The 72,089-nt window shown below is 38.1% G+C and overlaps 1 protein-coding gene across 1 annotated transcript; it reads left to right on the plus strand.

Moving 5' to 3' along the window:
- Window positions 1–2,889: 2,889 nt before the first annotated feature.
- On the plus strand, window positions 2,890–29,988 carry Bpnt2 (3'(2'), 5'-bisphosphate nucleotidase 2). Its single transcript, XM_078017150.1, has 5 exons — window positions 2,890–3,550; window positions 12,184–12,346; window positions 13,864–13,959; window positions 22,541–22,702; window positions 24,229–29,988. The coding sequence occupies exons 1-5, from the start codon at window positions 3,164–3,166 to the stop codon at window positions 24,498–24,500; spliced, it is 1,080 nt and encodes a 359-aa protein (XP_077873276.1). The 5' UTR covers window positions 2,890–3,163; the 3' UTR covers window positions 24,501–29,988.
- Window positions 29,989–72,089: the final 42,101 nt, after the last annotated feature.

The following is a 72,089-nucleotide window of genomic DNA, read 5'->3' on the forward strand; positions in this document are numbered from 1 at the left end:
AACTAGAGATCTTAAACATTTGAACTTTAAAGATGTCAATATATATTCCTGTCTACATTTTATATAAGGCATTGCCTAATCTTGGAGTATAATCACTAGTTGCAGTTTCAAGTTGTCTTTTTTGTATCGAGCATAAGTATGTAATGCATCCTTTAAGATGACCCATTTTGCATTCTTTAAAGTGAATTGAAAGGTTGAAGAGTCTCAAGAAACAATGCAATTTCAGCATCTGTTACAATTTTTATGATCCCTTTCCTCCCAATCAACCACACTTTTTGCTCCAATTCCTTCAGCAAGTTATTTGAAGCTTTCAGCTTCATATTTATTTTGAATATTTTATTATGCTCCATGTGTTATTTAATATGCATTTATAATAATAACCCCACGGCAAATGGGATTGGAAATACACAAAACTGATTCTTGAGAGTCATATAAAGCTCATTTGTAGGAGTGCTTCAGTAGTAGGGACATTACTACATGTCAGACCAGAGACTCTCTGAATACCAGTGAGTGGCTTTATAAAAATGTGAAGAGCATGGGTCTGGCAAGTCAGGTAAGCAGAAGTACATTAGAGAAGTTTCTACTAAATGTCAATTCTTCTTGCTACTAGGATTCATATACAGAAAATATTTGGTAATATTCATCTTCTTCAACACACAAGAAAAAATTTCTTTAAAAAACAACAGTTTGTCTCAAGATCACAAACATATTAATTTAATTTTTCACACTTCTCATTTTAAAAGAGTATATGTTGTTCAATCAAATTCCTGTGAAGATTTTTTTTTAAGTTACTGGGGATTAGACCAGGAAGTTGGAGTATTACCCTGAGTTATAGCCTCAGCCCTTTTATTTATTTATTTATTTTTTTTGATTCAGGGTCTTGATAAGTTGCCCAGGCTGATCTCAAACTTATGATCCTCCTGCCTCAGTCTCCTATGTAGCAGGGATTACAGACCTATGCTATTGTATCCAGCTCCTATGAGGATTATAAAACAGTATCTGGGCTTGGGTTGTAGCTCACTGGTGGAATATTGCCTAGCATGTTCAAGGCTGAAAGCCCTCAGTTTGATCTCTAGCACCACACACAAAAACATGAATAAATAAAAATCTAAATGTAATTAGTTAAATACTTTATTCTTGTTATAGTTTCTCTTAATAATTAAATGTTATATCCCCAATATTTATTGCTTATTATCAATTATCACCAGAGAACTCAGTACCTCTTAGAGCTAAGATCTTTAAAAGCACTTTTTAAAAAAAATATATGCGTTAGTACTTTTTCTCTCAAGTGTTGGACCACTTTCCTGCAGCAGAAAATGTGCCCAAACTTGTATAATCTCCCTCTGAGGGAGATTATGATATTAAACATAATGCTGCAGTGAATGTTGCCTTAAGTTCTTTTCCAATATCTTTGGAAAACATTGTTTAGACAATCCTTGGTCAGATTTCCCAGTGATACTTTTAGTACTCCCATGACCACTACTCAACTCAACTTGTTTTGTTGATCTCATAGTGTAGTTTTGAGGTGGTTCTGCTGAACTCAATCATTTATATCTCAACTTTGATCTTTATCTTCATCCCCGGGATGGGTATCCATAATTACTCTGTGATCTTCACTTTCAGATTTCTTTGGAAAGCAATTTTGTTTAATTGTGCGGTGGGTCCCTTTCATTGATTCATATTTGGACTTTGTTCTGTGCTCATTTTTAAATTAGTTACAGATAGATGGCAGGAAAATCAAGCAATTAATAATCAGTGTCTATTGTATCTGTATAACCATATGAAAATTCTAGAGAAGCCCTGACCTCTAAGGAAGCAGTACAGGTCAGGTTCTACAATACTTGCTTAGCAATGGATGTGTCAGAAGGTCTGTATACTAGTAGTTTTTAAGGTGTGTAATATTAAAACCAATGCCTTTTACTATGAACAGTAAAATGGGCTGCATTTTAAGTTGATTAAATAAAAATATTCTATCATTTAAGAGGGATACTGTACATTTAATATGCACATTAAAGATTAAATATAAACTTACTAATATTTATTCTAACACTAAAATTTAATAAGTGTCCACTATTTTTATTGCTAAGAATAATAGCTTGGTAGAGGCAGTTATTTCTGTTAAATTTGTCTCTATAGTACACCTGGAGGATCTTCATTGACTCAAAGATTATGTATCCTAGATCCACTGACATCTTCTAACAACCTTTAAATCAAGTGCACCTTGTCAATCAATTGCTCTCTGTTACCAATCTCTGGGAGGGCTGCAGAGCTAAAGTATACTTGGAAGCCAGAGAAACCTCTTGTGTATTCCTCCATTCTGAAAGCCCCAGATCAAGGTATATTTTTCAGCTTCTTAAAGAATGATTTATTCTGGCTGGTGATGGCAAAGGAAAACTCTACACATTACATACAGAACGTTCAGATCACAAGGAGGCCTGCAGAATAAAGGGCCAAGTAAAATTCCTTCCCCACTGCCCAGTCCCTGGAAGATCCTTGCAGATTCTATTTCAAGCTACAGACTGTGTCCACACACGCACCGGCCAAAAAGGCTCACAGAGGTCTGTTTTGAAATGGCTCGTCGTTTTTTCCTCCCTTCCTCAAAAACCCGGCAGCGATGGGAAGATTACATGTCAGTGTGGCTTTACTGCGGCCATAGTTAGTGGCACAAAGAGAGATTTCACTTAAATATCCTTTCGATTCTCAGCACCCTTTCCTGCATAGAAAGCAGCTTTCCGCCTCCTGGAGATTTTAAAAAACCCAAACACCACCAGAGCCATAAAGGAGACCCATTCTAGAGCCTTTTGGCTCGAGAGCCGACCCCCTGCCTGGAGGGAGGGGCCTTCCTCGCCCCGCCCCTCGCCCCGCCCCGCCCCCCGCGTAACCCGGATACACACCCACGCTCCCCTTTCACCTATCGGCGGCTGGCGAACGTGGAAGTCCGACCTGTGGGCCGGTAGAGGTTCCGGGAAAGTGGGGCGCGTGGGGAGGACACCGTGATCTTCACGGCGCGGCTCAGCCTTTCCGGGAAGGGAGCGATGGGGCGCGCGGGCGCCGGGGAGCGGGCGCCGGTGTAGCCCGAGCGGCTCCTGGCCCGGAGCCCGGCGACGGCGGGAGCGGGGAGGCCTGTAAAGGCCGCCGCCCCAAGCGCCCGGCCTCCCGCGCCATGGCCCCCATGGGCATCCGCCTGTCCCCGCTGGGGGTGGCAGTGTTCTGCCTGCTGGGGCTCGGCGTGCTCTACCACCTCTATTCCGGCTTCCTGGCCGGCCGCTTCAGCCTCTTTGGCCTCGGTGGCGAGCTGGGCGGCGGCGCGGCGGGGCCCGTAGCCGTGGCCGATGCGGGCACGGTGGACTTGCGCGAGATGCTGGCAGTGTCCGTGCTGGCGGCAGTCCGCGGCGGCGACGAGGTGAGGCGCGTCCGTGAGAGCAACGTCCTCCATGAGAAGTCCAAGGGGAAGACACGCGAGGGAGCAGAGGACAAGATGACCAGTGGCGACGTGCTCTCCAACCGCAAGATGTTCTACTTGCTCAAGACTGCCTTCCCCAGCGTGCAGGTCCGTACCTGGAGCGCTGGGCTCGGTGGAAGCCCATGGGCGGCGGGGCCACTCTGGCCAGGGAGCCTGGGATCCTGGAAACGTTTTGCAGCCTGTGGACTCCCAACAGTCCCAGGTCGTGGGAGCCCCTGATTTCCATTTTGCAGATGGGAAAATTGAGAGGCAGAAGTTAAGATGCACAAGGTCATGCAAACAGTTCTTGGAAGAGCTGGGTAAGGTTCCAGGTAGTTTAACTCAGAACCCATGCCCTCTGGTCCTTCCCTGTATTGTGTAGTGAAGTGTACCAGGGATCAGGAGACTTGGGTTCTGAGAAGGCTCTGATACAAAAAGGCTGAGAAAGTAAATAACAACGATGCTTCAAGCTCTTCTGTAACATAAAAGAATTGGACTAGAATCCCTCAAACCCCTTTTCACACTTGATTTCATTATTGGAAGGGTCATTCATGGCTGTAGATTACACGTTTTCTGGCCTGCAGGCCAGTAGCCAACCAAAATTCAAAAACTATAAAAGTCTGCTGCAGAGCTGTTAGTTCCCCAGGGCATGAAGGGACAGGGCATGCTCCTAAATTAAGTGGCTTCCCCCCACCTCCACCCCAGGATCTCTTAATGGCTAGTAGTTTAGAGGCCCTTCAAGGAAGTATTTGGAAATACGACTCCAGGCAACTTCATTTTAGCTCTGTAGCTCTCTGTCCTACCTGACACTTGATTAAAGATCTCTAATTATGCCAGAAAATTTAGAATTGAATAGCATTTACCTTGTCTTCAGGTAGGTTTCTGAAGGAGTTGACATTTTCTTCAGGAAATCCAGACATTCTGGATTTATGATTAATACTTTTGGAATTCATCAGTTCAGTGGAGCTGTTGAGTTGAATATACTGTAAAACTTTTTTGAATTTATTGTAGTTCCAGAAGAACTGAATGTAGCGTAGCAATATCTTTTAAATGTATGTCTCATTTAACAGTTGACTTTGATTACTAGGAAGAAAAAAATATTTCCAGTGAAGTTTGATTAGATAAAACAGTTGTAATTAAACCCAGGCTGTCTTGGAAGGTATCTATAAACTTTTGCTGTTGTTCTTGAGATAGTTAAGAATATTGTCATTGTAGAGTTATGTATCTTATGTAACTCCTTCCATGGTATCATATTTGTGCTTTGATTTTCTTTATCCTCTCTTTTTCCTACCTCTCTTCCTTTCTTTTTCTTTCACTTTTTCCCCACATTAAACATTGGATTTCATGTTATGAGTTGCTGGATACCAGATATAAAAGAGACATTAGTAGAATTTTTTTTCAAATGTCTACTAAAACAAAATAATGCATTTTTCCACTTTTTCTTTTGCCCTATTCTGCTTTATCATCATATATAATACTTACTTTGTTTGGATTTAGATGTAAGATGTGCTTGTGAAGTATCTGTCTTCTCTAAAACACCTGTATTTCTCTAAAACAGGATTTTCAGAGAAGTTGATATATGATAGTTATAACATGACTAACAATAACCACTTACTCATTGTATTCCAGGTGTCTAGATACTGACCACACAGGAGGACTTCATTTGGTTCTCACAGCAACTTTGAGAAATAAAATTTTTTATGCCCACTTTACAAGATGGGAAATCTGAGGCTTATGACACTCCATTCCACAGCCTACATGAACTGTCTTAACTCTTCATTGTAGCCAGACATTTAAGAGGCTACTTAAAACTTAGTGTGACTTCCTGAGGGAAAAAAAAAAGTACAACTATAGAAGCTTTAAGGCGGTAATAGTAAAATATAAGCAAACACAGTTGAAAATTTTTTAAAAAGATAAGTTAAAAGTGTTTTAAATATTGAAAACATACATCTATATGTGTGTGTTTGGGTTTACTCATGTTATCACTTATTAACAAAAAATAGAATAGCTGCTAAAGGCAGTGAGTGGCATAAACACAAAAACTAAAAAGTCTTTGCCTTAGTAACTTTTTATCTAATTGTGACTATTTGAATGTTTGCCTGTACATCTTTAGGGTTCATGTTGTATGTCGACTGGAGGAATAGAGGAGGTTGTGTTCATTTATACAGCGTCAAAGTAGGGATTGTGTCATGTTGAGCCATCTCCTTTTACCCCTGTTTTATTACTCTAGAGGCCAAATGTTCTATCCATGTAAAAAATGAACTCAACACTGGCATTTTTTTTTTCCATTCTTGTCTCTCCCCTCCCCCATTATCCCAAAGCAGCCTTAAATACCAACCAGTTTTAAATGACTGGTTGGTATTAAAGTCTCACCTCAAATTTTTTTGGTAAGAAACTTAGATCACATTCCTTTTCAGTTTACTTCCTAATGGAAAATGACCATGGAAAAGCCACAAGTACTCTTTTTTTAAAATCCTGGTGGATTAGGGAGGCATAGTAGTACATGCCTGTATTCCAGCACCTTGGAACGATGAAGTAGAAGGATAGAAAGTTCAAAGCCAACCTAAGCAATTTAGCAAGACCCTGTTTTTGTTGTTGTTTTTTAAGAATTAAGAAGACTGTCAATATGACTCAGTGTTAAGTGCCCTTGGGTTGAGACCTGAACTTGCCTATGTAAGGATCCCTCCTCAGTAAAAGAATATCAGGAGTTATTCTAGAGTGCTCAACTTGGCATGTTTATCTTTCAAGGGACATTTGGCAATGTCTGGAGATACTTTGGTTTTTCACAACCAGGGTGGAATACTACTGGCATTAGATGAGTAGAAGGTAAATATCCAAAGGTGCTCAAGACAGTCCTGCATAACAAAGAATTATCTTGCCCAATTTATCAGTTGATGCCCAAGTTGACAGATCATATTCCACAGACATGTGCTGTCTCAGCAAACTCAAGTTTGGCCCAGGATTGCTAAATTTCCTTTTGTCTTCAGTCTTTCTCAAGTTGACCTATAGGATAGGAGTTAAACGTGTCTCTTTCAATAGAAATACTCCCTGAAAAAGTCTGAGAAGTGCTCAGAGAACACTTGCTTTGCTATCATGTCTAGCCACTAGAACAGGTGATCTTATCTCGTCATATAGCTTTTGGGGGCCATAGTTCTGTAATATCAAAATAACTAGTAATTGATACAGATATAGGTACTATAGGCAAAGAAAACTAGTTCAAATTATCAAGCCAAATAGGTTTTAGTGCTACAAATTCAGTTAATCTGATGAGTTTGATGCATGTTAGGTAGATCATATTCTAGACTCAAAGGAGTTTAGACCACATCTTTAGTATTATAGTACTAAAAGAAGACCTCCTATTCTTATGGCTTACAATAAGCTATCCTGTGGGCTTTGGGCATTTGGAGGTGAATGAGCCTAGTTATAAGACTGTCAGTATAGAGTGTCCGAGAGATGAAGCCCAGAGTTAAGCCAATTGGAAAAGTTATGCTACCTAAAATTTATTTAGCCTTTAGCAAATAGCAAGCCCTTAATTAAACTTTTTAGTGTCATAATTAATTTATCTGCAGAACAACATAGGAAGTTAAGTAGGGTTGCATCCTTCTGTACCTAAAGATATTGGGGTTTGGAGAAGCTAAATAATTTGCCAAAGATTGCCCAGCTAGAAAATAATCTTGGGTTTACTGAGGTTAATAAAATAGTCTGTGAATCAGTTCAGGTATTTCAGAGTCATGAGCATAAGCAGAATTGGGAGCGGTGGTAACAAAAGTGTACTCTTAACTGCAATGTTTTGAATGAATGGAAAGGCTCAGATTAGATACTTGGAGAGTAGTTTGGAGGGAAGTGAAAGGAGGACAGAGAGGTTGATTTTAGACTTTTTATGGTAAGAGATGATATGTTTTGGATTGGGTTGTGGTTTTAGAGAAGGTAAATATAAAATGATGTGAAAGAATTTTTAAGGGTATACTAAAAATGATTCCTGTACTTTTCACAATTGATGTTTTGTTGATGGTAGAAAGAGGAGCATATTATGAGTGCCATTTCAGATTGGTCTTAGAGGTTTAATTAGAGGTGCCTTTGATGTGCCAAGGGAGATGCTAAGGAGGCAGTTGCCTTTATGAGTCTGAAGATTGTCTTGGGGTCCTACTCTAGTCGTTGTACTCAGGGAAGGCCACTTTGAGCTGGTATCATTTGAACTGAGAAAGAGTATAGCAAGTACAAAGAAGGGACATTAAGAAGACTGCTAAGTCTGGAGTGTTCTAAATAGAGTGAAAGGAGAGAGATACTGCGTAGTAGTTGCTATAGTCAGATCATGTAAGAGTTTGTAGATGGTGGTAAGGAATTTGGATTTTATCTCTGCATTATGAGAACCATTAGAAGATTTTTAACTGGAGTGGCATGATCTGATTTGGGAAGACAGCAAATTGCTTGGTTGAGAATGGAAGCTGTATAATGGTAGTGATTTTGGTTTTTTCATTGTATTTTAATGCTCAGAACACTTTAAAATATGTTAGTCAGTAAATAGTTGTTGAATGAATGAATGATGAATGAGTACACTCACTATAGGAGGCAAGAATAATTGAAGAGTAGAACAGAAATCCAAGGAAAAGATCCTAGTGGCTTAAACTAGCATTTTCTTGATAGACATGATGACGCATTCTTAGAATTAAGAGGCAGTATTTTCAGGACTAACTGCTCAGATGTGGAATATGAAAGAGGAATAAGGAAGACTTCCACATTTTGACCTTAGCAACTGTTTATAAGGTCATTTATAATGATGGGTAGTGGATTTATTAAATTGGAGGCATGTAGTGGTACTGTGTGTTATTAGAAGCAGTTGTGCAAAAACAGATTGGGTAATTATGCTCAGGAACTTGTTTTCTCGCTGCAGTTGTTAATCCCTAACTTAATTCTCAATGAGATCACTTCAAATAAAGTTTGTTAATATATTAACTCATATTCAGTTGAGTATATATGGAGAAGCTGACTTAAATTCTAGATAGAAATCTTACTCATGAATCATAAAGCTCAATAGATGCTAGTCAGACTTGACATTTTTGTAAACTACAGTGGTCAAGATGCTAGTCAGACTTGACATTTTTGTAAACTACAGTGGTCAAGACCTGTGACCTGCTCTAACTAGGAATTTGTTTGTTTATTATAAGTTTATTCCTTTTCTTGTGATGTTATTGCTGCATTCATTCACCTAGTCTAGCCTTATTATTAAGACCATGGGGTCTGAAGCAAAATGCTTTATCAGTGCTACACTGTCTTAATTATTCCATCATAAAGTAAGTCTTGATGACTGGTAGGGAAAGTCACGATACCGTGCTATTCTTTTGTTTTTCCCTCTCTTTAGAACATGACTTTTTTCTCTCTGCCAGATAAATTTCAGAAATGGCTTGTCCAATTTTGAAGAAGTTAAAATCCTATAGGGATTTTGTTTGGAGTTGCATTAAATCTATAGTTTACTGATGGGAGATTGACATCTTTATTGTTTTTTTTTTAAAGTCTTTCTATTCATCAAAATGGGATTCCTCTATATACTTTATTTCTGTTATTAGTTTAAATGGCTCTCTTTTTTGATTAAATATTTATTTCTAATATAGCTAAGGGCAGATTATGGTATATGTCTTACACCTAGCAACTTTCTATATTCTGTTATTATTCCTATAGTTTATCTTCAAGTTCTTTTGTATTTTCTCAGTGCTCAGTCATAACAAAATTCATTATGGTTTTGTTTGTTCCTTTCTCTTATCCCCTTTATCTTAACTGTTATTTGGGACCCTCTGAACATGGTTAATAGAGGTTATGGTGGAAGGCAGCTGGCTTGATTGTGGTCTGCAACATCTTGAACCATCTGGCTTCCATTACTTTCTGACCTCAGGTCCATCCGGTGCCTTTCTCCTTGACTGACTCTCCCCTAACCATGCTTGCCTACTTGCTGTCCCGGAAACATGCCAGACATACTCCAGTCTTAGGGTCTTTCTTTGTATTTGTTATTCCTTGATCTGGAATGCACTTTCCCTAGATGTTTGCCAGGCTTCTTTTAGGTCTTCATTTAAATACTGCCTTTCCAATAAGGACTTTCCTAGCTACCTTTTTTTTTTTCCAAACAACTTTATTGCAACATAACTTACATATCATATAATTTGCCAAGGGGCTGGGGATATGGTTCAAGCGGTAGCGCGTTCGCCTGGTATGCGTGCGACCTGGGTTCGATCCTCAGCACCACATACCAACAAAGATGTTGTGTCCACCGAGAACTGAAAAATAAATATAAAAAAAAAAATTCTCTCTCTCTCTCCTCTCTCACTCTCTCTTAAAAAAATATATATAATTTGCCAATACAGTGTACAATCCATTCATTTTTAGTAGATTTGCCAAGTTGTGCAACTATCCTTATTAATCAGTTTTAGAACATTTTTACCACCCTATTGGTATCCCTATGCCCTTTTACTATTAATTCTTATTATCCAGGCAACTACTAATTTATTTCTATGTCTGCAGATGTGCCTATTCTGGACATTTTATATTAATGGAATCATAGTATATGATCTTTTTTGCCTTCTTTCACAAAGCAGAGGAGTTCATCTGTGCTCTGGCATGAGTCAATACCTCGTTCCCATTCATCCTCTTAATAGCTGAATACCTTTTTTTCTGAATATATCACAGTGTTTATCCATTAATCAATTGATAAACAAGATGCAGCTTCCAATTTTTGACATTTTTTGTGGGAATACCAGGGATTGAACCCACGGATGCTTAACAACTAAACTGCATCCCTAACCCCTCGCTCCCATTTTTTTAAATTGAGAGACAGAGCCTCACTAAGTTGCTGAGGCTGGCTTTGAACTCAGAATCCTCCTGTCTCAGCTTCCCAAACCACTGGGATTATAGGCATGTACTACCACACCAATTTTTGATTGTTATGAGTAATCCGAGACCCCTTCTACTGTCTAATAACATACCTCCTTTCTCTGCTTTATTTTTTCCTCCTTTTCACCACCTAGCATACTACATGTTATAGTACATGTTTTGTTTATGTGTCTTGTATATTTCCATTAGAATCTGAGTTTTTTAAGGACAGAGATTCTTGTCCCATCATTGATTACTGTTTTATTTCTAAGTATTAGAACTCTGTCTGGCATACAGATGGCAATCAATAAACTTTTGCTGAATTAATAAATATAGAAGTGAATGGATGAGTTGGATGTTAACTGTTCTGTACTAAGAAATACTTTATGATTTAAGTGGCTTGATGTTCCTGGAATATTGCTATTTTTAATCTGTTCTGTGATAGTTTGGAAACTTTTGAAGTCTTCCAGAAATCACTGAGAGTTGTAGGGCTTTTATCCCATTGGTGACTTTTTATTCATGTATTTTCTATGCTAAAATCACTCTGTCAGTGTAAAAAGGCATCTAGGTTGACATTATGGCAATATAAACATGATGACCTACTCTTTAAAAGGACCCAGCTTTCTGTCCTGCTCAGGATGGTAGTTCCTAATTAAAATCCATATTTGGGGGACATTTTTCTTGTGTGTACATATGATTTGATAGAAGAAAACTGATTGAGCTAGTAATTCAAATAAGGCTAACAGTTTTTATTAACTTAATTCCTAAAATATAATTATTAGATTTGCTTTATTGATAAAATCCCAATTTCCAAAAGTAAATGCAGTTCTAAAACAATTTTAGATAGTTTGTAAATGAGATTGTATTTAAATATGCATTAATAAGCTTACCATTTAAAGCAGTGCTTCTATATATAGTACAGGACACAGACATAATCTGGCAGTGCCTGGAAACATTTTTTGTTTTCAGAACTGAGGGATGGTGCTGCTAATATCTAGTGGATTCTGCTGGTGTTTAGCCAGAGAAGCTATTAAACGTCTTAAAATTCAAAAAATAGCCCCACAAAAAAGAATTATCCAGTCCAAGCTGTCAGTGGTACCAACATTGAGAAATCTCAGCTTTATAGAATCTATAATGTATTCTTTTCTTAATAGAATACTTATATATAGTATTGCATATGTACAATGATTTATGAAAAATAGCTCTAAAGATATATATGTGCTTATGTATACATATGTATACATATATGCACACCCCCACACAGCCTTACTCCTACACCCTTACATATCTATATGGTAAGTCACATTTATTTTATGTTTTAACTTTGTTCCCTAATATATAAAAAGTTGAAAATCTTGACTTTACCTCCTTATCCTGTGTTGTACATTATTGATGTGTAGCTTAAAGAAGACTGATGATTTTTGTATCCCTTTTGATTGCTTATTTCAGCTTATTTAGGTTTTGTAATATACTAGTTTATTATGTGTTTCATAATTTCAAGGTTTTCTTTTCTTATACGTTAAAGGTATGTTTTAGATTATCACTTTTCTAGGACTTTTTATCTCTTAGCATTCACCATTCTCTATTTTTAAGGCATATTCTTTTTTTAACTACATTTCACTTTTCTTTCTCTTTGCCTCTAACTATAGTTGCTTGTGTTCATTGTTTCAAAATATTATCTGTTTTCATATTTTGAACTACTGGTTTTTATAAATCATTAAGCTGTAAGTAGCTATTTGTGTGATGTTTAGTTTCATGTTTGTGTACATTTGAGTTTTTTATTTTGATTAACCAACAAGCTAAATTTTAATATTAGATTCTTGTGTTTCTTTAAATAATAATATTTTTCTCATTTTTCTAATTGTCAACTATTTTTGGTGCAGATAAATACTGAGGAACATGTGGATGCAAATGATAAGGAGGTTATCTTATGGGATCATAAGATTCCTGAGGATATTCTTAAGGAAATAACTACCCCAAAAGAGGTACCTGCAGAAAGTGTTACTGTCTGGATTGACCCACTTGATGCTACACAGGAATACACAGGTGATTTTAAAATTGACCTGAAACTTTAGATTGTCATTTTATATTATAGAATCAGAATCAAGCAGGTGATGTATAATATGCAAATCCAATAACTAACAATTAGATTTTAAGATAAGAAAATTAGGTTAATGTAGCATTTATGACACATTTGTACTGAATTTTTAACCTTTTTATTTATTTATTTATTATTTTTTTAAAAGAGAGTGAGAGAGGGGAGAGAGAGAGAGAGAGAGAGACAATTTTTTTAATATTTATTTTTTAGTTCTAGGCGGATACAACATCTTTGTTGGTATGTGGTGCTGAGGATCGAACCCGGGCGCACGCATGCCAGGCGAGCGCGCTACTGCTTGAGCCACATCCCCAGCCCCAACCTTTTTATTTTTATTTACCCCAAATGCCATATTGTAGCCATACCCACTAGCTGACATCTCACTCAGAATTAGTGACTCACTGATTCTGAAAATTTTAAACAATAGCAGCAAAATAGTTTCTACTGAATACCTATTATTGAGAAAATTTATTTAGCCAGAATATAATAGTTACTTAAGATATTTGGAATGTAGGTTTTATTGCATATAAATCTGACCTTGTAATTAAAAATAGTTAATCCTAGGTACCCAGAAAGCAAGTAAAAAGCAAAACTGAAATATGTGATCCTCCCTTCCACCCAGTTTTCCTTTTTCTTACCTCGTCCTAGCTCAGGTTTCATTGCAGTGGGTCTTTTCTTAGGGCTTCTTACCTAGATATACTAATTTCTTCTTTTCTTCTCTCTTCTTGGTATATATGTCAAAGTTAGTTATTTATCTTTTTGTCTTGGTAAACAGTAAGCTACCTGAATGTAGAGGTTTCTACTTGTTTACCTTTGTGTTCTAGTGCCTATGAAATAAACTTGAACCATAAGAGGCACTTAATAGATAACTCTTTGAAGAACAGGAAGAAGATGGTAGATAGATATAAATAAATAAAATGACTGAAACTATAAAACAGTACTTTGCATGAGTACATAATAGAAATGTGGAATATTGAGGAGTTTGTTTACAGTTTTTTCTAAACTGAACTGATCTGATAATACAATAATGATAACAAACAGTGAGCACATCTCTTGCACAGGGACTGTTTTTAAATGCCTAACTTGACTTTTAAATTAATCCTAAAATTAAGTTATTTAACTTTTATTTAAGTATATTTTAACTTTTTAAAACTTAATTTATGCTGAAGATGGATAATTATCATCTGTATTATGCAAATAAAAAAACTAAATTTAAGTAATTTTTCCCATGACATGCAGCTAATAAAATCATGGATTGGGAGATTAACCTAGGTAATCTGCTTTTAGAACTAGAACTCTTAGCTGCTCTCTATAGTTGGCCTTCATCCCTGAACTCTGTTTGTATGAGGGGGTTATTATCTTTGAAAGACATTTCATGTACATAAATTTTTGATGAAATAAAGTGTAATCTTGTATCTTGAATTTATGCACAGTATTAAGACAATTGTGTGTGTGTTTTTTCTCACAGAGGATCTTCGAAAGTATGTCACTACTATGGTGTGTGTGGCTGTAAATGGCAAACCTGTGCTAGGAGTTATACATAAGCCATTTTCGGAATATACAGGTATGAAATATGCAAGAGCTTTCAAGAGTTAATGTAATCAGACTCTGTATAGTAATTATTCCATTCACATCTCATCTGTATCTCAGTAATTATTGAAATATGCCCCCTATCTTAACATACCCCTTCATTAGATACCATGGGGGTTTTATGGTTAGCACTGATAATATTTAAAAACCATGGTTTTCTAAACTATCTTTAGTGGATGGACACTGTTGACTCAAAATGAGAGATTCTTAGTGGGTTGAGGGATCTCATTGGACATAGATTCTTCCCGACGGCTGTGGTGTCCTCTCTGTTTCTCTATTACTGTTGCTAGTGGTGAATCAGGACTTTTACATTGTAGATTCTGAGGTTTACTGTAGAGTTGCCCTACCCAAATCTGTTGACATATTGGGAGCTTGATATTGTGGTGGTTTAAGGGCAGTGCACCTCAGCATCCAGAATGAAGGAGTGTCACTCAAAGGTTATTAGGAATTAGGCCAATCCTTGAAGAGCTCTGGACATCTTCATAACTCCTTCATAACTCCTTTGTTTCCCCCTACTTCTTGATTCATGCTTTTAGCTTCATACAGATGGCAGGTTAGATCAGTGATGATTGTGTCAGGGTATGGCAGGCCTTGACAGGGAGCTTGATATTCAGCTAGGATTGACTTATCTATAGCCTTGCCATTGCCAGTGGATACATAGATGATATTTGGGTATCACTGGAGACATTCCATTGTACTTATCCAGAGAGGCTAACTTTAGTTAGTCTTCTAGGTAACAGTAATGGTATAGATTGTGGTTACAGTTGGAAGGGAAACACTTGACATAAGCAGCATTACTAACAGCCTGAGGGGATTTTTCATTCTTTTAATTGGTAGACCCCATCAAATACATAGGGCAAAGAATATGGCTGTTTGGTTCCACCCTTCTTTAAGATGACAGGTTCTTAGTGATGATGATGTCCACTTTACCAGTATAGTACTGAAAACAGTCTTAATGATCAGGTATAGTGGACTATATAATGTCCTCCTCAAATTTATATCTACCCCTGTACTAGTTTCCTAGGGTTGCTACAATTAAAAATCACCAACTCTGTGTTAAAACAACAGTAATGTTATCTCTCACTGTTATCTCAAAGTGTTGGTAGAGCCATTCTCTTCCTGATGCCTATAAGGGGCCGTCTTGTTTTTCTTTTAGCTACTGGTAGCTTACCAGTAGTGCTTGATGTTCCTTGATGTGTTTACACATCGTGCCAAATTCTGCCTCCATTATCACCTGGCATTCTCCCTTTGTGTCTGTTCTTTACCTTTTCTTGTAAGGAAACCAGTCGTATTGGATTAAGGGCCTACCCTATACCTCATTGATCTCATTTTACCTAATTTGTGTCAGATTTGACCCTCTTTCTAAAAGATTCTTCAGTGCTGGTGTTCTGGCTTCCTCCTATCTCTGTGGAGGACACAGTTCCACCTATAACAACCTAAAAAGTTAAGTATCAAGATGAGATACTTAGGGTAGGATCTTAAACTAATGAGTGTCATTTCCTCCTAAGAAACAAAAGGACACAGACATTATCTCGGATGACAGTGTGAAGGTGGAGACAGATTTCAGGGAAGCTTTGAATAAGCCAAGGCTTACCAGCAGCCAGCAAAAGCTTAGAAAGAGTCATGGATTGGTTTCTCCCTTTGAGCCTCCAGAAAGAGCTAACACTGCCAGCATCTTGACTTCAGACTTTGGGCCTTCAGAACTATGAGATGATAGATTTATTTTGCTGCAAGTCACTTAATTTGTGGTAATTTGTTAAGACGGCCCTAGAAAACTATCAGTAAGTGTCCCATAGAGTAGTCATTTATTCCAGCGATTTCTAGTATGTCTTACTGTGTCACCACTGCACAAAAGGACTGCCAAATAGGGAGAAATAAGCAAAATTTTCATTAAAGTTATTTATTTGCTTTGTCAAATAATTATGGATCCCAAATTCTAGCTGCTCTGAAACAGGCTAAACATATTTGCATTTCAAAATCTTGTCTGTTTTATGCCATCTGACCTTCATCTCTTTTTCATAATTCAGATGGTTCTTTAAATTGACAGTTTAAGATTAGTTTAAGATTATCTAATTGCTTTATGGTTTTTTTTATAGATGAGAAAATGGGCTTTACTTTCACGTCTTTACTGAGTTAGTTAAGATAAGTTAAACTGTTAATTTAGGCTGTTATCATGTACACAAAAATATAGGAGCTTGAACAAATAGTTTATTTCTGTTCTCTGACAGCTGGCACATAAACAGTCCAGGGCTGCCATGGTAGCTCCCAGATAGCAGGCACCAGGCCTATCCCTCCTGTTGCTTTGCTCCCCTAACACTTGTTGTGCTTCTCAGCATGATTGAGGATGACTCACTACTTCATTGATATGCCATCAGAAGAAAGGGTGAAAATGGAGGTTATTTCTGAGAGTTTTACCTATAGGTTTCATGCTTACTTCCCACATCCCACTCACAATGTTCATGTCCCATTGATCAAAAGCATAGTTAGAGCCATTTGCAAAAAAGGGCTAAGAATTATTGTCTTTATTTTCTGTAGCCAGCCACACTAATATCCAGGGATTCCATCCCTCAAGGAAAATGAGGAAAGTGGATCTGAGTACAACATAGTAATACTCAACACTCAGTCTAGTATGTAAGAGTCACAATTATATAAGGGACACAATTATTTAAATTAGTACTCACACTTACAGATGAGAAAATAAGACTTTTAAAATTCAGTGTATTCCTCAAGGTCATCCAGCTAAATTATTGGCAAAGTATTGCAAATAATTCTGTTACAGTGCTTTCATAATAACAACCTCATAATTCTTAAAATTTATGTAGTGTTTACTGATTTGTAGGATATTTAATGTTATTTCATTTAAACTTTTTGATAAGTTTGTGTGATAAGGAATAATTTTATTTTATTAACTTTTTTATTATAGATGAAAAAATGGGCTTTAGTATCCCCTGTCATTAAAACCATGTAGTTCAAAGTGTTCTTGTAATAGCTAACCATTTCTTATTAATATCTTGCAATTATATTTTCAGGTCTAGAGATATAGCTCAATGGTAAAGTGCTTTCCCAACATGCATAAGGCTCTGGGTTTGAATTCCCAGTACCACAAAAATAAAAAATTAATATTTAGTATTTTTAGTTTATAAAGTTCTTACAGCCTTCTTTTAACTGGAAGAAATATAAAATGGGAATTATAGTAACTTTTTAAATTAATAAAAGAAATAGGCATTTAAAGATTAAGTACAGAACTTGAGTCTTTGAAACCTCCTCATTCTTTTGGCACCTGTCCCTCAGTTGAATTAGGATTGCATTTAGCTACACAGAAGTAAATCTAATAACAGTGGTTCAACAAGTGAGGGTGTTTCTATTTATCACCAAAGAGGAAGGCTAAAAAAAATAGGGGTGGTTCACTAATGTCAAGGACCTGACTCTTCTCTTCACTTTTTTTGTTTGAAGGTAGCTTTTTATTTGCATACACAGAAAGGTGGGTCTCCCATTTTCTGTGATAGTCTTTCTAAGCAAGAAAAAAGGGCAAAAGAGGACAAAAATATCCCAAATATACTATGTATTTGAAGGCTTGTTCATTAACTCTGTGTTTCATAACATTGACTGAATGTCACATTGTACCATTAATTATAAACAGAACCTGCTACTCCAAAGAGAATTTTGAACCTTAATAAAGTAAACGAAGAGGAAATTTATTAGCAAATAGAGTCACATTCTTGGGCCTTGGTTTCCAGATCTACGTATACCAGGGGAATAGTTCAGAGTATTCCTGTAAGAAATAATACCCCTTATTAGGATCTTGCAATTATTTAGTATTTTTAGGGCTGGGATTTTCATATTAGGGTTAATAAAATGTCCATTTTCAAAAATCTTTATTCTATAATAATATGTATCCCCCTTACTGTCTTACCCAGTTTAAAATAAAGAAGACAGAAGTTTATCATAGTTAAAAGTTGATTCAAAAAGTGTCTCTGTAAGGCTGGGGCTGACTTACCCAGTGTGCTAGAACATGAAAGTGCTTGCCAGTTAGCAAACACTCTGAAAGAATCATAACACGCATAAGTATGTGTGTGTTGACCTTCCATTCCTGGATGGAAAATTGCTTTGCCTAGGCCCTCCTTTTGGAATGTTATTTTCAGACCCAGAGTATTGGCAATACTTTACAACTTATACCAATTGTAAAATACTCTATGTTTACATAAATTCAGCTCTGTGTTATGCTATAAGTAGAGCTGATCAAAAATCTTATCAAACTTAATTTTAATTAATTCCTTGAGTTTGAAATTCTTAAAAGAGAAATACTTGAATACTTAAATGAAGGTGTAAGTATATTAGTGTAGTGGAAATTGTAGTTATTAAAAATAAGTTATCAGAAGTTTGTGTAGAAAAGTATGAACAACTTTTTATTTCCTACCAGGTCTTTTAGCATAACCAAACGAATAAAATTAACATTCTGTAGCTGCAATTTTGCCTCCTTATCAGTAATTTACATTTACCTACTATCTTTTTGAAATGTGTCCATATAAGTACTACAGATGAATGCATTGAGTTTATGTAATTTGAAGTACATTTTTCAAAATATTGATTTATTAATTCTTGTATAAAATTATTCTGATAGCATCTGCTGAGATGTGCTATTTTATTTTCTTATACAATACTGACCTCTAGAGATACCTCACTGTAAGTTCACTTAGTAAAACTTTTCAAATATTTATAAAAAAGAATTCAGAGGATTTTTGAATTTTTTTCCCTTCCACAGTTTTTGCTTTTATTATGAATAATTTCAAATGTAAAATTAAAGTAAGTACTCATATACATCATCTAGATTCACCAGTTATAACACATGTATTTGCTGGGTTTTGGGGTTGTTTTTTGAGGGGGGGGTTGACTTGTGTTCTTTGAAAACAATTACAAGAATTATAACATTTTATCCCTATATATTTCAGTTTGCATCTCTAAAAATTAAGGACATTTTTCTACTTTGCTATAATAAAATTAACAATTATTCTTTCAGAATCTCCAGTATTCACATTTCACTAGTTGTTCCCCAAAGTGGATTTTTTGGCTGCTTACTTCAAACCAAGATCTAGTCAAGTGACAAACACTACCTTTACTTGTTGGGTTATTTAGTCCTCTTAATCTAGAGCAACCTTCAGGTCCTGTTACTGCAAAGACATTGACTTGTTGAGGAGACCAAATCATTTCTCCTATAGAATATCCTTTTAGATGTATCTCATTGTTTCCTAAGGGTACATTGAACTTCTTTATTTTTACATTATCTTTTTCATACAAAGTGCACATTAGACCTGAAGCCTTCATTGGATTGGTTATACATTTTTGTCAAGAATATTGTGTTTTTGCTTCATGTACTTCTGTATCATATTATATGACATGTAGTGTACCTTTGTCTCAATATTAATGATGCTCAGATGGTTAAAGTGGTCATAACTAGATCTCTTAATAATTTGAAGATCTATTAAGGGTGTTACCAAAGAGATTTTCTAATTCTGTTGTTTTTTCTACACGTATTATTGAGAACTTTTTCCATTTCCTGAAATGTATTTTCTTCTAAAAAGGGAGGATAAATGTTCAACTTTTCTCCTTTATTTATAGTTTTAAACTAAAGAATTTGGGTAGAAACCATCTTCATTTGGAAAAATATATTTTAGGGAAGAAAACACTTTCTGTTTTTTGAAAATAGCCTTTTTATCTCATGAATTTTCATATAGTCAGTATGATTCAAACAGCTTCAGTTATTATTTTTAAGCTGAGTGTATTTTTTTTCTCACTTTTTATTAGGGTACCATTTTTATATCCCTTTTTCTTCATATACTATTATATGATCTTTTTCTGTAGATATTATCTATAAATTTTCAACTGTAAGCAAAAATTAAACAGGCTTATTTGAGCATCTTGACTGCCATCCTATTTTAGTCATAGTCATTCATTTCTTTTCTCTTTTTTTGTCTAGGTTTTACTGTTACCCAGGCCTGGGTTTATGATCCTCCTGCCTCCGATTCTTAAATAGCTGGGATTATAGGCTTCTGCCACCAATCCCCACTATCCCATCTTTCTTCGAGTTATTTTTAAAATCTGGGAAACTATCAGCAATCAATTATGAGATGACATTTATGGACCTTTACTCTTTCGTCTTATAACCATCTTTGGTGTCCTCAGAACTATAGCTAACATTTATCCAGTGACAGCCAAGAGTGCTTCTGCTAAGAATTTCTCAGTCATGCCTTAGTTGGCTGAATCTTGTCCTCTTATAGATTACTTCTAAAGAGCTAGCTCAAGGGTATAAAATTACTAAATATGTTTTAAGAACTTTCTTTTTAGCTTTGATACCTGAAAGACTCTACTATTTTTAAAGTCTTTGGTTTGCCCTGAATACACTACCTACATAGTGTCTTAGGGCTGTCGTAGGAAATTACTACAAACGGGGTCGTCTGAAATGACAGAAACTTAATCTGTCCTAGTTCAGGAGGCCAGAAATTTAATAACAAGAAATCAGCAGAAGCATTCTCTTTTGGTAGAGTAGAGGGGAAATTCCTTGCCTTCCTCGTCCACCTTCAGGTGGCTCCAGACGTCTTTGGCATGTCCTTAGATGGTTGTATAACTTTCCTCTACTTTATGGAAATTTTCAAGCCATCTGAAATATTTTAATCTGCATTTTCTATATTTTTCAGTGGACATTGCAGTTTCTTTCTCATTTATATTTGGGACAGGTACCTTGGTACTGATGGAAGAAAGGTGACAGGACAGGAATTTGGGTGATTTTTAGTACAGGAGCTTTCTTTTCTGATAACATGAAGAAGACTTCATAGGCACTCTTGAAATTGCTTTCAGACTTATTTTTTTCTTGCTTGATCTTGTTTCAGGAAGACCTATCTTCAACCCCTTCCCTCCTTAGCTTTAGCTACCATCTTCCAAATCCCAAAAGATACCTTATGTCATCATTTTCTCCTTCCTCCCAGGGTATTCTCAGGACTACATGCCTAGTCCTGTGTCTTCTCCAAGGCTTTTCTTAGTGCTTTATTGTTTTAGGCCTGCTTTCATTAATTCCCATTTCAAATGGGAACTTTTCTTTCTGAGAAGGACTTCTGGCACATATTAACCTGAGTTCTTCTACCACTGAAAATTCTCCAGCCTCTTAACACCTCTGTGAAGCTCCTATGCATCCCCACATTCCAGGGCTTATTCTGTTGATCATTGGTCTTTATTTCCCAGCTTTCTCATACATGCATGTTTGTAGTTCTCCTCTGTTTCCTTAACTTTGTACTTGTAGATTATGGGTGTATTTGCTGTCCTTGTGGCTGTGTATGTTTCTTTGAAGGAAGTGTGAGAAGAGTCGAGGAGACTGCTTATCATCATTGTGAAACTCGGAAATGTAGATTCTAATGTAGATTCTGCTAGTTATGTTTTTTATTTTTATTTTTTCTGTAGCTAGGAATAAGCTGGTAATGCACCTATTTACATTACTAGCCATAATGGACTATATTTTGTTTCATAGGGAGTAAATGCTAAAACAACAATCTACTTGGATAATTATCAGTAAGTTTGTTATCATGCATAGTTTGATAGTGAAAAAAAACTTCCAAACCAATAAAAACATCTCAAGCAATCTCTGGGGTCCCCTTTCCCTTTTAAAATTTTGTTCTTTTTTGAAATCTAAATCTTTTTTTTTTTTTTTTTTTTTTTGTACTAGAGATTGAACCCATCGGTGCTCAACCACTGGGCCACATCTTCACCCCTTATTTCTTAAGACAGGGTCTATCTAAGTTACTTGTAGCCTAGCTAAGTTACTGAGCTGGCTTTGAACTTATGGTCCTCCTACCTCAGCCTCCTGAGCCATTGGGATTACAGGCATGCAACTACCAAAGCCTTTTTCTTTTTATATACCCTGATAAAATAGACATAAACTTGACTCAGTTACCTCTTCAACCATTTTTGTTTATAAAGCTACTTAGGAGAATGAATCAATATGCACATAAATTAATCCATGAATATATCAGAAGTAGAGATGTTTTAGGAGAAAACTGAATTTTAAAATTTGAATTATCCAAGGAAGTTGTATTTTTGTCACAGGGCGGGCTTCCCAAAAATCAGACTTAAGATGGAGATTAACATGCAGAATATTTAATAGGTAATGTGTTAGGATCAAATTTATAAAGGGAGGGAAAGAAAGCAGAATGCATGCAGAGGGACTTTAAGTTGCAGTTCAGTTCCAGTAGAGGATCAGCCAGTAGTATCCCACAGGACCACATGCGTTCTTAGGCTAGATATTTAATATCCATTATCTGTGACTGCAGGATTACATGCCCCCCCTTTTTAACTTTGTCTTAGTACATGATTATTTTGTCATAAAAGACAAATAAGCCTATTAACTTTTGTACTTAGAAAAAGAAGGCATTCTATTGGGGGCCGGAGGGACTACAAGTAATTTTATAGAATAGGATGTTTTTCAGTTACCTGTACTTTGAATTCCAAAGGATATATCTTTTGGTTTTAAAGTTTCAGTACTATTAATGGGTATTGTATTTGCTTTTCAGCTTGGGCAATGGTAGATGGTGGCTCAAATGTGAAAGCCCGCTCTTCTTACAGTGAAAAGACCCCTAAGATCATCGTGTCTCGCTCCCATTCAGGGATGGTAAAACAGGTTGCTCTTCAGACATTTGGAAACCAGACTGCAATCATCCCAGCTGGTGGTGCTGGTATGTTCCCCCTCCTGTGATTCCTAAGACTACTTCTAGATTGGGCAATTCTATGTCCTATACTGGGAAAGAAAATGAGAAGGAACAGTATACTTTCAGGGTAGGCTCAGTTTCCTACTTGGTAATCTCTAGGGTAGACTTTAGTGACGTTGGTCTTGTCTAGAAGAAATAATCCCATAATAGCTTCTTTTCCTCAAATACTACATGAGCATCTTCCCACCAGTGATGTGCCATCAGTGGTTGCTTTTTGTATGATCTGACTTCAAAATAATTATTCTGTTGATTAAACAGGAAAGGAGAAAATATCAAGGTCTTCAGATGCTTCATCCTAAGTCTTGTTAGAAACATCAATCCCAGAGTCAATTTTTTTTAATATTTATTTTTTTTAGGTATAGATGGACACAACACAATGCCTTTTTATTTTTATGTGATGCTGAGGATCGAACCCGGGTCCCGCCCATGCTAGGCAAGCGCTCTACCGCTGAGCCACAATCCCGGCCCCCTGAATCAATTTTAACAGCCCTAAACTTTTCAACTTGCTTGTGTGGGATGAGAGGTAGAGTCTAGTGCCATCCAGCTTGCAGTGTATTCCATACTGTTATGTGAGTATAGAGCAGAGGTCAGCTTACATTTTCTGAAAAGGGCCAGATAGTAACATTTCAAAACTTAGGAGCTACATGTGTATGTCTGTCTTATAATATCCTTTGACTTTTTTAAAGCCACCTTTAAAAATATTTTTTAAAAATTAGATGACTTTCGTTATAAGTACTACTTAACATATCAGAAATATTTTAATTCAGGTAAATAGCAAATTGTTGTCAGAAAATATTTGTGTTGGAATACCTTTTCAGCAAATTAATAAAGCGAGAAATGATTCTTTTTAACTATTAAGCCTAATGGTTTTAATTTGCCAAATGCATGTAACTGATTTCTTTAATATTTACTTTCAGCCTCTCTTTTAGGCTGATTAGGAAAAGTAATGTCCAAAATATACCTAGTAAGAATAAGATAAACTAGATTCTAGATGTGTTTTTTTCTGCATTTGTTTCATTTATTTTTTCTTCTTTAAATTTGGCCTCATTAAACAAAGGATTTAGGGTAGAAATGTTACTTTTTGTTCCCTGAAATCAGGTCTGCCTTGATGTTTAACTGAAATATATAAGTGTTTAGCTATAGTATAATATATCATTCCATAGAAAATGGAATATTGAATGTGTCATTCCATAGAAAACAAGCATAAAGATTTAAAATTTCAAAGTATAGGGATGTTTTTTGGTTATACATGAGACTAGCTTAGTAAGTTATTTTGTAGTATTTTGTTCCTCTGTGGAGTTTAATGTTTGTACTCTTACTTGGGAAAATATTTTTTATTTTAAATAATTTTAGACTTGAGCAGTTGAAAACACAGTATAGTCATGTTCTATATACCCTGTTCTATTCTTTTCAACAGTGCACTTAATAAAAAATATACACTACTTTCTTAAAATCTTTTAAACAATAACTTAAATTCTGTGTTTATCTTTTAGGTTACAAAGTTTTAGCACTCTTGGATGTGCCTGATAAGACTCAAGAAAAAGCTGATCTATATATCCATGTGACATACATCAAAAAGTGGGATATATGTGCTGGCAATGCCATCTTAAAAGCCCTTGGAGGGCATATGACCACTCTGAGTGGTGAAGAAATCAGTTACACTGGGTCAGATGGAATTGAAGGGGGACTCCTTGCTAGTATCAAAATGAACCACCAGGCTCTGGTTAGAAAACTCCCAGATCTTGAAAAGACAGGACATAAGTAAGCATCACTGATTACAGAGTGCAACTGCTCTTCCAGAGCTGACATGATTATGCCTGAAATGCTGGAAGCTTCAAAGGACTGGTGGAGACTATGCATGGTTAAGGCCATCTTGAACCTTTTTAAGTATTTATGAAGCATCAAGGACTTATTTTCCCTGTAATAGGATGCAGAATCAGGGAAAATGGGTTGCTTCGTGTCTCAAGTATTGTCTTTATTTTTGAGACTATTTTCGTACAGTTGTCATACACAAGGCGCATATATATATTTGTGAATTAAAATCTATAGCTGAGTCTACATTGTTATAAGTCAACCATTTTCACACAGCATCATGAATCTTCACTATTTGTTAATACTTTCACACAGAATTGGGTTGAAGGAAGGATTGATTTTTGTGTAGGTGTTTAATATAACTTTACAATTATTATCTTACTGAAAATATAATAACTGGGGATTTTTACTCCTGATTTGGATGGAAAGCACAAAAGCTACACGTTCATTAATATGCAGCAAATGCTCTGTTCATCTGTTACTGAATATTTCTATGATGAAAATAGAAAAAGCTTAAATTGATTTTTTTCTTTGAAATTTTAATAACAGGTTCACCAGCTAGTAGAAAATATAGATATATGATGGTTTGCATTCTAATTGTAATATTCTGTGTGTGTGGTTTGTTTTGTTTTTTATAAAGAAAAGTATGTATGTGTACACCCATGGGTTCAACATTTCTGCCATCTTGCTGTTGATTTTCATTTTCCCTGTGAAAGATGCATGATTTCATCCTTTTCCTCCCGACTGGTATTTAGTCTTTAACTTGTAAGGTTTGGCTTGGGGTTTTAGGGTTAGCATTATTATTTTGATACATTATCTCATTAGGGATAAAATAATGCTGTAAGACACTAAGAATATAAATGATTCTGTTATAATGGAAAGTTATTTGGTATTACATGGATTAAATTAGTTTTTGTTATTTTCAGGAACTTTGTTTAAGTGAGTTTTAAAATTTTTGCCAGGTTTATATAAAGGGATTCATTGTCAAGAATGAATACAGTTGATTTTGCCATGGTTGCTTTTTCTATTAATAAATTATTACCTAACCTAACCAAATTCTCATACTAGTAACTTTTGAGTTACTCTATATTCCCTTCAAATTGCAGTAATGAAAGTTAAAGTTAACTTTTGATGAAATTTTTCTTCTATTCAGGCAGCAGAATATGGTTGGGGAAAAAAGTTGTGACATTTATTTTGTTGCCAAACTACAGCCTTGCTTTATGAGCAATCTTTCATTGGGATGTGTGGGTTCTCTCAGTGTGATATCCAGACAATTTATGTAAAGAATCACAATTATTTCATGTGGCTTCAATGCCTTTATATTCCATAGCAATGATAAGGAGAGGGATTTTTCATGCTTGCTTTCTTCTTCTTCTGTTTAACAATTTAATCTTTAAAAAAAGTTTCCTATTTATTTTCCTATCTTGGAAGTAAATTGAACCATAGGATGTACATTCTAAACTGGTAGAATGTTCATACTTTAGGTTTGCGTAGTACACTGTACAGAGCCCTTTGATTCCTTTTAAGTGAACTGAATCTAGTGTGTGATGTTTCCATTCAGTATCTATAACTACTAGTCACAAATCCATTAAGTAGGCTTTTTGTTCAGTGAAAATTCAAAGTTGTGGTGGTCGGAACACTTGAATTTAAATAGGACTTCAGAACTTGCAAAGGAATATCAGAAACCTCATCTGTTTACTTCATGTAAGATAAGGAAATTTTTTGTTCTCCAGAGAGATGGTAAAGGCATATGCCATTACCAGAATCCTGTGGTATAAGCATTTCTTTAATATGTCAGGGAAATGACTGGCAAATAGGAAATTGAATTTAATTGGTGGTTTTAAAAAATATTATGTGGAAACTTCAGAACTTAATGAAAACTAGTTCACATTAGCAAGCATGATTGCTTTAGTTTTATTTTTAATTCCATTAATCTACATACCTAGGATGTGAAGGATGTGTGTTGTGTGCAAAATTAAGGTATTGGCTGAGAGTTAAATACATTATTTTTATAATTTGTTGGATATAGTCTAGTTACTAAGGATTTTTAAGTACTTTTATAGAAAATTCATTTTTTAAATTTTATTTCTAAGAGCCAATATACATTACAAGCAACAGTATTTATATTTATTTATATGAGGCATTATTATGCCCAGACATACTAGTAAATTACCTTCATGAGTGAGGCATACAATATCATTTCTAAAACATAGCAAAACAAGTAGTTTCCTTTTAGTGACTCCTATTTGCCCAACTCCGGGTCTTCTCTTTCCTTCATCTTTGCCCTTACATTGAGGATAGTTTTCCCTTAAAGCTGAGTTTTATATATCATATCAGTAGAAGTGGTGATGTTAGTATTCATTGGCTGGCCCTCTCCTCTGCCCCTCTTCATCTCTACCTTATTACCTGTTTGCCATGCCCATTAATGTTCTTATGTCTGCTTCTCTTCCTTAGCCAGGATACATACTCCCATGCTCATTTTCCAAATTTTCTTTTATATACCCCTTTTTCTCCAGATTGGCTGCTAAAATATTTGGTAAAACTGAGGCTCTGATCAAGTTCCCAGTGAGGGAGATAATCCTGGCCTAGGTAACCATTACTTTTCAAACTGCACAAAAAGTGTAAAATGAAAATCACTTTCAAAGCTACAAACTTTCATGCTGTCAAATCTAATCGAATACAAAAGTCTTTACAAAGCGTTTCTTCCAACCCATCTCTCAGGAATGTCAACAAAAGATATGAGAAAATGGGATAGATAAGCCTTCTTAAGGAAACGTGCTTTTTCTGTTGGTTACCATACTTGTATTCCCCATTTCAGTTGAGTTTACAAGGGCCTACAAGATGGTCATGTTTGTCTTTAGTATATAATTTTCTGTTCCCCCAATTTTAGTGTTTGTTTCTAATTTTAAATCAGTTATATGCAGGTGAATTATTTATGGTGTCTAATGAAGTAACAGCAACATTTTGGTTTGTGTGTTTTAAGTAACAGTTGTGCAAATTATTTCTGTTTCCTGGGTGCTCCCTTTGGGTATTTTGCAAATTGTGTCAGAGGAGGTGGAACAGGAACAATAGCTGAAAATAGGGTAGGAAGAGAGATGGAAAATGAGGGGAAGGGCAGCTGAAGGAGATGCAGAGCATACATCTGCCCTGAATGCTACAGTCAGCAACTCTGCTCAAGTCTCTTGTGTTAATTTCAAAAATAGGATTTCACTCAGACTGTGAAACTATATCTGATAGTCCAAGTGTAAGTAAAGAAAAGTGGGGTACACTACAGAAAATAATCAGCTTTTCCTCTCTTGAGTAACACCTTTGAAGATGGACTCCCTGAGACAATGTGATAGGTCAAAACAGGAACTGTTTTGGATTCTTCTAGATGCAACTGCCTATTGTGATTATGTATTGATTGTTCCTAGATAGAAATGTGACTTAATTTTAGATCTTGGTTGAATTTAAACTGTATTTAATTATATGCATTATAGAAGTGTGTCTTATATAACTGTTGTGTAAAATAAACCTCATCTGTGATTTCAGTTTTGTTCTAAAAAAAGTTGTGCCTTAATAATAGGGCATTGTATGTTAATAAGGGAAAACAAAATCTTTTTTTTAGTAGATGGGAAAAATAGGAATTTTTTGCCATTAAAATTTAAGTTCTTTTAATGTTTTTAATATTAGAGTTGGGGGAAATTCATTGAAATTAAATAAAATTGATATAAAATTATTTTTACATAATCTAGCATTTACAACTAAATACATTTTATAAGAACTGGCATCTTGATGTATATAGGTCTGAAATGATATTTCATCTTTTGATTTTTAATTTAATAAAGACCAGGGTAGATCACATTTTTACAGATTTACTTTTAAATAAACCATTTCCATGTGCTAATACATCTGTTCTCCTAGTTCTCTAGAGTCATTTTGGTTAAGAAATAAATAGTTATATATTCATGGTAGTTTCTCCATCATTTATTAATGTCAATTAATATTGTATGTTTTATAGCATAATAAATACTTCCTAAGGGGGACAGGTTTCTAATTCTGATCAGCCATTATTGAGAGAGCAAGAAGAATCAAACTCTATACTTAAGAAGTAGATTTTGGTTTTATGAGATGCTGGTTATGTAAATTGTCCATTTTTATCTCATCAAAGCCTGCCAGGTATATGCTTTCGAATTTACCATTGGCAAAGCATTTCTTTATTTTGGAAGTTGAGTAGTGAATTAGTTTTGTTGAAAAATATTTTCCTTTCAGTTAAACAGACCAAACTTGTAGATGTTAAGGATCATGAATATACTAACACAATGTTATATATTTTGTTTGTGAGAGTTCCCTAAAGTATTATAATTAATGTAATTTGTGTACATTGCAAAAGGAGAAACTAGTGTTTGATTAATATGTTCCATTAAAATTCTTTTTGCAGTGCAATACACATAGTGAATTTTTATTCAGAATTTTTTTTAAATAGGAAAGCATAAGTCATGAGATCAGTTAACCCATGAAAAGATTTTATCTTCCCAAATTATCTTACCTTTGTCACTATTCACGTAGTGTTAAGGAGGGAACATTTATGGACTTCATTTTTGTATATCCTTACTGTCCTTTCCTGGTGTAGCCAAAGCCCATTCTTTTAGTCTCATGGAAGAATCCCTGTTCTTCTGGGCTTGCTTCTTTCTTTTGACATTAACTTGAGCAATTACACCTACATACCCAGGGTTTGGATTTACACTGAAGTTATGACTGTTTCCTGTATCCCTGCCTTTCCAAACTGATTTCTTGTCATCCTCATTTCTGTTACTCTGTTTCTTAAAAATGGGTCAACAATGATGAAAAAAATTAAAATACTTTACCTTTGTAAACTCCTTCCTCTTTCACACAATTTAAAGCCATGGCAAAGCTATACCTTTTCCCGTTGTGTAGACATGCTGGGCCAACAATTTTCTTAGCGTGCTCTGACCGCCTCACACCACCAAATTTAAGTGGGTTTCAGCTTCAACCTTTACAGGAAATAAAACTCTCCTCCCTCCATGGCTTTACCGTAGTTTTTTTGTACCTTGCCTACAGCAACTTAACAGTAAACTTGGGGATTGCGTTGTGGTTTTACTTCAACTCCCAGATAGCCCGTAGCTTGCACAATTAATAGGTGCTTAGTATGTTTTGAACCAAATTAACTAAAGGGTTACCGCTAGCATTAGCATGCTTCATGCCTCAGTTGTATATGCTGGTTAGTGGTTTGTTTTCTTTACAAATACTATGATTATCACTACACACACACTTAAATTATTTTTTAAAGTTTTGCTTTTCTCCAGATACTATCCCATGGTCAATTAACTGTAGAAAACGTGATTGCTTCCAATGACATAATTATCCCAAACTCTGTCCCTGGATATACTTTGCCAAATGAAATTTGAATTCTCTGAATAAATTGGTCATGTCTGAAAGAATTGGTGTGCTGCATTTGCTTGCTTACTTTATTACTTTTTTATATGAAAACATAATAATATTCCATTTTAACTGCTTTCAGGTGTGCAATTGAGTGTCATTAAGTACATTCACAATATTGTGTGATCCTTACCACTACCCTGGTTACTGGTCATCTTTTGGGAAAGTACGTTTTTAATTTCATGGACTGTTACAGATCACCTCCATGACTTTCTTTTGGTGATTCTGTTGCTGTTCTTTTCATATGTCCTGATGTAGGGGAGAAATAATTTTCTGTTCCTTAAGGCCAACATAAGTTAACAGCATCATTTGCTGCTTTGCTCTTACCAAAATAAAAGAATATAGTCTCTTGCATTGGAACAGTTTTGTCATGGATTATGTAAAAGCACGTGGCACCTGCAGGAGAGTCCAGATCAAGGAAGACAAGACAGTAAAAGGGATAGAGAAGAGCACGGTGGATAATAAATAATTTGAGGAGAGTGTGAAGTGTGCAAATAGGTAAGGAGTCAGATTATGTGCATCAGGATAGCTAACAGTGGTACAATTTTTTTACATTCCTATTTTAACCCTACTTGAATGCCATGAAGGGGGAGGAAAAATCCCATTTTAGAGATCTTACATAGGTGAACAACTGACTTCCCAAATTGCCAAGTGGCAAACCCTACCTCCCTTGAGTCACTCTGGTTGATAAATTCTTCCTGGAAACTGCCTTTCCCCTTCTATTTCAGTGAGTTCATTTTCTTCTGTTTTGTCACCTTCCCCTCCCTTTGAAGCTACTTCTTTGTTTTATTTTGTTTTGGGGTACTCTGCTATCTATCCAGTCAGTGTTTGTATTTCCAGGAATTCCATTCTGAATACTCTCTTCAGCGTAATTTCCCAGGGCAATTTTTAACTATCACATATGTGCCAATGACCCTAAGTTTATATCTCCCTGCTTTAAATTTCTCCTATACCTTAAACCCATATTTTAAAATATGTATCTTAAGGTGACTATCCTGAATTCTTCCCAAATTCATCATGTTCAAATCTAAGTAATTATATTTTACTACCCAACCTCTGGTAATCTCCTTAGCTACAGAAATCCGTATGCAAAGTAGTCTCCCAGACTAAAAAACTCTGGAGATATTTTTATCAACTTTCATCAGCTGCCTCCCTGTTTTCACCATGCTTCTAAGAATTTAATTATACCTACCAAATGTCTCTTGAATGGGTCTCTTTCCATTTCACTGAACAATTTTAGGATCATTTAATAAGTTAAGAAATTTTAAAATTTATTTTGAAGCAAGAGTGAGTGGAAACAGTTTTCGTTTTAATTTAAAGTTTTCTTCCTATTTATAAACAATGCATGCTCAAAAAGAAAATGAGTAAAATACAAATAAGATGAACAGGAAAAAAATTTAAAACCATCCTACTTCTACTTCTAAAAAATAACCATGATTCACATTTTTTATGTGTATTTCTCCTGTATGCTCCTATGGAAATAAAGATTTTGTGTGCATATTTTTGCAATAGAAATATGAATACTTTTACTTAGTTTTTTCCAATTGACAAAATATTTTTTCCTTATTCTCATGTCCATCGATTTTATAACAAATTCCAACATAGTTGCCATATTCAACTTCACAGATGCACACGATTTACTTTTATCATCCTGTTGTATATTTATTTTCCATTGTAATTATTACAAATGACATAATAATGATCACCCATGTAATTATTTTCTTAAACTATTTTTATAACAATGCATATCTGTAAAGTAAGCAATGCATGCATTCTTATTTAATCAGTAATATATGCCCATCACAAATTGCAGATCAGTCAAAATTGCAGAATGCCACACATTCAGATATCACAGAGTTAGACACAAGTTTGGGCAGTCTACAGAACACCCTATATTTAATAGTTCACTAGAAGGATTCATAGAACTCAGCAATAACTCCTGGTTTTTGTTTATTTCAGCAAAAGGATTTGGAGTAAGATCAACAAAGGGAAAAGATTCATAGGGTGGAGTCCAAGAGTTCAGGCACAAGCTTCCAATTACTTTCTCCTAGTGGTGGCATGGAGATACCACTTCTCCCATCAACCCTGTATGTCAACATTCATGGAGTACGGCCAACCAGGGATGTCCAATTTTTTTACTGGAGTCATATAAGGTTGACAGATCATTTACATAACTGACCTTAGTCTCCAGCCCTTCCACAGGTCAAGTTGATATCATGAGACCAAGAGTCCTCACCATAATTCACATTGTGAATCAAATATTCAGTGTGACCCAAGGTAAATAAGGATACTCTATCAGGACATTCTAAGGGTTGGAGGTTACCTCCTAGAGTTGGTCAAGAGCCAATCCTTCCTGGTCAAGGTTAATTCTTTTTTTTTTTTTTTTTATTGGTTGTTCAAAACATTACAGAGCTCAAGACATATCATCTTTCATACATTCGACTCAATTGGGTTTTGAACTCCCCAAATACATAATACAGACTCACTTCTGTTACATACTCACATTTTTACATAATGGCATATTAGTGACTGTTGTATTCTGCTACCTTTCCTATCCCCTACTATCCCCCCTCCCCTCCCCTCCCCTCCCAACATCCCTCTCTACCTCCTCTGCTGTTGTTCAATTCTCTCCCCTTTTTTTCCCCCCACCCCCTTGCCCCTCATAACCTCTTATTATTTTGTGTATCACTGAAGGTCTCCTACCATTTCCATATGTTTTCCCTTCTCTCTTCCTTTCTCTCCCCCCATTCGTCTTTGTTTACTGTTAGTCTTTTCCTCATGCTCTTCCTTCCTGTTCTATTCTTAGTGGCTCTCTTTATATCAAAGAAGACATTTGACATTTGTTTTTTAGGGCTTGGCTAGCTTCACTTAGCATAATCTGCTCTAATGCCATCCATTTCCCTGCAAATTCTATGATTTTGTCGTTTCTTAGTGCTGCATAATACTCCATTGTGTATAGCTGCCACAATTTTTTTATCCACTCATCTATTGAAGGGCATCTAGGTTGGTTCCACAGTCTAGCTATTGTGAATTGTGCTGCTATAATCATTGATGTGGCCGTATCCGTATAGTGTGCTCTTTTAAGGTCCTCAGGGAATAGTCCAAGAAGGGCAATAGCTGGGTCAAATGGTGGATCCATTCCCAGCTTTCCCAGGAATCTCCATACTGCTTTCCAAATTGGCCTCACCATTTTGCAGTCCCACCAGCAGTGAACAAGTGTGCCCTTTTCCCCACATCCTCGCCAACACTTATTGTTGTTTGACTTCATAATGGCTGCCAATCTTACAGGAGTGAAATGGTATCTTAGGGTGGTTTTGATTTGCATTTCTCTGATTGCTAGAGATGTTGAGCATTTTCTCATGTGCTTGTGGATTGATTGTATGTCCTCCTCTGAGAAGTGTCTGTTCAGGTCCTTGGCCCATTTGTTGATTGGATTATTTGTTATCTTATTGTTTAATTTTTTGAGTTCTTTGTACATTCTGGATATTAGGGCTCTGTCTGAGGTGTGAGGGGTAAAAATTTGTTCCCAGGATGTAGGCTCTCTATTTACCTCTTTTACTGTTTCTCTTGCTGAGAAAAAACTTTTTAGTTTAAGTAGGTCCCATTTGTTTATTCTTGTCATTAACTCTTGGGCTACGGGCGTTCTATTAAGGAATTTGGAGCCCGACCCCACAATATGTAGATCGTAGCCAACTTTTCCTTCTATCAGACGCAGTGTCTCTGTTTTTATATCTAGCTCCTTGATCCATTTTGAGTTAACTTTTGTGGCTGGCGAGAGAAAGGGATTCAATTTCATTTTGTTGCATATGGATTTCCAATTTTCCCAGCACCATTTGTTGAAGATGCTATCCTTCCTCCATTGCATGTTTTTAGCCCCTTTATCAAATATAAGATAGTTGTAACTTTGTGGATTAGTCTCTGTGTCCTCTATTCTGTACCATTGGCCCACCTGCCTGTTTTGGTACCAGTACCATGCTGTTTTTGTTACTATTGCTTTGTAGTACAGTTTGAGCTCTGGTATCGCTATACCTCCAGATTCACACTTCCTGCTTAGAATTGCTTTTGCTATTCTGGGTCTTTTGTTTTTCCATATGAATTTCATGATTGCTTTATCTATTTCTACAAGAAATGTCTTTGGGATTCTGATTGGCATCGCATTAAACCTGTAGAGAACTTTGGGTAATATCGCCATTTTGATGATGTTAGTTCTGCCTATCCATGAACAGGGTACATTTTTCCATCTTCTGAGATCTTCTTCTATCTCTCTCTTTAAGGTTCTGTAGTTTTCATTGTATAAATCTTTCACCTCTTTTGTTAGGTTGATTCCCAAGTATCTTATTTTCTTTGAGGATATTGTGAATGGAGTGGTTTTCCTTATTTCCATTTCAGAGGTTTTGTTGCTGATATACAGGAATGCCTTTGATTTGTGCGTGTTGATTTTATATCCTGCCACTTTGCTGAATTCATTTATTAACTCTAGCAGCTTCTTTGTAGATCCTTTTGGGTCTGTTAAGTAAATTATCATGTCATCTGCAAATAGCGATAATTTAATTTCTTCTTTTCCTATTTTTATGCCTTTAATTTCTTTTTTCTGTCTAATTGCTCTGGCTAGTACTTCGAGAACTAAATTGAATAGAAGTGGTGATAGAGGACATCCCTGTCTTGTTCCAGATTTTAGAGGGAATGCCTTCAGTTTTTCTCCATTTAGGATGATGCTAGCCTGAGGTTTAGCATATATAGCTTTTACAATGTTGAGGTAAGTTCCTGATATCCCTAGTTTTTCTAATGTTTTGAACATAAAGGGATGTTGTATTTTGTCAAATGCTTTTTCTGCATCTATCGAGATGATCATATGGTTCTTGTCTTTAAGCCTATTGATGTGGTGAATAGCATGTATTGATTTCCGTATATTGAACCAGCCTTGCATCCCAGGGATGAATCCTACTTGATCATGGTGCACAAGTTTTCTGATATGTTTTTGTATTCGATTCGCCAGAATTTTATTGAGAATTTTTGCATCCAAGTTCATTAGAGATATTGGTCTGTAGTTTTCTTTCTTTGAAGTGTCTTTGTCTGGTTTTGGGATCAGGGTGATGTTGGCCTCATAGAATGAATTTGGAAGAGCTCCTTCTTTTTCTATTTCTTGAAATAGTTTGAAAAGTATTGGTATTAGTTCTTCTTTGAAGGTTTTGTAGAACTCCGCTGTATACCCATCAGGTCCAGGGCTTTTCTTGGTTGGTAGACTTTGGATGGCTTCTTCTATTTCTTCCTTTGTTATTGGTCTGTTTAAATTGTGTGTGTCTTCCTGTCTCAATCTGGGCAAATCATATGCCTTAAGAAATTTATGGATATCCTCGCTATCTTCTATTTTATTAGAATATAGGGTTTCAAAATACTTTCTAATTATCTTCTGTATTTCTGTAGTGTCTGTTGTGATATTGCCTTTTTCATCCCGTATATTAGTAATTTGAGTTCTCTCTCTTCTTCTTTTTGTTAGCATAGCTAAGGGCTTGTCTATCTTATTTATTTTTTCAAAGAACCAACTTTTAGTTTTATCAATTTTTTCAATGGTTTTTTTTGTTTCAATTTCGTTTATTTCTGCTCTAATTTTAATTATTTCTTGTCTTCTACTACAATTGCTGTTGTTTTGTTCTTCCTTTTCTAGGTTTTTGAGGTGTAGTGTGAGTTCATTTATTTGTTGGTTTTTTCTTTTTTTGATGAAAGAACTCCAGGATATGAATTTCCCTCTTAAAACTGCTTTCATTGTGTCCCATAGATTCCGGTATGTTGTGTCTGTATTATCATTTGACTCTAAGAATTTTTTTATCTCTTCCTTTATGTCTTCTGTAACCCATTGATCATTCAATAACATATTGTTCATTTTCCATGTGGTGTAGGATTTTTCCTTCCTTTTTTTTATCATTGATTTCCAATTTCATTCCATTATGGTCAGATATGGTGCATGGTATTATCTCCACACTTTTATATTTACTAAGATTTGCCTTATGGCATAATATATGGTCTATTTTTGAGTAGGATCCATGTGCTGCTGAGAAGAACGTGTATCCACTTGATGATGGTTGGTATATTCTATATATGTCAGTTAGGTCTAGGTTATTGATTGTCCTGTTGAGTTCTATAGTTTCTTTATTCAGCTTTTGTCTAGAGGATCTGTCTAATGGCGAGAGCGGTGTGTTGAAGTCACCTGTAATTATTGTGTTATGGTCTATTTGACTCTTGAACTTGAGGAGCGTTTGTTTTATGTAGATTGCAGCTCCATTGTTTGGTGCATACAAATTGATAATTGTTATGTCTTGTTGGTGGATGGTCCCTTTTAACAGTATATAGTGTCCTTCTTTATCCTTCTTAATTAACTTAGGTTTGAAGTTGATTTTATTTGATATGAGTATGGCCACTCCTGCTTGCTTCCGAGGGCCATGTGAGTGGTATGATTTTTCCCAACCTTTTACCTTCAGCCTGTGTATGTCTTTTCCTATCATATGAGTCTCCTGAAGGCAGCATATTGTTGGATTTGTTTTTTTGATCCAGGTTGCTAGCCTATGTCTCTTGATTGGTGAGTTTAGGCCATTAACATTTAAAGTTACAATTGAGATATGATTTGTACTTCCAGTCATGCTTCTTTATTTATTTATTTTAGTTTGGCTAGTTTTACTTTTTTGGTTATTTTCCTCCTCCTTTACTGAGATACCTCTTGTTGTTAGTTTTGGGCACTATTTTTCAATTCCTCTTCTTGTAGTATATTGCTCAGAATGCTTTGCAGTGCTGGTTTTCTTGCTGCAAATTCTTTTAGCTTTTGTTTATCGTGAAAGATTTTAATTTCGTTGTCAAATCTGAAGCTCAATTTTGCTGGGTACAGTATTCTTGGTTGAAATCCATTATTTTTCAGCATTTGAAATACATTGTTCCAGGATCTTCTCGCTTTCAAAGTCTGTGCTGAGAAATCAGTCGTTAACCTAATTGGTTTACCCCTGAATGTAATCTGTCTCTTTTCTCTGGTAGCTTTTAATATTCTCTCCTTGTCCTGTATGTTGGCTATCTTCATAATTATGTGTCTTGGAGTTGGTCTATTATAGTTTTGAATGTTTGGGGTCCTGTAGGCTTCCAGGATTTGGCAATCCATTCCATCTTTCATCTCTGGGAAGTTTTCTACAATTATTTCATTTAATATGCTGTCCATTCCTTTGGTTTGAATCTCTGTGCCTTCTTCTATCCCGATGACTCTCAAATTTGGTTTTTTAATGACATCCCATATCTCTTGAATAGATTGCTCATGGGATTTAAGCATCTTTTCTGTGTTGACTATACTCTTTTCAAGTTGATAAACCTTGTCTTCATTATCTGATGTTCTGACTTCTACTTGATCAAGTCTATTTGTAATATTCTCGTTTGAGTTTTTAATTTGGTTTATAGTCTCCTGCAATTCTAGGATTATAGATTGATTCTTTTTTAAGATCTCTATCTCCTGGTAGAGCTCGTTCTTTGCCATTTGAATTTGTTTGTTTAATTCATTTTCAAAATATATTTTTATTGCTTGGACTTGCTGTCTCATGTCTTCTCTAATATTCCTTTCCATTTGAGTTAGGTATGCCTTGAGTTCTTTCCCTATCCCTGCTTCTGATGTTTCTATGTCCTCTTGTAGAATTAAGTTGTCTTGCATTGTTTGTACTCCTTTTTTCCCTTGTTTTCTCATGTTGTCCCCGTTGCTTTCCAGCTCTATTTGATTGTCGTGTTTCTACTCTCTTCTATAGATTTGTTTTGGTTCTGTATTACTCTGATGCCTCTCCTTAGTGTTGTTAAACTATGCCTGCTGACGTGGATTCCACTGTGAAGGAAGATCCGACGTCCGAGCTCCAGTGACGACACTACTTTGCTATGACCGGCCCCAGTTCCTTGCCTGGGTATCCTGATGAGGTAGTGTGACTGGACTGTCTCTGTTTGATTTCAGCTCCCAGTCGCGGCAGGCAGGCGGTCTCTAGCCGCCCAGTATCACAGGCCGAGGGCGGGTGATCGGTCACCTGCGGCCGGGTGTTCTCCTACCGCCCAGCTATGCGGGCAGTGGGTGAACTGTCGCGGGCGGGCCTGCAAATTCCAGCTGCCCAGTCTTGAGGGCCTTGCCTCTAGCCTCCTGGTTTCTCCTGCTAGCCTTCTGTAGCCGCAGGGCAGGCCGCACGAATCAGTGGGCCTGGATCTCCGGGGTCCCACAGTTGGCGATTGGGATCCCAGGCACTCTGTCCTTTGGATTTTTCCTGCTTGCCCCTCCCCCAGCTCTAGCTAGACAGGTTTCGTTTTGGCTGCAGATGGGTAGGGGGGGTTGCAGGTCAGGTGCCTCTAGTTCCCCCCTAGTCTTTATGCAGGCTCACTCTGATTCTCCCTCCCCCGGCAAGCCTAGGAGAGAATTTATGCGAGTTCCCGATGTATGGGGGATGGGCTGAGTGCCACACACCTGTTTTGTTGTTGAGATCTGTCGGAGAATGGCGGTGGATATATCAGCTGTTCAAGATGCTGACTGCTGATTCCCTTGGTGGAGTGTCCGCTGTGGGGGATGGGACTGTACCGCTTCCTTCCCCGTCTAAACTCCCGTACTCAGCCCGGGGGTCAGTGCGGGCTTGGCTGGTGGGATTCCACCTGATCGCAGCCCAAGGTTAATTCTTTATTGTACACTAGTGTATGCTCTTCTAATTTAACTCTTTGCATATGTACGCTCGTGTTTCCAATCATATCTTATTCTATTAATTTAGCCTATTCTGTGATAAGTGAGTATACAAATAATTATTGAACAGTAATCTATCATAAATAAGGGAATTTCCAAGTTTTATTTTGGCTATTATGCATACCAGTAGTGATTATTCTAGATAAGCTGTGTATGTCCATTATTTAAGACATAAGGTTTACTACATTTTTCAACACTTTTTGTGTATGTCTGTATATATGTATATCATATATATACACATATATTTTTAAAACCCTTACAAATATATATATATATATATATATATATATATAATATTTAAAACCATTACAAATACCACAGAATGTTGTACATTTATGCTTTTACCACGAATGAAAGTGTGATACTTATTTTCACAAAAAGTACTTTTTAAAAGACAACTATTTGTTGGACGAAATATAACTTCATTTCAGTATTTACATGATAAATAAGTTTAGCATTTATTATATGCTTTTCATTTGTGTTTTGTTTATGAACTATGTGTGTTCCTCATGTATTATATTACTGTTCTGGATATATTCATGACAAACTTTTTTGTCAGATGTGTCATTTATATTAGCTCATTTATATTTTGTTCCTTCCTACTGATTTCTGACTCACATTTTTCTGATAGAAAGTCAGCAATAATAAAGCAATTTAGCTCCAATCACCTGTATGTAACACACCTGGTTACTCTATGCTCTGTTTATCATGAAATTTCATCAAGTTAATTATGATATCCATTATGGTTTGGATATTAGGTAGCTCCTCTGTTAATGCTTGAATACTCAGAGGTAAAATGATTAGATTATGAAAGCCATAAGCTAATTTGATGGAGGAAGTTAGGTCACTGGGTCATCCCTTGGGGATTAGATCTTGTCACCCTAGCTTCTCCCTTTTTCTTTTTCTGTTTTCCAGCCACCATGAGATGTGCAACTTTTTCATCTTGGGCCCAGAGCAATGGGATCTGCAAACCATGAACTGAACCTCTGAGACTGTGACCCCAAATAATCTTTTGCTTCTCTAAATTGTTCTTGTCAGGTATTTTGGTCACAGCAACAAAAAGCTGACTAACACAGAAATTGCTACCAATAAGTGGGGTCTTTTCTGTGATTGACCTAGTCTTGTGGTTTAGAAGCCTTTGAACTGGTTTGAGAAGAGTTTGAAAAAGTTTGTAGATGCAGACTGAAGAAATCTCACAAGGTTGTAAGCAGAACTTAATGGGCCATTCTGAGTGGAGCAGAGTGCTGATAGGAATCCAAACAGTAAAATCTGTTCTATTGAGGTTTAAGAGGGGAGTGAGAATACGACTAGGAATTGAACTAGAAGCCATTCTGTTACATTTTAGCAAAGAACTTGTCTATATTTTTCTTGTCCATGTCCTGAAATGTTGTGAGAAGCCAAATTTAAAGGTTACAGACAAATTAATCTGGTGGAGGAAATTTCTAGGAAGCACAACATTGAGGAGGTGGCATGGATATAACTGGCGGTTTTCAACCAGGTTTACTATGAGAATCAGGAGCAAAAGGATTTTCAAAACTTTCAGTTTGGCCAGAAAAGTGCATCTAAAAACTGGAGTCAAGGAATGTGTGGTTGGTGAAGAGATCACAGCTACTAGAGCTACTAGGTGCTTTACACCGAGATGCCTTGAGCACATTTGAAGAATTTGCAAAATCACACCCACCACAGGCTCAAGGATGTAAATTCCCTTGAAAAGAGGCCAGCGGGGCCCAGGAATTTGTTTCACCATGCTGAGTCACCCAGACACTCAGAGGCTGCTACAGCTATCATTCCAGGAGGCCTGGCTACTACTCAAGATGGTGGCAGGTCTTGGCATTGTTCATATGCTACTGGTTCTGCAGAAATGCAGGATGTTGAAGTTAGAAGTTCTTGAAGGCTTTGCTGAGATTTCAAAGGATGACCTGGGAGCAGGCAAAGGTAGCAGCACTGAAATTTCTGAAGGCTTCCCCTTAGAGGACAATACCTGAAGCTGTGAAGGTGAAGCCAAAGTTGAAATGGAGACTCCCAGAATTCAGAGACTCCAGTAACATGAACTTGTCTGCTGAGAAAAACAACGGCCTGTGGAGAGAGCCAAGTTAAGAGAGAAGCCATAAGCTTTTTAAACAGCAAGGCCAAAGAAATGGAGCTCCCCAAGTCCTTCAGAGCTCACATCTCACCAATGTGTGCCCAGATGCTGTTTGTGGGGTTACAGGACCTAATGTTTTTCCATCTGGATTTCAGTGTGGCTTTGGTCCCATCCTTTCTTTTTTTGTCCCTACTCCTCTCTTTTTGATTTGAAATGTATGAACTTTGCCATTTTATATTTTATATATATATATATATATATATATCTTGTATTCCATTTTCACAGGAGCTCACAACCCAGAGTGGATGTCTCTGGGTTGAGTCTCAAAGGAGACTTTGGACTTGTTCTTTTGGGCAATGCTATAACTATTAAGATTATAGGGACTCTGGGAAAGAGGAATAAATGCATTTTCATTGTGAGATGAGCATGAACTTTTGGGAACTGAGGTGTAATGCTATGTTTTGGAAATGAGATATTACCCCAAAGCTACTATGTTAATGCAGGAATATTCACAGGTAAAATGATTGGATCATGTCAGCCATGATTTAATCAGTGAGTTGATCCCTTTGGTGTATTAATAATTTGAATGGATTATTTGGGTGGTAACTGTAGGCAGGTGGGGAGTGACTAGAGGAAGGTCACTGGGACATGCCGTTGGGGATTGGATCTTGTCCTTTGTCTCCTCCTTCTCTCTCACAGATGCTTTCCAGTTCCCAAGAGGAGAGTAGTTTTCTTCTGCTTTACCCTTCTACAATGATATTCTGTCTCATCTTGGGCCCACAGCAGTGGAGTCAGCAACTATGGACTAAACCTCTGAATCCATGAACCCAAACTTTCCTACTCTAAGTTGTTCCTGTTGGGTATTTTGGTCACAGTGACAAAAAGCCACCTAACACAATGTCCCTTGGTGTGATCTTGTGTGTCCTTCTCTTGTTTGGAACTTGTTGAACTTGAATTTGTGGTACTATGCATATTTTTTTAATTTTTAATTTTTTTTGTTATGCATGATAGTAGAATGCACTATCATATTACTATTATATTACATACATGGAATATAACTACCCATTCTCGTGGTTTTACATGGTGTAGAATTATACTGGTCATGTGTTCACATATGAACATTGGAATATGTCCCATTCATTCTATAGTCTTTCTTAGTCCCATCCTCCCTCCCTTCCCTTCATTCCCATTTGTCTGATCCAATAAATTTCTGTTCTCTGCCCTCCCACCCCAATGTGTGTTAGCATCCACATATCAGAGAGAACATTCAGCCTTTGGTTTTGGGGGATTGGCTTATTTTGCTTAGGATGATAATCTCCAATTTCATCCATTTACCACAAATGCCATAATTTTATTTTTCTTTATAGCCAAGTGATATTCCATTGTGTATATATTCCACATTTTTTTCTACCCATTCATCTGCTGCAGGGCACCTATGTTGGTTCCATAGCTTAGCTATTGTAAATTGAGCTGCTATAAACATTAATGTGGCTGTAGTATGCATATTTTTTTAACAAATATGAAAATTGTGTGCTCATCTTCTTTGAATAATATTTAACCCTACTTCTTCCTCCTCTTTTTCTGATATTATAGATATTTTTAAGTTATATTGCTTAATATTACCCCAAAGACTATAGAGGTTCTGCTCACGATTTTAAATTTTTTTTCTCCTTTTGCTTCAATTTTGATAGTTTTTATTGTCATGTTTTGAGGTTTATTTCTATTGCCTTGTTTTGGTCTTTCAGTATCAAATCTATTGTAATATTTATCCAAGGAATTCTTCATTCTGGTATGACTTTTAGCTCTAAATTGTTACAATGTTTGGTTTCCATTTGCTTCTTCATTTTACATGTTTTTCTTTAACTCTTTGAATAAATTAACAATGTTCATTTTAAAGTGTTGTCTCATAATTCTATCTAATCTGCCACTTCTGTATCTTTTCTATTGGTTCATGCTTTTCTTCTAATAAAAACATTATTTTTCTGATTCATTCCATGGACAGTAGCTTTTGGTTTCAAGAAGTGAGCAGGTTTAACAATGAAAATCTATTTTAATAAAAATTTAATTAATTTTCAAGAGTGTACACATCCTCTGGAGGACATAATATTTAACTGGTTTTTAATCATCCTGTTAAGAGAACAATCTTTGTCTCTTGCTTGTTAAGAACCATCACAAAACAAAGAGAAAATAAAGCATGGTTCTCAAATACAGCAGTTTGTCCGCTACATTTTTCCTTTAAGGATCTTTATAATTGGAGGAGTTATAATGAATAAAACTTGATGATCACTATTTTGAGAAGTAATATGCAATTTGAGGCTAAACATATGCCATTTAACCAAAATGTCAGGTTTATTATAATGCACATAATTTAAACTATTCTGTCATTAGAATGTAAAAAATTTTAGACCCTACACTTTTGTTTCTTGAAGATGAATCTCTGTTTTTATTAGTTGCATAATCTTGAGTTATACAATGAATTTGAAAGCTATTTGTATGGTAATAATAGGAGAATAGCAGTCAAGTTAGAACTTGAGCTCTGTCATTTGTGAAGACAATAAAAAGTATTCCCAGCCACAAAAAAAGTAAAAATCAATTTATTTTTGCCCAGGAAGAGTAAAATTTTTCATTCCAGTTTACACAGAGACAGGTTTAATGACCCCAGCAGCTTGTTAGTTATTGAAGTCAGCGAAACAGTCCCCTCTGCAAATGTCAAGGGGGTTGTTGGTCTACTACTTGGTGGAAAAAAAATTCTTCATTTAAATGGAGAAAGAAATTAACAAAGGCTGGGATGCACTGGACCCATGAAAGGATGTTGAAGGGAAGTAAAATTCTACTGAAATAAAATTGGCAAAAAGTAAAGATATGGTAACTTCTGGACTGAGAGACAAAGAGCGGCATATGCTAACTGTGTCCTGTGCCCACCAATGTGTCATGCACTTGCCCTTCTGTCAGCTAAACTGCTTGCTGCCCACTCCTCCTGGAGCATGGGATCTGCAACCAAATGTTCACATGGGGCAGATGTCATTGAGGTATTGATACATAGCAATAACCAGAAGTGATTCCGTTCAGAACTTTATGAAGACAACAATAATGTTCCAAGGACATCCTCATGAAACAAAGAACTTCACAAGCTGTAGGTAGTGTGGTTTGACTATGAACTGCTACTAGGAGAGCTATTGGGTGGGATTCTCACTGTAATTAATTATTCCATGTCTTGAAGAACACTATTAAAATAACAGCAAATCTTTATGGCAGCTATAAGAGCCCAGAGAGATTTTTCTTCTTTGAGGCAGTGTATTACAGTGCTGAACACATACACCAGAGTCAGATGAGACAGCATCACGTTTAGTTCAGAGACTTTAGACATATTATTTACCCTACCTGCCTTACATATCTACAAGATGAGGATCATTTGGTTTCCCCATAAGACTAATCAAAAGGCATAAGATTGTCCATCGAGGTTAACTGTTAACTGCAGGACAGGCTGATAAATATTAGCTGCAGGGTGGGCTGAACACTCAACCCCCACCTGTCTGGTTCCTTTTCACTTGTTTCCTCAAAGCTGAACACTCAACCCCATTCAAGACTGAACACACAGGAAACCCATATCTGGCCCCTGCCCAGTCTGCCTGAGGGCAGAAGATGACACACTAAGCAACTACTGTATGATGCAATCACTGTACACCAACAAGGCAGCTTGCAGACCAAGAGACCCCATTAGATTTTGGCTATAAAAACTCTTTTCTGCTAGAACACACACACACCCTCTTTCTCTCTCACTTTGCCCCTCCCTCTCTCATTTTGTCACCCATCTATTCTTCCCTCTTTTTCTTTCTCCTCTCTCTCTCTCTCTCTCTCTCTCTCTCTCTCTCTCTCTCTCTCTCTCTCTCTCTCTCTCTTCTCTTCTCTTCTCTTCTCTTCTCTTCTCTTCCTTCCCTGTTAATCAGACAGCACTGCAAATCTCTTGGTCCCTCTGAGTGTCATGGTCACTTTCCTTTCATTAGCTATTGTAAATAGTTTTAAATTTTTGTTTTCTGATTCCAATGAGCCTTATCAGTGAGCCCCACATGGTCCAGTCTCACAAAGGAGAGAATTACTATGCATGGTTTCCTGAATTTCTGCCTCATATTTAACTGGAGAACATCCATACTATCTCAGAATGTAAGTAGTCAAATTCCAGAACTGACACCCAGAGCTTTTATGAGATACCAAAGACAGTTGCCTTTCTCCAACTGAATACCATTGTCTGCTCCTCATGGATACTGAGATGGGTTTCCTTTTCTTTGCTCAGTCTTCAGTCTTTTGTTTCTCTTTGAAGGTTTCCTTCTGACTTTTCATTCTTTAGGATCCATTTTCAGTTTCCTATTGTCAAAAAAGGAAGAGCTTTATCTCCTTACTTTCCGGAAGGACAACAATCCTTTTGTATTTGGTGCCAGCCAGTTGTCTACTTGGAAGAGATAGGGATGTTCCTATGCAGTCTACAGAATGGGATTAAAGGCCCTTTAATATCTGGTTAAATCCACTGCAGCCTAACTCCAGGATTGGAATGTTATCATTTCACACACATCTTCAGAGGTCATACAAGTTAATTTGATTTAAACGTGTAAGAAAAGTGATCAGTAGTTATACAAAATCATAATCTATATCAGTGAGTATAAAATTTAAAGAGAATAATAAAAATTTATTTATAGGTAGAATTATTTATGCCCTATGTCCCCATTTGCTCAGAGCAATCATAATTATTGTGTGCCATCTAGGTATCTCATTCAGTGAAGTATTTGCCCTAGGCTCTTAAAAATTTAGTGAGGCATTTAAGAGTTGTGTGTAGATAAGCCAGAATGGTTTTGATATCTTCTAACTTGTGTTTACAGTTTCTGCCTATCTTTTCTTGTAGTATGTAAGTTGGATGTGCAGTAAATAAAATTCCCTAATATTAAGTCTGAAAAAGAAGCCATCACCGGTCTTAATTAGCTCAGGCTGCTGTAATGAAATACCATAAACTGGATGTCTCAAACAAAAGACATTTATTTCCCACCGTTGTGGAGATTGGAAGTCTCAGATCAGGGTGCCAGCAGGGTCCCTGTTAATCAAACACCACAGCAATAAAGATGTCTTGGTCACTCCAAGTGTCATGGTCATTGGTGGGGTCCTCTTCCTGGTTTAAACACAGCTGGGCCTTCTCATGGAGGAAAGAAAGCTAACCCGCTTTCTGGGCTCCTCTCCACCCACAGGACCTAATTACCTCTCAGATGCTTTCCCTCCAAACACTATCACATTGGGATTAAGCTTTCAACCTATGAATTGCCAGGGACAGAAATGTTTAGCTCTTGGAATAACCCACTCTCTTTTCCAGACTTTTTTTCCTCCAGGAAAAACACAACTAACTAATGCCTTCCTATCAGAAAAAGTTGTACAAGTAGAGCACTTGATGAACAAACAAAGTGCTCTTGATTAGAGGGCTGGAAATACTACCCTCCTGATCTTGAGCAGGGCGAGAAAGTTGTCCCTGCACCTACCTGCTGTGCTCCCGTCACCCCCACTGTGCCTTGGCCCTTGATATAAACTCTTAAACTACAAGCAGCCAGAGTGCCACCCTGCCAGGTCTGTAGGAAAAGTGGGAAATTACAAGACTTTAAATATTTATGGTAAATAACAGCTGAACAGTTTAACATCAAGAGCATAAAGTAGTCTGAATGCTCTTCCCATTGTGATTTTAATATTTATTACATGGAGAAAATTAATGACTTTCAATTTCTAAATGTTATAAGATGGTAACAAAGAACTAAAAAAGTACATATTTAATGAGAACTAAAACTAAACTTTTATTTCTTAAAAAAGTTGATGATAAACAATGTTATTTGTGGAAGAAAACAAGAAAGCTAGATGACACGAATCTGTCAAAGAAATACCAGCATCTAGGTCAAAAGTTGGTAATCGGCCATGAGTAGCTCAGTAGTAGAGTGCACACTTAATATGCACAAAGCTTTTGGTTTGATCATTGTGTCATGTGCATGAGTGCATGCAGAAACACACACACACGCAAGTGGGTAGTTATTTAAAAAAAAAAAATACTAAAGATGATCGTACAACATGAGTGACCGAGGGTGAAGGATATGGAAAATAACATTCTCCAAGTAAAGGCCCCCGGAGAAAAGGAAGACAGTGTGATCCAGAGGGAAGGAAAACAAGGGGCCATGGGCTTTGGCTTTTCCTTTCCCAGTGTTGATGGTCTTGGTTGGAGAAGACAAACAAATAGGCTCTGAAAGGAAAGTGACCACAACACTCGGAGTGACCAAGAGAACTTTATTACAGCAGTGCAACAGAGGAGAAAAAAAGAGAGAAGAAACAGAGATCAAGGGAGAGCAAAAGCAAGATAAAAAAGAGAGAGCAAGAGCAAGAGAGAGAGATAGAGAGAGCAAGAGAGAGGGGCAGGCTCGGCAGGAGGCAGTTTTATAGCCGACATCTACTGGGGTCTCTCGGTCTGCAAGCTGCCTTGTTGGCACACAAGGGAGTTAAGTGCTCAGCCTTGAGCAGTGGGTTGAGTGTTCAGCCTTTAGTGGGGGCTTGGGCTTTTGAGCTTGAAGCAAATAGGTGATAAAGAGCCAGACAGAGGGTTTGAGTGGCCAGGTCATCCTGCAGCTAACATTGTTTGGCATGTCCTGTAGACAACTTTTTCAGCCTGTCCTGCACCTAACATTCTTCCCTTTTTGTTTTTCTAAGTGACATGGGGGACGGGACGGCGTAAAGTCCTCTAGCTATTTTCTGCTTAATGGTGGGCGGCATGGGACCTAGAAGGGAAAGTGGAGGAATGTTTGGGGGACAGGTCTGAGAACACCAGGGCAGCCAGAAATCACATCTAGTGGCTATAGACAGCTACTTTGGTAGGGGTAAAGTTTGTAAAAGTTCCTTGAAGGCACAATTTGTCAACGGCATCAAACCATTTCTGAGCGGAGGAGATCTTTGGTATCAGCCATTGGTCTTGTCGTAGAGACTCTAGAAAGTATTGAAGGTGGCTTGGTTGAATCCAGTAATCTTCAGGGTGACAGCTCAATTGCAGCTAGTGGAAGGCAATTGCCTTGACCCATAAATTGAAAATGGGTGGTGTCATCCTGGTGCCAAGTCACTTGGATGTTAAAGCACCATCTGTAGTAAAAGAAGAAGAGAGTTGGCAAACAATCTTGAGTTTAGTGGGTGTGGTGGAAGTTCAGGACTGGACATTTGGAACAGGTGCCTTTTTAAAGTGGGAGACATAATACCAGGGAGAGTGTCTAAAAGCTTGGCCACCTTTGGGGTGCCATTTGCGCTAGGATGGGTCCAGGTCTTGTTGACCATGTGGCTTCCCTTGGAAGCATCAGGGATGTCTCCTGTCTCCAATGACCCTCTTATTCACAGTAAGTGCATGGATTGGCTTTTCATTCTCCAGTGGTCTCATTAATCTCCCTGATCAGGAGGTTATGTGGCCCAGAGTCGCAAAGCTCTTTGGAGAAGGAGGAAGGAGATGGGAAAGAATAATGGGAAAGAGGCTTGGGATTTTCCCTAGCAATGAAAACTTGAGCAGTAGAACAGGTAGAGCAGAGGGGAGGACGGAAGTGAATATCACAAAAAGCCTGTAAGGGACTTTAATTCTTAGTAACCTTGTTTTCAGTGACGACAAAGAAACTTTAAAGGCCATTTTCACCAGATTTTGGATAGGGGTCCAAGGGCCCTCCTCAGTTAGTTTGAGCTTTGGGTTAGCTGGCAAGAGGACCTGGTGGGACCCAGTGTGGGTGCTGACAGGAGAAGAGGGGAGTGAGTGGGTGGAGGGATAACTTCAGTACCTGCTACCTCAGCAAGGGGGCAATGGTTTGAGAAAGGGTGGTGGTGTGTGGGTTTTGATCTAGTCATTGGAGGGGAGAAAGCAGGTTGTTGAGGTGGGGGAGACGGTGGAGGGGCTGGGGCAGAAGGTTGAGGGTGAGGACCTATTGGAGCCAGGCGATAGGGTGGAGGTTCGTCAGCAGGGTCAAAAGTAGTGGATGAGTCCAGAGGAGGAGAAGATTGGGGATCGGTGGTTGTGGAGGTTGGTTTGCAAGCTAGAAGAATTTGTAGAGGTTTGCAAGAGGTGCAGAGAGCAGGATTGGATGGGAGCAAGAAGAAAGCCTGGACATAAGTGATCTCTACCCATTTTTCGAATGCTCACAGTAATTGTAGAGATCCCTTAGAATGGAGGGATCCAGGGACCCAAAAGGGGGCCATTTATTTTGGTTGTCTAGGGAATAAGTTGGCCAATCCTGGGTGCCATATATGATCAATTTTTTTGGGTTTGATGTCTGGTGTCAAGGAGAGGGTTTGAGGTTATCCAAGAGGCATGGTAGGGGAGAGTACATCGGCAGAGAGGACACATTACCCATGTCGCAGACGTAGTATAAGGAGAAGGGAAGAGGACACAAACTTAGTACGGGGAGAAGGAAGGAGACGCAATGTAAGGGGAGAGGGAAGGAGTTGCAAAGATAATATAAGAGAGAAGGAAGAAGCTGATTTATTGGCAAAAGGGGCGTCCCCACTAGAGCCAAAAATCAGGAGTGCCATAGTGGCAGGTTCGAGCTGCAGATATTGGTCATCACCGAATCCTGACAGTTGAAGCTCTTGTCCTGGCCAGAGCCCGAGCTGTGGGAGACCTTGGCCAAGGCTTTTCGGGACCCCTCCTGGAGAGGCCAGAGACTCCCAAGGCCGGAAAGAGGGGAAAGAGAGAGGCAGGGCAAGAGAGAGGAAGGGGAGGGTGTCTCTCTAGCAGCTGAATCTTAAAGGTGCGAGTACTAGGACTCTATGAGAGCCACCGAGACCGTGAAGGTCTGGGTGGACTGTGATGTTCAGTTCTCTGTCATGTGTCCCTGAAGGTTACACAGTCCTTGGACCTACAAAGCCTATGCTGGGAAACTACCAGCTGGGAAGGGGAAGGGGAAGGGGAATAATTTTGAACTCAAGAGTCGAATCTGCCCAAGGATGAGTCCCTGAGGGTCACCGTGGCCTTAAAGGCTGTGATGGGGTGTTTTCCTCCCCACAGGTGGGTGAAGAGATTTGCTGGACAATCAACGGCCAAATCCTCCTGACACCACCATTGGGTTTAGGACTCCAGGAAGGGGAAACTCACCAATCGAAGGTCGGTGGTGGATGGAGTTCTGGTGGTCGAGAAAATGGGTTCAGGTCGTCCAGTGAGTGGCACTTCCGAAGGAAGAGGGACCCAAAAGTGGGTTTTAACCCTCTTCCCGGTTTTGGCATCAATGAAAGGAAAGTGACCACAACACTCGGAGTGACCAAGAGACCTTTATTGAAGCAGTGCAACAGAGGAGAAAAAAGAGAGAGAGAAGAAACAGAGAGCAAGGGAGAGAAAAAGCAAGAGAAGAAAGAGAGAACAAGAGCAAGAGAGCAAGACAGAGAGAGCAAGAGAGAGGGGCAGGCCCTGCAGGAGGGAGTTTATAGCCCACATCTAATGGGATCTCTGGGTCTGCAAGCTGCCTTGTTGGCACAAGGGGGGTTAAGTGTTCAGCCTTGAGCAGGGGGACAAGCATTCAGCCTTGAGCGGGGGCTTGGGCATTTGAGCTTGAAGCAAACAGGTGATAAAGAGCCAGACAGAGGGTTTGAGTGGCCAGGTCATCCTGCAGCTAACGTTGTTTGGCATGCCCTGCAGACAACTTATTCAGCCTGTCCTGCACCTAACAGGCTCTGAACTTTTTGAAACGCATAGAAACAATGAGTTTCAAGCTCTTACCACTGTTTTCCTGAGTTAGAAGGAGTTTGGAGCTCTTACTGCTATTTTCCTGAGTTAGATTTTTAACCTGCACAACTAGTTTCCTGGCTTCCCAGCCAACACATCCCAAGGTTCTAATGAATAACTGACATTAAACATTCTTCTGTGATTAACTCTCATTAAGACCTATAAAAAACAGACCCCTTTTGTAACCAGTTTCCATGTCCTCCCCTGAAAATGTGCCATTCCCCCTCTGCTTTAGGAAGACTGCTTGCTGATCTGTTTGATGTCTGTTCCCGTTGTCAGTTATTTTTGTTTATATAGAGGTTGAATTTATATTTCTGTTTGTGAAGACTGACTCAAATGATGGTTCTTCTGAATTAATTTTACTTGTTCCTCATTTCAGAATTTCTTTGGCAAGTATAATTTGTGGAATAATTCACTTAACACATCAAACCCCTGGACAGAAGGAGAATTCTATAAACAATTAAATGATATCAGTTTTAGATCCGTGCCATTAGATATTTAAAATAGAAAATCCATTATTTTTAATAATGATTATTTCTTTTTCTAAATCCATACATTCAAAATTAGTTTTTTTAAAATTTGTTCTTTTAGTTATACATGGCAGTAGAATGTTTTTTGACATATTATACATATATATAATGTTCCCATTCTTCTGGTTGTATGTGATGTGAAATTGTATTAGTTGTATATTCATATATGAACTTAGGGAAGTAAGAGGTGGGAGGGGAAGGGAGGGGGCAGGGGGTTAGCAATGATGGAGGGATGTGATGGACATCATTATCCAAAGTACATGTATGAAGACATGAATTGATATGAACATACTTTATATACAAACAGAGGTATGAAAAATAGTTCTATATGTGTAATAAGAATTGTGATGCATTCTGCTGTCATGTATTTAAAAAAATAAAACCAATAAAAAAGGAAAGTAAAGTCCAATTCATTCTACTGTCTTTCCTATTCCCACCCCTCCCTTCTCTTCATTCCCCTTTGTCTATTTCAAAGTACTTCTATTTTTCTCTTACCTCCACCCCTTATTGTGAGTTAGCATCCACACATAAGAGAGAACATTCAGCTTTTGATTTTTGGAATTGGCTTATTTCATTTAGCATGATAGTCTCCAGTTTCATCCATTTACCACCAAATGCCATAATTTTATATTTCTTTATAACTGAGTAATATATTATATATATCACATTTCTTTATCCATTAACCTGTTGAAGAGCACCAAGGCTGGTTCCATAGTTCAGCTATTGTCAATTGAGCTGCTATAAACATGTGTTGTGTGGCTACATCACTATAGTATGATGATTTTAAGCTCTTTAGGTATAAACCAAGGAGTGGGATAACCGGGTCAAATGGTGGTTCCATTCCAAGTTTTCTGAGTAATTTCCATTCTACTTTCCATAGTGGTTGCACGAATTTGCAATCCCATCAGCAACGTATGAGTGTGCTTTTTGCACCACATCCTCATCAACATTTATTGTTACTTATATTCTTGCTAATTGCCATTCTGAGTGGAGTGAGATGAAATTGCAGTATAGTTATAATTTGCATTTCTTGAATTGCTAGAGATGTTGAACATTTTTTTATATATTTGTTGAGTGATTGTATTTCTTCTCCTATGAAGTGCCTTCCTGTTCAGTTCCTCTTCCCATTTATTTATTGGGTTATTTGGTTTTTTTTATTGATTTATTTTGTATTTTTTTATGTTAAGTTTTTTGAGTTTTTTATGTATTCTGGAGGTTAATTCTATCTGAGGTGCAGGTGGCAAAGATTTTCTCCCATTCCGTAGGTTCTCTCTTCACATTTGTGATTGTTTCCTTTGCTGTGAAGAAGCTTTTTAATGGTTTTAGGTTGTTGAAAGGCAAAACATTAGATATTATTAGTAAACTTTTGATGATCTTCCCAATAGTACAACCTTTCCTTTCATTATCCCCACTACTGAAACCACTACCATTAGTTGTTTATATTGTTTGTTTATTTATATTTTAAACACATAAACTCATATTGTATACATTTGTGTATCTGCCACCCAATTCATGGAGTTTCATCTATCAGGGCCACCAGAACCTTAATCCAACGCTCCAAGCTCCTGTGGAGAAAATGAGCAAGGTCCTTGGAACCCAAATATCCAGACCTTCTCCTTTCTCGAAGACATATTCATTGTGGCCTCATCTTCTATTCACTTTGCTGTCAGGTCTCAGTGTAATGTAGAGAGGAGCCCCTGAAGTGTCCTGAGTCAGTTTTCACTTGTATGCCATGTCCCCTGTGGTCTGTGAATGTGCCCCTTTAATGTGTCTGTGCTTGTCACTTTTGTTTTTCCCTGGTAAAAGACACAAGGGCAAAGCAGCTGTAGTGTCCAGTATTTCACACGTTTTTCTTGAGCCAGGCTTTGAGTCGTCCATATTTACAAACAATAAACACGATCAGTTTTTGCTCAACATTTAGGGAGTCAATTTTAATCACAAACCTAGTCCCTGGTACCTGGGAGGCCAGTCAATTTCACATTCTTTGACTTACTATTTAGATCACATAAAACTATTTTGGCTTATTACTTTTCAAGAGTGTAAAAAAATGTTTCATCCATGTGTTTTTTAAAGTTCTTAACAAGAAAAACAAGGTTCAATGATAATAATGTGAAACTGGTATTATGCACAATTAACTAAAAGAGATTACAGTAAAGCAGACCCTATAAAATTATCTGTGATAGGTTCAGGAAGACACTGAGTATCAGCAAAGACCTGGCCGGGTCACACAAGAGGAATCGATGCAAAACAAGGGTCTTTGGTTGACCTAGAGGAGGAGCTAGAAGTGATAAGGAGACACTGGAACTTCCACAGCTGGGCTGCATAAGATAATTCTCACTGCCTCCAACTTTGACACTGTAAGCAGAAGACAGGTCTCAGTCTCCACTGGGCACCTCCACAGGGGGTTGGGGGTGTGTTTGAGGGGGGCAGGGCTGTGGAGAATACACTTGTGTTAGTGTTGAGCTGCTTCTCCTCTATTTCCCTCATTGGCTTCTTTCCTTACAGTGATAACTTACAGGGCGAAATCAGTCATGCATCAAACACAGTCCATAGGTCACTGGACTGGAGACAATAGAAAACTTTATCAAAGCAGGCAAAAACAAAAGAAACTACTCCCAGCCCTGCAGCACTATTACTGGCCCTGGAAGGAAGAAAGCTAAGCCATAACTCTCTACTCCAGATACATTCAAGGTCAGCTTGGTAGGAAAGTGAGTTTTGTCCAAAGCCAGCTTTGGGGGAAGTTGGGAAAAAATCTTCTCTAAAAGATTTCAAAAATTCCATCTCTAAAAGCTCTGGGAGGAAGAGAGCTTTTAGAAGGGTGAAGAGATGTATTAGAACAAAACATGAAGTTTCAAAGTTTCAAAGAGGTTTTCACTTCCAGAATTTTACAGGTTCTAACTTCTAATCTTGTCAAAAAGAGCAAGATTTTATGGGTCTGGCACCTATATCTTCCAATTTCAGAGGGGGAGAGCTTCCAAGTTCAATCTTTAAAAATTTTGGATTCTATAAGGCACACACCAACCTCCCAGAAGTTACCCATTGTCTATCCTGCATGTCTGTAATCTCTTATCTTTCTAATAAACTCTTGCCTGCTGCTGTGTGTGATTTGCTTGAGATTCTTCCTCTGAGATCACAGAAAACTGCTGGGCAAGGGTAAGGTCTCACCATTTGTCACTTGGTCCTCTGGATGGGTCCTCTGAGTTAACACTTCTGGGGGTTGAGAAATGCAAGATTGTTATCAGGATCAAATATCCATGCTACTCACTGCTCAGCCCCAAATTCAGGAGACAGACATTGGGGAAGGAAAATAACTTTGTTCAAAATTGTCTTTGAAGAAGACTGACTAAACTTCTCAAATCTGTATCTTAGGGGGCTCAGGGACCTAAAGGGCTTTGATAGGAGAAGAAAATATTTACAGTGGGACAGTTGGCTGGAAAGTCATGCATTGGTTTGAGGTGCTGTCTTAGTTTTCTCTCCTCTCCCTCCCAAACTGCCAGCATGAAAATAGACCTCAACCTCCTGGGGCCCTCATCCGCCATGTACTTTCATGACATAAACCTGCTTTTCTGCAAATCAATTCATATTGTGAGAAATAGAAAATCTGGTGGTCCATTTTCAGAATATAATATTCTGCCCTAATTGGATTCAATTGCCAATTTAATTACAGTGCTTTCCTTTGCCCACCCCCATTTTAAAATTAGCCAATTGCATTAGACTGTACCCTTGAATCCTCCAATCAGGGTGAAGGACACACTGCCTTAGGGATCTAAGCAGGCTGACTGCCCACCCAAGGTGCCCTTACTAGCCAGGTTCTGTAGCTAACCATTCTGTCAGAAGTAGAAGTCTGCCTTGCCCACTTACTTTTCAACGTGTTAGATTTCTTGCAGACAACTTGGTATTTCTAACAACATGAACTGAAGAAGGAGGGGGAGTTTCTAGAGGACTCTCTTTAAATTTTAGAATACTATGTGAAAGGGATGGGTCATTGAAAGATTGGGGTGGGAGGAGATTAGGAAAAAGATTAGAAAGAGGAGGGAAGAGTAATACTGTTAAAGACAGATTCTAGAGGGAGTTTTTCCATCACAAGATCAAGTAGCCAGTAGGTTGGGGTCTGGGGAAGATTTTCTTTTTGCCTCTTGTTGTATCCACACATGACACAAGGGATAGAAGGGAGTCACACTTCTTCATGCCCTTTTATGAAGGCATTAATTCTGTCCATGAAGGCATAGATTAGATCCTTATGATCTAATCACCTCCCATAGTCTCTACATCTTACTACCATTTACTTGGGGATTGTTACAGTTTGGCTCTAGAAATGTCCCAAAAGCTCAAGGTTCTGCCACTTAACAGGTACCAGAATGAAGTCTGCAAAAAGCCACTTCCAGCCATTTGCCTCATGGGGAAGGGGATATGGTAAGAGCAGTGAACTCCTTGTGATGTGCATGCTGTGCTTCATTGTAGGAAACAAGTTCCTTGGTCAGATGCCAGGCCATGTGGAATACTATAACAGTGGGTAAGACATTCTGCAAGTTAATGGATGGTGGTTAAGTAAAAGCATGTGGGCGAGGAATGCAAGTGCATATTCAGAATACAGGTTCATTTTAATAATGACACTGCACTGTCTTTTAGAGGATGCAATTCATCCAATGTAATTAATCTAGGTGACAGCCTCAGGGAATAGTTCCGTAATATTTGCTGTTACCTCAACATCACAACTCTGGGGACCAAGCCTCCATCTCATGAACCTCTGTCATAATGTACCAGGCAACCTTACTAGGGCCACAGAATATCAATAATATGGACACGTAGGGTTAGAATTTGCAACCATAAGTCTGATGTACAAGAAAGTTAATTTACTTTTATTTGAGTTCAATGTAGGACATCCTTTTCTGGTTAATCCTTTACTGGAGGAAAAAAAAAAGATTAAACTTGTAAGAGATTACATATGCATACAAGAGCAAGAAAATATGCAAGCCGAACTTTGGCCCTAAACCTGAAGTAACTTGCTCAGAAAACCAGCCCCTTTCCTACAATAAACAACCCAGAAAGTCAGCCTGCTGTAAGCCAGACTTGCAGAAAGTCAGACTGCTATCTCTAATGACAATATAGAAAGCTAAACAATAAATTTTGTGACCCTCAGCTCCAATACCCAGGCTCAATAATAACTGATATCTTCCTTTATTTTTGTTCGCTCTTCCAATTTAGGAACAACTAGAGAAAACCAAATATGCAACTCTAGCCAATCACATAGGAGGCCCTGCTTCAATTACATGCCTACAACTTTCCCTGGCCAACATCTTCTACTCAGGGCTCCTCTGCAATCTTTCCTTCTTTCTGCTACAATGTTTTCTCTTCCTGCCTGTTTTTGAGTCTTTGCCAAAACCCACGTGATGGTGTCCGACTCCCTTGCTATAGTAGCTCCATATAAATAGATTTGTCTGGATTTTGTTTATTCCCACACTTTCCAACTGAAGGTAATAAATACTGTGACTTATGATATAGGACCAGGCTCTATGCAGCATCACACTCAGAGTTTCCCCCTTCCCTTTCTGCTTTTATCTTTCCCCCAGGGTGATCCAGTTCTCAGAGACTTCTATTGACACTTGGCAACTGGGGAAGGGAATCTAGTCTGAGTACCATTCTCTGCCACAATCCAACCTCTACTGAGGCAACTCAAGCCCATGGTCTGTGGGTGTTGGTGATGCCTGAAGCGTCCTCATGTCCTGCTGTGGACTCTGGCTTTTAAGGTGTGTATGCTTTACACCATCCTTGCTCTGACCAGTGTATCTAGCAGGTTTTTCTGGACTTCTGTGGCTACGTGGAGGCTTCGAGGTCTCCCAGTGCCTTTCTGCTCATGCTTACATTACTGGTGTGCAAGGGACCCTAGAAGGCTGTCCTTGAGATCATCTATCTATATGGATATTTGCTTTGATTTTTTTATTGTTCAAAACTTTGTATCCCAGTTCCTCTCTTTATGGTTTCACCTTCATATAGTAGAAGCAGAAAGTCTTATTCCCAGTCCTCTTTGCCACCAGTCCACAGATATGGGAATTAGGCTCTACAGATGTTACATGTGACTTCAATCTGGAGAGAAGTGATATGAAGAAGGCAGTATGGTAAGAAATAATAAAAATGGCAGGTAGCAGTGATATAACTGGCATGCAGAAGGACCCTGGAAAAACTCTGAAATGTAGCATTTGGTGCAGTACATGTACAATGATATGTGTGTGGCTCTAGGGTCTTTCTTGAATGTCCCAGAATATAATTGAGGTGTTACCTTTGACTTGCATTCTCTAACCCTTCTAAGATTCTTGGAGTTCCCTATTATAAGGTAGCACTTTTTTTTTTTTTTTAGGTTGAATACAGCTAAGGTGTATTCAGTTATTTGCAGCTAAAAATTATCAGGTATTTTCTCAATCATTGTTCATCAGACATTCAGTGATACTACACCTCTAGCAACAGGCCATACCAGCTAATGAGTACTAAGTGGCTTCTATGTTCCAATGTATACCCAGAGACAGGAGGAACGTTGGTTACAGCAATGAAGTACAAGGAAACTACAATACATTGGCAGATGGCTCAAGCACAAATCCACTGGGCTGGAGCAACAGATGACAGATATCAACCTGAACTGGTTCAGAACTCAGAGAACATGGGTTCTTTGCTCAGATTCTCAGTAATACCCATAGAACAATTTTTACAGCCATGCAGGGTGAGGGAGTAGACACTGCTAAATGAGTAATAGGAAACACAATGGCAACTCCCTGATCTTGGCCTTGAGGAAGTTCAGGTTCCAAAAGACAGGACACAGTGCTTACTGCATAACAGGCTGTATTTTAAACACAGGACATGAACTCATTGAATCTTCTCCACAGTCCTCTGAAGTGGTATATACTATCATTGTAGCGATAACAAAATTGAGGCTTAGCGATAGGAAGGTCAAGGTCATGCAGCTGGTAAGTTATAGAACCATGATGCAGAAAGGGAAGAAAGATGGAGATGGGAGAGAGGTTCAGAGTGCCTGCCAGTTTTTAAGATTCATAATATGCTTTTAAAGCTGAAGATACCTCTTTTCTGTAGGAGGAAAAATTTGTTAATGAAATAAAGTCTGTAATAAAGCTGCAAGGCAGATATGCCCCAATATTTTACCTGAAAGAAAAGTGATAAGTGAGAGAATAGGGGCTTCCTTAGTTCTTCAATTAGTTGGCTTCAATTAGTTAGAGGCCAAAAGAGATCACATCGTTCCCCTCAAAGTTCAGTTTGCTCTTCCAATCCTAGAGGCTACTGATGACACAGCTGTGTACATGGTGATTCATAAATAATACCCAAGGCCATACCTCCTCCTGGGTATCATGCAGCCATGCTTCAGCAGTGAGAGGAGATGGTTTTGTCTCTACTGACAGTGTGGCTTGACTTGGCTGACTCTTGGGCTCCTCAAGTTCTTTTCTCAGATATCAGCCCACACCATCCACAGACCCTGTGGAAATGGGAGGCAGGACTTATTTGTAGCAAGTGCTTTTCTTTTTTTTTTTTATTGCTTATATATTTTTAATGAAAACCTGTAGCAGAAAACTCAAGGTCAACATTAATGAAAAAATAGTTACCTCATTGCTATTAGGTTTTTTTTTTTTGTACCAGTTATTGAACCTAGGGGTGCTTAACTACTGAGCCTCATCCCCAGCCCTTTTTATTTTATTTTTATATTTAATTAATTTTATTTTTAAGTACCCTATAGCAGAATGCATTACAGTTCCTATTACACACATAGAGCACAATTTTTTTATATCTTTGTATAAAGTATGTTCACACCAATTCATGTCTTTATACATGTACTTTGTTGTTTTTTTTGCATTACAATTCTTATTACACATATATACCACAATTTTTCATACCTCTGTTTGTATATAAAGTAGGTTGACACCCAATTCATGTCTTCATACATGTACTTTGGATAATGATGTCCATCACATTTCACCATCCTTGTAGCCAGTGCTTTTCTTACTTCAAAAATCTGCTGTTTTGGAGTAGTTGTTAGCAAAGTGTGGTCCTGATGCTCGTAACCTGGATCACCTGGAGATAGTTCATATGCAATTTCTCAGCTCTACTCCAGAACTACTGATTCAGAAACGAGGACAGGGAAGTTCAGCAATCTGCATTTGAGCATTTCGAAGTGATGCTGAGGCTTGTTTACATTCAAGGACCACTACTTGAAAGTCAGGGTTAAGTATATATCCCTAGGTCTTCTCTTAATGTAACAGCTTTATTGAGCTATAATGCACATGGAAACCACCCCTTTAAAATATACAATGATGTGAATTTTAGTATATCCACAGAGCTGTGCAAATATAACAGTGGCCTATCTCGTGCTTTGAATATAACCCTTGCTGCTCTGCCACTGAGGCTTATTTTAAAATGGATGTGTTTTCTTTTCCTCTTCTACATCTCCCCCCCACCAATCTGGCAAAGGGGAACAGGATTACCTTTTCCCCATCCTAGGCAGAATTATCTGTCTTTGAGTACACACCCACCATAGGAACTAAGTAATTCAGATTTCATGGATGGCTTCAGAAGATCTAAAGATTAGCTATCTCCCAAATTAACAAGTGAATCACGGCTCCTCACAGGGAACACAGGAATGAACATCACATGGATAGACTTCAAGAAAAGCATCACATGATCATCTCAATAGATGCAGAGAAAGCATTTGGCAAAATTCAGCATCAATACATGCTCAAAACACTAGAAAAAGTACGGGTAGAAGGAACATATTTTAATATTGTAAAAGCTATGTATGCTAAACCCAAGGGCAACATCATCATAAACGGAGAAAAACGGAAAGCATTTCCTCTAAAAACTGGAACAAGATAGAGATGCCCTCTTTCACTACTTCTATTCACCATAGTCCTTGAAAACCTAGCCAGAGCAATGAGACAGAAGAAAGATATTAAAGGGATACAAATAGGAAAAGAAGAGCTCAAACTATCCCTATTTGCTGATGATGTGATTCTACACTTAGTCAAAAAAACATTTCTACCAGAAAACTTTTAGAACTCATAAATGAATTCACCAACGTAGCAGGATATAAAATCAATACCCATAAAACGATGAGTCAGTTGAAAGAGAAATTAGCAAAACTACCCCATTCACAATAGCCTCACAAAAGAAAAATACTTGAGAATCAGTCTAACAAAACAGGTTAAAAGACCTCTACAATAAAAACTACAGAACACTAAAGAAAGAAATTAAAGAAGACCTTAGAAGCTGGAAAGATCTCCCATGTTCTTGGACATGGATAGGCAGCATTAATATGGTCAAAATGGCCATGCTACTGAAAGCACTAAACAGATTAAATGCAATTTCTATTAAAATTCCAATGATGTTCTTCATAGAAATAGAAAAAGGCAGGGAGTAAATTTATTTCAAAAAATAAGTGACCCAGAATATCCAAAGCAATCTTTAGTGAAAAAAGTGAAGCAAGAGGCATCACAATATCATACCTTAAATTATCCTACAGAGATATAGTAACAAAACAGCATAGTATTAGTGCACCCGCGCGCGCGCGCGCGCACACACACACACACACACACACACACACACACACACACACACAAGACATGAAGACCAATGGGCCAGAATAGAAGATATAGAGAGAAGCCTACATATATATAGTTATCTCATACTAGACAAAAGTGCCATAAACATACATTGGAGAAAAGATAGCCTTTTCAAAAAATGTTGCTGGGAAAACTGGAAATCCATATGTAGTAGAATGAAATTTAACCCCTATCTCTCACTCTGCACAAAACTCAACTCACAGTGGATCAAGGACCCAAGCATTAGACCAGAGACTCTGTGCCTACTAGAAGAAAATGTAGGCCTAACTCTCCATCATGTTGGCTTAGGAACTGACTTCATCAACAAGACTCCTAAATCACAAGGAATAAAATCAAGAATCAAGAAATGGAATGATATCAAACTGAAAGCTTTTTCACAGCAAAGGGAACAATCAAGAATGTGAAGAGAGAGCCTACAGAATGGGAGAAAATCTTTGGTACCTGAAACTCAGAGCATTAATCTCCAGATCAACATCAAAAACTTACCCCCCCCAAAAAAAACCCAAATAAACCAATCAATAAATGAGCAAAGGAACTTAACAACAGGCACTTCACAAAAGAAATACAAAGGGTCAATAAACATGAAAAAATGTTCAACATATGTAGCAATTAAAGAAATGCAAATTAATACTATACTGTGTGTGTGTGCAGGCACACACGTGAGTATCTCCATCCCATAAGCTTCAAATCCTGTTATTGACATGTAACGGAAAGGGGGCATTAGAAGTAACCTTATTGCCCTATTTAAATATCTCACTCCAGTCAGAATGGCAATTATCAAGAATACAAGCAGCAATAAATATTGGGGAGGAGGATACAGGGGAAAATGTTTACTACACATTGCTGGTGGGACTGCAAATTGGGGCAACCACTCTGGAGAGCAGAATGGAGATTCCTCAGAAAACCTGGAATGGGACCACCGTTTGACCCAGTTATCCCGTTCCTCAGGATATATCCAAAGAACATAAAAACAGCATACTACAGTGATGCAGCCAAATCAATGTTTATAGAAGCTCAATTTAGGATAGCCAAGCTATGGAACTAAACTAGGTACCCTTCAACAGATGAATGGTTAAAGAATACTTGGCATATATACCCAATGAAATATTACTCATCCATAAAGAGAAATGAGATTATGGCATTTGCCAGTAAATGGGTGGAACTGGAGACCATCATGCTAAGCAAAATAAGCCAATTCCCCCCCAAATCAAAGACTGAATATTCTCTGATGTGTGGATGTGACACACATTGGGGTGGGAATGGTGGGGAGAATAGAAATTCATTGCATTAGACAAAGGGGAATGATGGGAAGAGAGGGAAGGTAAGAATAGGAAAGACAGTAGAATGGATTGGACATAACTTTCCCATGTTCATATATGAATACATGACCATAAAACTCCATATCATGTACAACAAAAAGAATGAAATCCTAATTAGAATAAGTTACATTCCATGTATGTATAATATGTCAAAATGCACTCTACTGTCATGTATATCTAAAAAGAACAAATTAAAAAAAAAACTCTTTGTCCTCTGGGACAGAAGTTCCCTGTGCTTCTAGTTTGCTAGCAAAGCAAGAAAACTTCCTTTTCCTTTTATTCCTCATTATTAAATTGGCATCCAGGACAAGGACCAAGCTTTCTGTAACACAACCATCTCCATAATCCCCTTTAAGACATTCCCAGGCCCTAAACAACTTAGCAAGACCCTATCTCAAAATAAAAAATAAGGGCTAGGGATGTGACTAATGATTAAGGGGTCCTAGTTTCAATCTCTGATACCAAACAAATAATAATAACAAAAACATTTCCATCCTCTGCCCACCCCCCCCAAAAAAACAAAAAAACTATTCCCATTAGCAGTCACTACCATTTTCTCCCAAGCCACTGAAAAACTTCAGTTCTAGGCCATGACAAACTTGCTTTCATTGTTTGTTGATTTGCCCATTCTGAACATTTCACATAAATGAGATCATGTTACACATAGTCTTTTGTGACTAGCTTTTTCTACTTCACATGATGGTTTCAAGATTTGTCTATACTGTCTTTTTATGGTCAAACAACAGTCCATTGTATGGATACACCACATTTTATTTATCCATATCAGTTGACGCACATTGTAATTCTCATGTGAATTTAAGATAGTCTGTGATGTGAGTATCCTTCTTCCTTGAGCACAGTATCTATGTGTGTAAAATTATATTTTCATACATTCATATTCTGAATTATTTTTTAGTACATTAGGAGGATTATGAAGCTTGTACTTATCTAATCTGTCTCCTAAAAGATTTTGAGTTTGTGGGCTATTTTTAATGCTACTATTACTGCCACCAAAATAGAAATTAATAAAACACATGGAGGCTAATCTGATATTTGTTTCAGGAGTTCTTTACTATGGCCATTACTAAGGACGCCTCTTGGGTGCTGGGGGCCAATCCAGCTGCTCCTCAGCTCTGATGATGGTTTTAGTGACCAGGTGTAGAGATCATGTGTGCCACCTGTCAGGGCATAGTGATTTCTGCTCCTTTCTTATGCATCATCATCAGTGCATGGGAAAATATGGCATCACATGCTTGATTTAAACAGGGCAATGAGGTTACTCCTAATGCCCCCATTCAGAATGTCAATAATAGGATTTGAAGCTTATGGGATAGAGATACTCACGCATGTGCACGCGCATGCACACACACACACACACACACACACACACACACACACATACACACACAGACTAGACTTCAGGATTCCCGGTGGTCTGGGAATTCTGAAATAAGACATATACACTTGAGGGAGATATACTCCATATCATGTACAACCAAAAGAATTGTTTGTAATGTAATACTTTCCACTGCTGTCGTGTATTAAAAAAATCACTGATATAGAAATCTAGGATATTAAATAGATTCCTAATGTGAATTTTTAAATGCCAGGGTCAAGGAGAAAATATTGAGAGAACTTCCATCTCAGCACTGCTTAGGTGCTTATAGGAAACCATATAGAGCCAGTTGAATATCTTGACCCTTTTGAGATTATAAAGGAAAGGCCACAAAAGTACCTTTTTCAAACTGGATGAAATATTTATTTCTAAACAACAGAAAAAAGAGATACGTCTTAAAATTTCTTGGCTATGGATGTGAAACAACTCAACATGTTTTCATATTTTGGAGATTTTTGATCTTGGAAATGGAATTTTATTCAGCATTAGAAAAGAACAAAATCATGGCATTTGCAGGTAAATGGATGGCGTTGGAGAAGATAATGCTAAGTGAAGTCAGTCAATCCCCAAAAAACAAATGCCGAGTGTTTTCTCTGATATAAGGAGGTTGACTCATTAGTGCGGTAGGGAGGGAAAGCATGAGAGGAATAGATGAAATCTTGATAGGGAAGAGGGGTGTGAGGGAAAGGGAAGGGGCAGGGGATTAGCAAGGATGGTGGAATGTGATGGACATCATTATCCAAAGTACATGTATGAAGACCTGAATTGGATGTCAACATACTTTATATACAAACAGAGATATGAAAAATCGTGGTATATATGTGTATTAAGAATTGTAATGAAAAAAAACACAAAGTACACATATAAAGGCATAAATTGATGTGAACATACTTTATATACAGAGATATGAAAAATTGTGCCCTCTACGTGTAATAAGAATTGTAATGCTTTCCACTGCTGTCGTGTATTAAAAAAAATCACTGATATAGAAATCTAGGATATTAAATAAATTCCTAATGTGAATATTTAAATGCTTTTTATGTGTTAATATAAATAGTTAATCTTCATTCTAATAAAACATTAGGAAGTAGACCATTATTTTAAAAATGTTAGTATTTTGAGGCTGGGGTTGGTGGGCGCCGGTACCAGGGATTGAACTCAGAGGCACTCAACCACATCCCCAGCCCTATTTTGTATTTTATTTAGAGACAGGGTCTCACTGAGTTGCTTACCACCTCACTTTTGCTGAGGCTGGCTTTGAACTCATGATCCTTCTGCCTCAGCCTCCTGAGCTGCTGGGGAAAATGTTAGTATTTTGAAAGCACAGAATGTTTTTGCATGACTCCGCTTTTTCATAACTTCAGTGACATTTTTCTTCCTCTGTTTAAGTTCAGTTGCATGACTTTTATCAGGAATATAATTGCAAAATTTCCAAAGAACTTTAACATGAATTCAAGTTTTACTAGAAGAGTGCCTATTTCTACCTAGCATTTTGGTGATCATATTTGATTTTTTATCTTCCTAATATTCTCTCTCTCTCTCTCTCTCTCTCTCTCTCTCTCTCTCTCTCTCTCTCTCTCTCTCTCTCTCTCCCCTCTCTCTCTCTTTGTCTTGTTCAAGCAATTTGGAGTTTGGAGCAAATGGAGAAAAAATATGACTCACAGTGAATTCGCTGATGGAGGCCAGTACCTCACATGGTCTCCATTTCCTTTCTAGAATATTCATCCCTTCCTCCCAGCCAGTGCTCATTGCCAGCCAATCGTGCTTTGGGGATTAACATGAGAACATCAGGAAACAAAGGATTCCATCTTGTCAGACAGAGAAGCAGAGCAGTTTCTTTCTCAAACCAGATTTTCTATCATGAAACAAGATTTCCACAGCTCTGATGGGAGCTTTTCCCAGATCTGTACTGGGTCAGATCTTATTTCACAGTAGGAATGCAAACAGCACACTTGCCCCAGTTTCTCTTTCTGGTTTCAGTGAATTTAGTTCTCTAGCTGGATTAAGATCTTTGGTTACATTAAATCTCCAATTGGCAGAGGACCAGATGTGATTTTTTTTAAAGAGAACATTCTAATGGAAAATTTTTAAAAAGTGGACGTCATTTTACCTACAGCTGTTGGGGGGGGGCAGTGGCATGGAGCAGGAGGGAAGTGATCTTCCTTGAACACACTTGTTATTCTCTGGAGAGGTGATAAAACATGCTTCAGTGTGTCAAACAGTTGTTTGGACTTCAAGCCAAACACATCCTGGAAACCTCAGCAGATTACATATCTCAAGAAAGGAAAACTTTTTTAAAATTGCAGATTCTGTCAGGCAACAGAGTGTTACTGCCACTGACAGAAGGAGCACGGTTTTGAGTAGCAGTAGGGCATCCTCAGCCTTGGAACCCCAGTGAGCAACAGGATGGATCTACAAAGACAGAGGCCTGTGTTTAATTTAGCCTTTCAAGGAATAGTTCATTACTGACCCATGTTGGAGTCAGAGTTAGAAATCACTGGAGATCAGAGCAGAGCAACAAATACAAATGCTAAATGCAGGACTCCAGCTGCGGGTGCACATCCCCTCTGCCTCTCGTTGCCTGCAAGCTGTTGGGCAAGTTACTCAGATGCACGCAGACCAACTGCAGCGCCAGTCATTGGAGTGTGCTGAGGATACAATGGCATAAAACAACAATTTTAGAAGAGTCACATGGGTCAGAGCATGTGCATTCCTTCCACCCCTGCTCCCTAGCAGAACTTGACTTAAATACATGAAGCAGAGAACAATTTACTGCAGTGTCTGAGAAAGAAAAGGTGAAGAATGAGAGGATGGAGTGCCAGAGTGATGCTGTCAATCACACTCACTCCTCTCTACCATTTTGATTTTCTCTCGGTTGGTGGGTGGTGTTCATTTTCTTCCTCCTGTGGACTTTACTCCTCCACTAAACAGGCAGCGTGTCCCTCTGTGAATCCAGACCCAGTCTCCCAGCACCCTGCATGTGCATGGAAGAGTCTTCTGTGCTAACTTTACAGGAAAGTCCTAAAAGGAATTGTGAGTCTGGCTGGGAAATTTGCTGGTGCCTGTCAAAGGGGCAGACAGGGTCTTTTTAGGAAAAAAGGAAAAGTGGGTAAAGGAAAAAAATAGCTGTTAATACTCAACAAAAAAGGATTTTCCTGTGAGGATGAGCTGAGTGGACCCTTCTCATCACTCCAGTGTCTACCTGTGAGGATGAGGTGAGCGACCCCTATGGTCTTATATGTCCTCAGAAGACTTACGAGTTAAAGGCTTGTTCCCAAGCCTGTGTCACCAAGGGGAGGCAGTGAAATCTTTAAGAGGTAAAGCCCATTGGAAGGAAGGTAAGTCATTGGCCTCATGCCTTCAAAGGTGTATGGGACTCTGGTCTCTTCCTCTTCCTCTCTCTTCACTTCCTGCCTGTTATGAAATGAATAGCTCAGCTCCATCATGCATTCCCTGACAGGATGTATTATTGCCTTGTCTCAGGCCCAAAGGCAATGTGGCCAACTAAGCATGGACTGAAACCTCTGCAACTTTGAACCAAGATAAACCTTTCCTCTTTGTAAGTTGATTTATCTCAGGTTTTTGTTACAGTAGAGGAAAACTGACTAGCAGCTCAGAACTTGTATCCCTACCACGTTGTTTTTCATCTTTGGACTTCCCTGAGTCAAGGCAAAAGCCATTGGTCCTGTGAGTTGGGGTAGCAGCCTGTGTACTCTCACTAGGGTATAGGTCCTGGCTGGTGGCATGAGCACAGTCATAATTTAACAGGAAAGAATAAACCCCACAGGTTTGCATGGGTCCAAAGCTTTTGTCACTTACCCCTAGAGTTGGCATGAGTTGGCCCCACCTGACGAGAGGTGAATGTGAGGTCCTAAGTCCTGTAGCACACTGTCAACATGGTGGCCTTGTTCAGGGTGACAACAAATGATGCCTGTGCTGAGCTTGATCTGGCCTATCTCAGGGGGAAAAAAAAAGAAATAAAGAAAACTATGGTTTATATTTGGTTCTATTAGGAAGATAAGACATTCAGAATGATTGTAACTATTATGAGACTATCAGGGTTATAAAATATCAAAACATTTCTGATATGTCAGACCTACTAATTTGGGGCAACTTTTAAAGGCAGAGTGTAACTGCAGAAGAACCCGGTGAGAATGGATAGGAGACCTGGGGCAGACATGCCCAGGAGGCACCCCACCCTCAAGGAGAATGGAAACCAGGTTAGGCCCTTTGAAAACTCCAAGTCAGTGTGCCAAGTAGAGCCACCCATGAGTTAAAAGGAAAGAAGAACACAGTCTTGAAGTCGTTAAACAGTTAATACTTTTTAAAAGCTTTTGGTGCTTCCAAAATACTTTAATTTTGGAAATAATCTTCTAAAAATAAAAGAAAATAATTGTCTGCCTGCTAAGAATTCTCCATTAAAATGAGTAAATAAAAATTAATTTAAACAAACCTGGTTATGAATTTGTTTGTTGCGTTTCTTTGAGTTCTGTGTCAGTGGTTTCTAACATCAGGGTCAAAGTAAATCAAGTTTCACAATCATAACCAAAAATTCCAAGCAGGTACCACCTTATCCTCTGTTGCTTAGAAGTAAATATTTCGTTCAGTTTCTTGGATTCAGTCATCAATTGTCAATCAGTCTTCAATGTCCTGGTTGGTGTGTCTTGGCCCAGTATCCTCTGCATTAAATAAGTAAAGTTTTACTTCTTGGAGTTTTCTATGTCTGCTGTGGGTGGCTTAAACAATGGGGAAGTGTAGTCTTATACTTGTGGGGGTCAGATGTTCAAAGTCAAGGTATTGTCAAGGTTGCCCCTTCTGATGACTGTGGATGAAGACCTTGACTCTCAGTTTCTGCCTGCAGTTTCTTGGGCAGCTTTTTCTTGAGTCGTTCCTTGTACCTCTTGTTTCAGAATCACTTAGGCATAACAGTCTGTGTGTGCTCTCTCTCGTCCAATGAGGAGATCCACGGAACAGGGTAGAGGAGAGTGTGGCTGCAGAGTTGCTAATCAAGACCCCTGGAGACCAAGCAGGAAGCAGGTCTGATTTTATTGTGCAGTTACCATGTACATATACTCAGGCAGTAGCTAAGCAGATTATTGGCAGCCACCAGTGCAATTTCTGATAACTGTCCTTGCAGTGACCAATCGAGGAGTGAGCCATGGAGCTAGTGCAGGGACTGCAACACATGGCCTCATGCCCAGGGCTGTGCCTATGGGGTAAGCGGCCTGCTGCTCACACACCTAGCATGAGGGGAGTGGCCTGCCACTTAGACGCCCTGAATGTATGTCATGTATGCAGTACTCCATGCACTTGTCCCCACAATCATCTAAGACATGCATTAGACAACCTGTTTCTGTAGTTTAGCCTCGGGACACAGGATTCTGCATTTTAACAAAATCTTAAGAATATTTTGTATGTATCCTCAAATCTGAGAGTTGTTTATTTAGCTTAATGTATGTCTGGTATAAATTTTCCTTCACCCACGTTAGACTAACAATTCTGGTTTTGAATTCTGCTTTCTTCCCCAGGGAGCTCCTTGTTTGGACACTGCTAATCTCACAATATTTCAAATTGCAATGAGTTTATTGGCTAACCTGGTACCTCAGGTTTGCTGCTTCAAATGTTGTGAGAGTTCAGTCACATAATGCACATAAAACCCGGAGCCCACTGCGGTCACTACTGCTACTGTGCTTATGAAGTCACTAGGGTGACTTACCTAGGATTGCTCAGGAGAATTCGTCATCACCACTGAATCAATGAATCCCTGATTCTGTTTCCCCTGGAAGTCACCACACTGTCCTTGGGAAGCTGACTACCCACCTCATGTGCAGTTTGGATGTCTGCCTTTGTCCCTTTTAGTCTGGGACTCACATTTCAGCCATGGGGGTTTCCTCTGACCATAACATTTCTCTCCCAGTTGGTGGATTTCGGCTGTTTCAGTAGTCCTTAATGTTGCTTCTCCAACATTAAAGCGCATGAGTCACCTGGAGATCTTGTTAAGTACAAGCTCCTGGTCTATAGGGTCTGGGAATACGCCCAGAAGCATTTCCAAGATGATCCCACGGACACTGGTTCTGCTGGTCCATGAAGAACCTCACAGAAGCAAGGCTGCGGTCATTGTGTGTTTCTGTGATTCTCCCTGGATGCCCCACAATAAATGTTGTTCCTGCCCCTTCCCTTATGTCTTAGTCTAGATCACCCAAGAGACCCTTCAAGCTGTACTCAGTTTCAGGTGCTCCGTAGAAAGATTTCCTAGGTAGATAATGCTGTCCTCACTCTCAGGATTGTATGACTTTCTGCATGTCACATACACATTGTCCCTAACATGTGGTGGTTCCACTTACATGTGGTTCGAAAGTGACATGAAGTTAGGAGAATCTGTATTTCCAGTTATAAGTTTGGCTCTTTCCTGGGCTAGCACTATGCACTCTGATCCTCTTGTGAAGCTGAGCAGTGACCCTGAGCCACAGCACTCAGTCAGCCTTGTAACCATCAGGGGGAGACATCTATCACCCTACCGTGTGCTGTGTTGTCAAAACAGAGTGTTTGGTAGATTAGGAGAATTAACTGTAATTTCAACTTATGATATTCCAAATGGCAATGGGTTTATTGGCATGTAATCCCATGGTAAGTTGAGAAACATCTGTATAATGTTTTCTGACAAATGTGAACTTCACTTTGTTTATATAGATATGATCATTGTTGTTGTTACCTAAAAAAAAAAAAAAATAGAAGATCTGGAGAGATACAGGGATGTTTTCTACTTTCTCCTTCAGCATTACATGAGCTAAGAAAGTAACCTTAAATAATGTTCTCTTTTTATATTTAGAGAAAGCTACTCACTGAAATTTGCAATTTAGAAGTAAAAAAAGGGGAGGGGAGGAGTAGGGGGGATAGGAAGGGCAGCAGAATAGAATAGACACTATGATTGCTGTATGTATATAGGTGACTCTATGACCAGTGTGATTCTGCAATCTGTACAATTAGAAAAATGAGAAATTATACCCCAATGATTTAAATGTATGAATCGCCAAGATCATTATAATGTCATGTCATGTATTTAAAAAATAAAATTAAAAAAAGAAGCAAAACAGAATCTCTCTAAGGATATTATAAATTAGCTATTGTCTTTTCCATTCTAGCCTTTTTTTAACCCAAAAAGGAAAATTGCAACCTCTGTAATTTAAAATAAAAATATAAATGTCTTAGCATCACTTTTCCCCTCCTTATGTTTCAGCTATAAAATCTGCTCCTGCAGAGTGAAATATCAAACTTCACCACACAGGGGAAGCATCGCTCTTTCTATGTTCAACTGGAAAGGCCATGTTCATGTTTTGAGGTTTTGGTTGAATTTCAAAACCTTGAAGTTAGCATTGAGAATCACAGAAGTAATCTCACCAGTAAGATATCTCTTCTCCTGGTCGAAATTCCACAGGTGTAACCTTCCATTTTAGAAGCACATTTGCAGAATCACGTTCTTAGCAAAGTCTCTTAGGGAAAGTAGCACAAACTCTGACAATAATTGTGTCCTGACCTACAAGTCTTGCATGGGGTATTTGCAAAATGGAGATGGTATAGCAGGAGTGGGACACTGATTAACTGAATTCCAATCTAGTATACTATGAAGATCACAGCTTCCAGAAGGATAGAGGCAGTAGTTTCTTTCTACAGCAGGAAGAAAAAATCAGAAGACCGGTTAAGGAAAGAAAACTGATTTGGATAAATGCTTTGACCAGAGCCAACATAGTAGGCAAACTTGAAGAATAACTTGGGAAAAAAAAATTCACTTTGGCTGGCGCCGTGGTGCATGCCTGTAATCCCAGTGGCTCAGGAGGCTGAGACAGGAGGATCGCAAGTTCAAATCCAGCCTCAGCAAAAGCAAGGTGCTAAGCAACTCAATGAGACCCTGTGTCTAAAAAAAATAAAAAATAGGGCTGGGGATGTGGCTCATTGGTCAAGTCCCCCTGAGTCCAATCCCTGCTTACCCTCTCCCCCCAAAAACAATCACCTGGAAGAATCATTTTGCAAGACATTTAGAAATCACTTGAGCTGTTATCTAAAATTCAGCTGTTCAGGTAGTAGGATTTATTTATTTATTTGGTTTTGCTTCATGCCATGACGTTAGTCTAGAAAGGTAGGCCATGTGGACACGGGCCTTGTAGAGGCAAACCACGTAACTGAATACCTGATAAAGACCTTCCTGGGTGGGTTTTTATATCAACACGTGCAGGAGTCACAAGGCCAGCATCAGGACATGGGGCTGGGAATCACCTGTTTTCAGTCCCAGCCCTGTAATGGGGTGAAAATCTGCATATAGTTCACAAGAGTAATCATAAAAGGAAAAAGTTCTGAGGGACATGCAGCAGAGGGTGCTCAAGAGAGGATCCTGTGGTGGCCAGCAGTTAAGTCTGGTGAATGTTTCAATTTCATGACATTGTTGTTCATCCAACCCAGCACTGCCTCTGGGTATTCAATCTGCCTGTATGTCCACCCCCCAGAAACCTCCACCAAGGGGTTTCTTCTTTGTTAACACTGATTTCTGAGTGTCACCCAGTGAGGGTCAACACCTGAATCACCCAGGATGACTCCCTTCCCCTCCTCCTCCCTGTACATAACTAGCAACAAGGTTTTGTTTCCACTTTCAGGAAGTATCTAGAATCTGTCACCTCTCTCCCTCTT

Source organism: Ictidomys tridecemlineatus, chromosome 7, assembly GCF_052094955.1.
Source record: "Ictidomys tridecemlineatus isolate mIctTri1 chromosome 7, mIctTri1.hap1, whole genome shotgun sequence".
In the NCBI taxonomy this organism is placed as follows: Eukaryota; Metazoa; Chordata; class Mammalia; order Rodentia; family Sciuridae; genus Ictidomys; species Ictidomys tridecemlineatus.

Bases quoted from the DNA above. Each gene is read 5' to 3' on its own strand.
- Bpnt2 (XM_078017150.1), top strand. From the start codon at position 3,164: ATGGCCCCCATGGGCATCCGCCTGTCCCCGCTGGGGGTGGCAGTGTTC. The intron at 13,960-22,540 runs GTATGAAATATG...TTTGCTTTTCAG, and splicing joins GCCATTTTCGGAATATACAG to CTTGGGCAATGGTAGATGGT. The intron at 22,703-24,228 runs GTATGTTCCCCC...TTTATCTTTTAG, and splicing joins CATCCCAGCTGGTGGTGCTG to GTTACAAAGTTTTAGCACTC.